The following is a 72,089-nucleotide window of genomic DNA, read 5'->3' as shown; positions in this document are numbered from 1 at the left end:
ACTCCTCAATTACCATACAACATTTATAATAAAAAATAGAGCTTTATTTGCAAACTACCTTGGACAACGTTCCTGGTTTGGTTTTTAAATACGTTTCCTGAAATCTCAATAAAAATCTCTGAGCATGAATGTGAGCAAAACACTGACACTATGTATACGAACAGCTGCTCCTGTACTTTGAAAATTGCTTGGTTGGAGCCATATACATAAATCTATACAAACAAAGCAAGCATTTTAAAAAGTCATTTTGATTTTGTGAATACTTCCTATAGCTCTTAAATATTTCAAAAGTTGCAATCAATTAGGGAATCTATTAACATTTCCTACTGTCAACTCCATCACGTCATAAATATATATTACTTCTCAAGGTGAAATAATAAAAAGAACCATTTACAGAATGATACATTCCTTTGAAGTCAAGCCTTTGAACAGTGGCATAAAACAAGAGCATCTGCAATCATTTCACTAATATGGTCAACCACTGACATCTATTGGCAAAAATAAGCAGACGATTCTTTGTTAACTTATAAAAAGTGAAAGAAAGTGAAAGTGAAAGTCGCTCAGTCATGTCCTGGACTCTTTGTGACGCCATGGACTATACAAAGTCCATGGAATTCTCCAGGCCAGAATACCAGAGTGGGAAGCCTTTCCCTTCTCCAGGGGATCTCCCCAACCCAGGGATCAAATGAGATCCTACATTGCAGGTGGATTCTTTACCAGCTGAGCCACAACTTATGAACCAGATAGAATTTTTTGATGGCTCTAGTTTAAATATTAAGAGTTTATTTAGAAATTAATGTTTAGCTATGATTTTGGTTAAATTATGTAAGGGCGTGACTATTTAAAATATATGGCCCCAAATACTGAAACTGTATTAGAAGTGACTGAAATATTTTTATTTTTTTCCCTCATAACATTACAAAATTAGAACATCAATTTTGTCATATAAAAGATTAAATATGTGTGGATTGAGAACAAATTTCAAGTTTGGAAAACTTTATTTTCTAATGTGCTGAAAGTCTAGTTAAGCTCATCAAATGCATGGTATTCTTAACTCTTAAGAAAAAAGTGTTTTCTTAAATTGTCAAGCAAGTCAGATCATAGTTTCATTTTTCTGCATATTTCTGTGGGATTTTCCTCGTCTTTATCCCATCCTTCTCTCTACCCTCTTTCTCCCACTACATACCATTTCCTTGACTCTCCCAGCTACCCCTCCCAGTATCCTATAACTCCAAGACAGTGGTATTTCATCAAGATGCCAAGACATTAGCAAGCATCAGAGCGTAATATCATTCACCTCTATACTCAACAAAAACAGTTTCAACATCTCTACATACTATAAACTGTTTTAGCTTCTGGGATTCAAAAGTAAACAATACAGTCACAAAACCCTGTTTACCTAGAGTTTTCCATTCAAGTAGTGAGAGAGAGAGAAAAGTGGGTTATTGTTCCCTCCTCCAGGGGATTTTCCTGACCATGGGATTTAACTTGCATCTCCTGCACTGGCAAGTGGATTCTTTTCCAGTGAGCCACCTGGGAAGGCCTCGCTTGACATTTGAGTAAATCAGGTGAGGTTGTCATAAGTGACAAGAGATGCAGGGGAGGAATGCCCAGGAAGAAGGAGATGAAGCTGGGAAGAAGGAGGCTTGGGAAAGTACAAGAGCAGCAACTAGACTCATGTCATTGGGCTATGGGGTGAGAGGCTGGAACCAAAGGTAGTATAATAGGAGCTGATGTCAGACAGGTGACCGGGGACCAATTCCAAGGGAAATTTCCACTCACTCTGAGGCAGGGCTGTACCCTTGAGTGGGATGGGAAGTCATGGGAAGGGCTGGATGGAGGAGCAACATGATTTGACTTACTTGTAAATAATTTAGCAAGTATTTTATTTAAAAAACAGAAATAAACAGTGAAAACTGATATGAATCCATCTTACAAAATATTCTCCAAGGTGGTCTTCTTACAGAGTACTTAGTGAGAAATGACAAATTTCAGAAAAAAAAAAGTGAATGTTTTTGAGTCATAGAGAATTCCAAATCAGATAAAGAGTATGTGAAATACAAAAAGGCAAATTTCTCTTTTTTTCAGTAAAAATATTTCCTTTAAGAAAATAGTGTAAGCTGTTTACAGGAAACACCATCAGTAAAAAATGGGAATTAATTTTATCTGTTTAGTATTTCTAAAAACTTTTTCAGTAAAATCTCACCACGCATCCAAGCATCCCCCAAACTTGATCACCCCTCACTACCTCCATTGTTGCCACCTTTGTTCAAGCCACCATTATTTCTCACCTGAAATGGTTCAGTAGACTTTTACTGCCCTGTATACCCCATCTCCAGCTTTCCATTACAGATCATATTAAAACATATTAATAACTTTGATATTGTCCCTCATATGTCTTCCCACCTTATCAGAGAATGGTAGGGAGACAAAACAAAAGAAAAAGGACCCCAGTTTGCCAGACTGAGAAGAGGTTATAGGGGTGAAAGAGACAAGGACAGACATCCTTGGGAGGGACAGTTATTTGATCACTGGGGTGGTGATGGAGTTGACCAAGTGAAAATCAGGGTAAGGGGTGGATACATCTTGAAAGTAGAATCAAAACCATTTGGCACCTAAATGGAAGAAGGGTGTGAAAGAAAAATACAAGGGGGCTTCCCTGGTGGCTCAGAGGTTCTCACTAAGTACTCTGCTTGCCAATGTAGGAGACACAAGTTCAATCCTGGGCCAGGAAGATCCCACGTGCCACAGAGCAACTAAGCCCATCACAACTATTGACCCTGTGCTCTAGAGGCTCCCCACCCTGAAGCCTGGGTGCCCTAGAATCCATGCTCTGCAATAAGAGAAGCTCCCACAATGAGAAGCCCTCTCACTGCAACTAGAGTAGCCCCTGCTCGCTGCAACTAGAGAAATGCCTGAACAGCCAAAATAAATAAATGTTTTTAAAAAAGAATATAAGGAAAAGTCTATAAACGAGGTCAAAATTACTTCTTCTCCACAATGCCCAGGAAAAAAAAGAAAACCCTGATGAGATAGCTAGAGATTATTCTTTCCTTATTTGCACTTAAATATGTAATAGATTGGAATAATAAAGAATCTGATAGCACCCAGAAATCAAGGACATTGAATTACTTCTTTCATAAGATTTATATTAGGTGCAAATGAAAAACCTATTATCTCTCCAAGTATTTATCAGACTTATAACAAAACACAAGATTTCAATGTTTGATAATACTATAGTATTGAACTGTTCCCTGGAAGCATTTTACTAAATGTTTTCCAAATGCCCCTTCCTCAAGTCCTAAGACATTTACTATTAGAACCTCAGTTCCATTTAACTATAACATTCCCATTAATAATACATTTCAGGAGAAAGCAAATATGGTTGCCTAATTAATCAAAGCAGCAATATTATATCCAGATTCAGATCATGAAGGGAGTAGAAACGTTTCATGATAACACAATTCAATTCAACAGACTTTGCAATTTGGACACTTGATTTGTTTCAGAGGCATTCTGTTGGCCAAGTTACCTTGTAGCCACCCCTGCACCAATTATAATATCCGGACATGCAATCAGCCACTCCACAGGAGATCCTCTGGGTGGTACAATTCTAATTTCCTTGTATTTCCTCCAACTCATTTTGTATATCTAAAAGTGCCCATAAATCCTCTTGCAAGCTTTTACTCTTTCTATCCACTACATGCAGACCTTCTTTTAGGGAAGTTCTATAAAAATTTCATTCTCCAAACCATTTCCCTGAAGTTTTTTGCAAAATAATTTTTACTGAAATATATACTTCTTTACTATTTCTCTTGTACTTTTTCTTTTACAACATTGCTTCCTTCAACATTTATTCCAAATTCACCGTGCTCTTTTTGATTACTGTATTCATTTTAACTTCATGCACTTAAATTATTCAGTTCTGAGTTATCATGGAGATAAAATCCTGTAAAAATACAATCTATTATTGCACAAGTATAACTCAAAATGAAGATAGTCCTGTTTAAAACTGTGCTTTATGTGTGTATAAGTGTGTGTGTGTTCTTTTAAGGAGATTTAAAATGTTCTTCTTTTCTTGAATCTGACCTGCTAGTTTCAAAATCTTTTGCTTCTCACTGGATTGTGAATGTGCCCTTTCCCTGTGTCTGAAAATCTTTCAACCTTCACCATTCATTCTAAGAATCAGTAATACGTTATGTTTTTATAGAACCTTTCTTCCAGGGAACAGAGAGTGTTTCATATATATTACCACATTCATCCTTGAAATTTCTCTCACAACACCCATAGCCCTAGCTAAACTATGCCTTGGTTGAAAGCTCAATCCGTATCTTTAGTTCTTCCCTCCTTGACTGCCTTTTGTATCAACTCCGTAAATCACATTTTCAGAATCCTGCATCTGTACAAAATAAGCATAATTCTATCACTCAATGACTTTTCTTTCTACTCTTGTTCTTGGAATTCACCATCTTTATTTCAGAATTTTATCACAACCTACCTGGACAGCCTTAGGGTTATTAAAGTTTAGCTACTTCTCTCTGGAATTTCTCCCACATGAGAGAGAAATAACTTGACTTGGTAACATGTTGTACCACTTTTTTCTCTACCATGTCACTTATCTTTGTTCTTTATTATAGTCATGTCCCTTTTAAATTGATTTTCCTTTTCTCCTCATGATTAAAAATCACATTCTCAGTTTTATTTGATGTTTATATAAGTACCAAATGTGTGTTTTGAAGTGCTGATCTCTCAATAGTAATAGATAACATTTGTTAGTGTCTACCATGAAGCAGTTGCTTTCATAAATGCTCAGTTCAGTTGTCTCATTTAACCATCTGTTGTTTTAGTCCTGTCGCTAAGTCGTGTCTGACTCTGCAACCCCATGGTTTCATGGAGTTCTCGCAGCAAGAATACTGGAGTGGCCTGCCATTTCCTCCTCCAGTGGACCACGTGTTGTCAGAGCTCTTCACTATGACCTGTCCATCTTGGGTGACCCTGCCTGGCATGGCTCATAGCTTCAATGAGTTAAGCAAGCCACTTCGCCATGACAAGGCTGTGACCCATGAAGGGCATTTAATCCTCAGTACAGGAATAAAAGCTCAATCTCATTTTCTATATGTTAGAACTAGAAAAACTAGGTTTCCAAAGTTTAAATAACATGCCCAAGGATGAACAGAAAGTAGCTGAACATGGAAGTAGCCGAAATATATGTTACCCTACATGATCTCATCACAATTATCTTATATTAAATTTTTAAAGTAGTATTTTGTTTTAAATACTCAGAACTCATCACTTATCTACAAAAATTGTAGTTCATCGATCCCATGAAGAAGGGCATGGCAAGCCACTCCAGTATTCTTGCCTGGAGAATCCCATAGACAAAGGAGCCTGGAGGACTATAGTCCATAGAGTTGCAAAGAGTCCGACATGACTGAAGCAACTTAGCATGTATGAACGGTTTCAAACTGGTTCAGAAAATCAGTCTGAAATCTGACCATTTACTTAAACAAGATTACAAGTACTCAAATGTAAAAGTTTTCTCAGAGTTATTAATAAAATAAGCCATCATCTATTGTTGTTATTCAGTTGCTAAGTCCTGTCTGACTCATTGTGACCCCATGGACTCCAGCATGTCAGGCTCCCCTGTCCTTCATTATCTTCTAGAGTTTGCTCAAATTCATGTCCGTTGAGTCAGTGATGCTATCTAACCATCCCATTCTCTGCTGCCCCCTTCTCCTTTTGCCTTCAATCTTTCCCAGCATCAGGGTCTTTTCCAATGAGTCAGTTCTTCACATCAAATGGCCAAAGTATTGGAGCTTCAGCTTCAGCATCAGTCCTTCCAATGAACATTCAGGGTTGATTTCCTTTAGGATTGACTGGCTTGATCTCCCTGCAGTCCAAGGGGCTCTCAAGAGTCTTCTCCAGCGCCAAAATTTCAAAGCATCTTCTGCACTCAGTCTTCTTTATGGTCCAACTCTTATATCCATACATGACTGCTGGAAATACCACAGCTGTGACTATATGGACCTTTGTTGGCAAACTGATATCTCTGCTTTCTAATACACTGTCAGTCAAATTGAAAAAACTAATTATCTTCAATGTGCATTTTGAAATAAAACCATTAGCCAGAACTTAATAGGAAAGTGATATTGTACAGAGGATATGTTCCTTATTTTTATGTCCTGAGCTGCCCGGTCTCTTGTTCTGTTTTTCTTAATGAAATCGCCTACTTCTATTAATAGAAACTATCCTGTTACAGATGGCCTACTTCATTACATGACATTATATTGACTTTTCCCTTTGATTTTTGAATTCTGAGGACTTATTCAGCATTTCTATGTGAACTGGTTTCTTCTCAGGAAGCTCATATCTCTTCAGTCACTTTATATAGCACTCAGGGACAAAAAACCATGTTAAGTGCTCAGATACTAAACAAAAGCAAAAATAATCTAATTTTAAGGATTGTTTGGGTAAAGCTAATGATTAGGCTAAATATTCACCTCTACAGATTTATCACAGTTCAAATACTGCACTCATAAGGTATATTTAACAGAGTAAAGTAAAATACCAAGTGAATTACCAAGGAAAGGAACATATTTCCCTACCTAATGTAATACTAAGATGATATTAGCAAACTTGAGGGTACGTGTGACAGAGAACAAAAAGTCAATTATTTGAGCTAAAACCCCAAAAGGTTAAGAGTAAAAATGTAACAAAGTAATTTATTCAGCTTTTTATATAATGTCAGTGTTACAGCATGGAAGATAAACCATAGTCCATAAGCTAACCTTTAGTGCCTTCAAATCCTTGAAGAGCATGAGCAACAGCTCCATTACTGCAGCAGCTGATGTTTTACTGATTACAAGACAGATGCAAAAATCTGGGCAGATGCAGTGCCTACTTCTTCTTCTCTCAACACTTTATGTATGTCTCTCCCATTTAGGGCTCATTCCTTTAAAAAACTACCATGTGTGACCATTTCCCTTCAAGTCTTAACAATAAAGATGGTGTTTATGCATTAAAAGATATTGCCCAATTAGTTGAAATCATAAAAATAGTTATGCAGCTTTGAAGTATTTTAGATGTCTTTCAGATAAGCTTTGAATTACAAAAACCAAAGGCTATAAGCCGTTAAAATAAAAGATAATTTTCCTATGAAAATGTTTATACCATATGAAAGCCATGCAAATGCTGCTTTTGGAAAAAAAGTTTTAAACGTTTATTTATTGATTTTTTTCTCAAATGAAGCCCTTTCCTCAGAGCACAGTTGCAAAGCTGAGATTTACATATTTTTGACTGAAAAAATAATTTACATATCATACGGTAAGTGACTTCACAATGCGAAGATTTTAGGGCGCTGACACTACAGGTGCCGGGCTATTGAAAAAAGAGACTCAGATAGTTGAGACTGCTGTAGAACTTGATTTATAATATGCTTAGTAGATATATCACCCAAATCCTTCAAATTGAAACTAAAATCTAAATATCTTGAGTATGGAATGGATTCAGTGGTGTTTATATATTAAACTTGACCTCAAAAATAATGCAGTTAGATGAAGATTGTGTAGGGAAAAAAAAATCTATGATAGGCAATATGTCAATATAGAAAGGCTTCCACTTGGAAAAAAATTCCTCTAAAAGAAGTATAGGTTTTCCCATCGACAGTGTCAATCAAGAAAGAATCAAGACAGCAAGGACGACGACGGTTTTCCCTGCATTGCACTTGTGAGTATAGAGATTTAATGTTTGTTATATCAATGAATGTGCTATAAAGATTAAAATGATGACATCTGAAGATACAAATGCCAAATATTAGATTCTATTCATCAAACTCAGCAAGTTTAGAATCATAAAATGGAAAACTTTTACTAGCTGTTCATTTGGTAACATTTGCACAAAATAATATATTGTCGCAAACTGTCAGAGAACTGACACTCTGCCAAATAGTCTTTGATTCAAGTTTGTAAAAGAGTAAGATGAACTAAGGAGCTGAGACTCCATTGGGAGGGGGAAAAAGAGACAAAATACAGGCTCATAGAACCCACAGAATTTTGAACTAGAGGAAAAGTTAAAAAAAAAAAAAACACCTCTCATCCTGTTTTTCTATCTTTTTGGCAAAGCAACTACAGCAAGTGATAATAAGACCTTAGTCAAGGGCACAGTTAGTAGGTGGCTAATTACCATCTTATCAAGCAATATATTATATAAATGCAGAAAATGTGATGGTATACGTAGCAAGCAAAAGTAAATTAAATATAAAATTACCCTTCCTATATCTGCATTTATATAGAATTAAACAACTTCGGCAGAACTTAAAAGGATAGAAGTACTACTTTTACAATGTTTAAGGCTTAAGAGATATATTTAAATCAGTATTTTCACTGTTCTTCAAGGTTTTCTTTTCAAAATCATTTTGAAAACTGAATCCTCATACCATTCTAAATAAAAGTATAAGTCCTTTGAAATACTACATTCTTTAAAAATAGTTTATATACTCAATTTGCAATTTTGTCAGATTCCGGTATTTAGTATGTACATTCCAAATTTAAGGAGTGGTGTTACCATATTTATACATTTACTATTATATGTACCAACTAGTATGTATGTCCATACAGCTATGTATTGGTGATTCAGAGCATGCGCTAAAATTTATAACATCAAATGCTGACAGCTCTTCCCCTTTTTTCCTAATATGTGTATCATAAAATGTTAATACACATTGATGTCTTCACCATATATCTGTATTTTAAAGAAATCAAGGCCTTGCTATTTCTAGACACTATCAAAATATTGCATTATCTAAAAATCACAGTCATTAAACTTAGAAATGTCAAGTATGCCTCTGGGTTTGTTAAGGGGACACTACAGTTTTCCATTTGATTTGAAAATAATTCAAGCAGCCCCAGCATCCTTGAAGTAACACTATTAATTACTTCTGCTAATTACCTCTGAGCCCAGTGAACACTTTGTGGAGAAGAAGCCAAGTGGTCCCATGTGGTTCGATTCAAGGGACATCACAGAATCTCACCCCACCAGTCTGCCTCTGCCTTCGCCCCTCCCTGGGGCTGGACTGTTACTACCTTCCTACAGTTGCAAAGTCTGCCAGAACTTTGTGCTGAGCTCAACTCCTCTGCCCTGGTCCTTCTGCCACACTGTTCTTCCAGGACTGGTCTTTCAGAAGAAATAAGGGGAGAAAGATTTCTAACAGAAGAGAAATCCTGTGCCAAACTTGATTTACTTCTTAATTTTAGCTACGTTAGCTCTTCCTTTATTGATGGGATTTATCATGCGGGTGACACTCTATGACCTAAACTGATATTGATTCATCACCACACTCATCACCACTCAAGCTTAGGAGAAAAACTCTCTCTGAAAAAGAGAAAGTTTTGTTCAATAATCTTCAGGAATTTTTAAAATGTTCCTTCCACCAACTAATACAAGTCCTTCATAACTCCTTGCTGTAATAAAGACCTGCGGTCACTTTCACTTGGAGGAAAATGTAACAGAAACCAAGTTCTAACATCATCTGGGTGTCCATCTGGATGCCAATAAAGAGAGGACGGTGAGGTTCAAATCGCCCTAAGCATGCAACCGGCTTTGTAATAGGAGATCCCATTTCCAACTCTAATCAAGCTAGTTTTAAAGTGATTGTTTTCCAGGAAAATTCATTTCCCATTAATCTTAAAAACACATTTTCTATTCTTGCTGCCTCCTAAAGGTTATTTAAAAATAAGAAAATGACAAGTATATAGACTTTGGTATTTGGAAAGAATTTCACACAAATCTTGGCTAAGGTTGCCTACAATTTGCCAAAATGAGATCAACACTTGGGTCATCAAGCAAACTGGCTTCAGTCTTTCTATTTATTTTTTGTAAAGAACAGATTCACTAAAATAAGACCTTGTGGTTCAGTAAGAAAAACAGGAGCTTTGTGGGGTCAACCAATATTGACTGAACTCTGACTCTATTGATAATCAATGGTGAAAATTCAGGCTGCTTTTCGGATTTGATGGAGAAAGGTCATTTTAGCTACTTCACAGGGCAGCTAAGTGGATAAAGTTGATTACTGAACATGAAATTTCTGCTATAATGCCTGACACACAGTAAGCATTTAATAACTGGCAGTTCCCTTTCTACTTCAGTTTTGACTAGTCCTATAAAAATTAATATTTTCAACTCTTCATTACATACTGTGTGCCTCATTATAAATGCTAATAGAGTTCAGATTCATGGGTGGATCAGTGAATTATTCTGCTTAAGCTAAGTCCAAAGGTCAAGCTGAGGCTCATGCAGTCCTTCTAGATACGGCCTTTTGGAATAAATTACACAAGAGGACTACTCAATCAGACCAGTGCCCAGGGAAAGCTAACAGTGCTGCTGGAAACTGGGTGCAGAGTGCCTGAGTTCTAATCCCAGTCATGCAGTGCTGGGGAGATGACTCAACTCCCCATGCCTCAGTTTCCTCATCTAAAAAAATGGTGATGAAGGTCAGAGGAGGATGTTCCGTGGAGTTCAACCCATGCTTGCTGGGAAGCGGAGCATTTGAGTATAGGGCAGACACGGGGGCAAACAGAATGGAGTCCACTACAGCAAAGGACACATAGCAACACGGCTGAATCTTTTTAAAAAAAAAAAACATAATGCTGCTGAGAGACGTTAAGAAATAAAGTGAAATACACAGCACAGCATCATTTAGCTTTTTAAATTAAAGAATAGGGCAATTCCCTAGCAGTCAACTTGTTACCACTCTATACTTTCACTGCCTAGGGCATGGATGGAATCCCTGGTCAGGGAACTAAGATCCCACAAGCTGCATGGCGCAGCCAAAAAAAAACAAAAATGAAAGGACATGCATTCACATAGCAAAACACATTTTGCAAGTATATATGCACATGAGATGTTTCACACGACAATGACTGCATGAGAGGTTGAAAACTAAAGAATGGCGACTCTCTGTGGCCCCATGGACTGTAGCCCACAGGCTCCTCCGCCCATGGAATTTTCCAGGCAAGAATACTGGAATGGGTCGGCATTTCCTGCTCCAGGGGATCTTCCCAACCCAGGGATCAAACCTGCATCTCTTGCAACTCCAGCATTGGCAGGTGAATTGGGAAAGTCCTTCATATAGTAGAAACTTAGTAAATGCTAATTCTGTAGCTCAGAGCATTAAAAAAAGAAACACAAAGGAAAGAGTGTGTGTGTGAGGAGGTGTTGTAATCATCTCTTCAAGCTTTTCTTGTAAGAAAAACGTTGGTCATCTAAAACAGGGCTACAAAGAATGGACTTTAAAAACTTCATCAGAATGTGCTGTTTATGATTTACCGTGTGTGTGCATGCGTGCGTGTGTTAATCGCTTAGTCATGTCCAGCTCTTTGCGACCCCTTTGACTGTAGCCCACCAACTCCCTTCTCCAGGGGATTTTCCCAACACAGGGATTGAACCCAGGTCTCCTGCACTGCAGGAAGATTCTTTACCATTTGAGCCACCAGGGAAGCCCTTCTGTGATTTACTATATTGTGAATTTAATCTCCTACTGCTACATTAGCAGTTTTAGAAAAAATTTAGAATAGGAAAGAGCATAAGATAAAACAAAGCTAATTTAGAATAAGCTAAAAATATTGAAAAATTCTTTTTCAGCTTAGTTGATCCTAAATAAATCATGGGTATGCTTTTAAATCTGGCTCACACACACACAAGGCAATGGCAACCCACTCCAATGGATGGAGGAGCCTGGTAGGCTGCAGTCCATGGGGTCGCTAAGAGTCAGGCATGACTGAGCGACTTCACTTTCAATTTTCATTTTCATGCATTGGAGAAGGAAATAGCAGCCCACTCCAGTGTTCTTGCCTGGAGAATCCCAGGGATGGGGGAGCCTGGTGGGCTGCTGTCTATGGGGTCACACAGAGTCGGACATGACTGAAGCGACTTAGCAGCACACGCACACAAAAAGAAACATAAAGGCAAATTATAATGCTTAAGGATTTACAAAGATTTTAATCTCCACATCTTCTGTAAAGTCCACAATTAGCATATTTTCAAAGAACAGAGTCTATAACTGGTAATATTATCATCACCGTTCTTATCTAATTAAACTATCTATCTTAAAATTGAAGTCATTTAACAAATAAAAATTCTAATATTTAAATTCTAAGCTAAGGCTTTACATCTTTAACATAATTATACTAAATGTCATTAAGAAAATCAAGTCAATATTCACAGCATTATTTTATTTCCATTAAATTTAGATTTCTGTTAAACCCATTTTTATACTAAGCACTCATTTAGAAGAAGAAAGAACAATACACCTTGATTTTCCAAAACAACTCTTAAAATGGTTCATCAACTAGTGAAACCACCAGTGTAATTACTTTTCCCATTCTCAAGAATATAAAATGATCTAATTTATAATTAGTGTTGTTATGACAAGTGCCTAATAAACTTTTAGTGATTTGACATTACAGCTGAATTTTCATTGGAAATAGTGGAAAGTTTTATGACTTGAGACTTTCTAATCTAGAGGCATATTGATAAAATCCAACTCCAATAAAATAACATCCTGATCCTTCCTTTTTTCTAATTATAACTGTAGGTCCTAAACATTAAAAATATAAATAAATAAGAAAGTTATTGACACCTTATCAAAAGGAGTAAATATTGATCTTATTTTTATGCTTTGTCACTGCTTGTTTATTAATTATTTACATATTCATATATAATACACACATGATAAACTGAAATATGTACTATAAAGCTGCACACTTAGTAAATCAAAACAGTTTCACATTAATATAGTAATAAGATATAGTATAGTATATATATAAATATAGTTTAGAACTCTGATCTGAGAATAATGTGCTCTTTGAATGTTTTTCATTTTCAGTACTTGAACAAACCCTTCATTTTCAATAGCACATTATACTATCTTAAAATGGAAAATCTAACTCCACAGACTAGAACAACCAGAACACAAACCTACACCCACAAACTCTTCCCCTACCCATGCAGTTTATAGTAGGTAAGTCTTCTGTAATGCCTCATTTTTTAAAAAGACTTCAATGCAGGATTTTTCTTATCATGTCCTTGGGACTACACAATATGTTCCCAGGAAATGAGAAGTGGAACAGTTAATCCAATATCCTGCCCCTTGCAGGGGCCACAGCTGACGCTTCCAGGGAGGCTGACAAACACACAGACATGCCCCTCAGCTTCCAAGGTAGATGAGCCAGCCAGGAAGTTCTATCTGTCCCCTTGAGAACCTGAGAAGATTCATTTGAATATAGAAATATGACATTCAAATACCTAAGGCCAATCATAACTTTTGTAGCATCTGAAGAAAAGCCCATCATGACAGATGGTAACAAACTAGTTACTCAGAATATATTTTTCCATCTTCAGACTGGTATCTCCTTTAGACAAAGGATCTCTAGAAATCTATAGATCTGCAGTTCTAGCTAATGGTACATATGCTTTAAATTTTTTCTTCAAATATTTTCTCATTCTGGGTTTGGACTCATAATGATTTGATCATTATCTATCAACAAATATTATTCTTAAACAAATGAGGAATGGAAATGCTTGTTTACAGTGATTCATTTTGTTCTTTTATTCACCCCCCTCCACTCTGCATCCCTAAATCAAGTGTCCTCAGGGTGTCCCTTGGTTTCCCAGGGTCTGCCCCAATGCCATACATACCCATCTCACCCGGGGTCCCACACAAGAGCAGACCTCTCAGACACCCCAAAGTGCTCCCTTCCAAATTTTGCAGACTACTGTCCTCCTCTATTGGCTTATTTGTCTAATAAAAAATTTCTTCATATGTTTTCAAAAACTGCAATTAATTGTCTCTATCAAAATCAATGCTGTCGAAAGGCACTGTGCATTCTGGAATGGTTCCTTTAACAGAAGAAGAAAATCAGTGGGAAATTAGATGAAATCTGATTAAGCCTTAGAGTTTACTTCACAGTAACGTGCCCATGCTGGTTTCTCAGTTTTGATGAACATACATTCAGCTCAGTTCAGTTGCTCAGTCGTGTCTGACTCTTTGCAACCCCATGGACTGCAGCACACCAGGCCTTGCTGTCCATCACCAATTCCCAGAGCTTACTGAAACTCATGTCCATTGAGTTGATGATGCCATCCAACCATCTCATCCTCTGTCACTCCCTTCTCCCACCTTCAATCTTCCCCAGCATCAGGGAGTCAGTTCTTCGCATCAGGTGGCCAAAGTATTGGAGTTTCAGCTTCAGCATCAGTCTTTCCAATGAATATTAGAACTGATTTCCTTTAGGATGGACTGGTTGGATCACCTTGCAGTCCAAGGGACTCTCAAGAGTCTTCTCCAACACCACAGTTCAAAAGCATCATTTCTTTAGCACTCAGCTTTATGATCCAACTCTCACATCTATACAAGACTACTGAAAAAACCAAAAGCTTTGACTAGATGGACTAGACACTACGAGACAATGTCTCTGCTTTTTAATATGTTGTCTAGGTTGGTCATAGCTTTTCTTCCAAGGATCATGTTTCTTTTAATTTCATGGCTGCTGTCACCATCTGCAGTGATTTTGGAGCCCAAAAAGATACAGTCTGACACTGTTTCCACTGTTTCCCCATCTATCTGCCATGAAGTGATGGGACCAGATGGCATGATTTTAGTTTTCTGAATGTTGATCTTTAAGCCAACTTTTTCACTCTCCTCTTTCACTTTCATCAAGAGGCTCTTTAGTTCCTCTTCACTTTCTGCCATAAGGGTAGTGTCATCTGCATATCTGAGGTTACTGATATTTTTCCTGGCAATCTTGATTCCAGCTTGTGCTTCATCCAGCCCAGCGTTTCTCATGATGTACTCTGCATATAAGTTAAATAGACAGGGTGACAATATACAGCTTTGATGTACTCCTTTCCCGATTTGGAACCAGTCTGTTGTTCCATGTCCAGTTCTAACTGTTTCTCCTTGACCTGCATACAGATTTCTCAGGAGGCAGGTCAGGTGGTCTGGTATTCCCATCTCTCAGAATTTTCTATATTAAGGGAGGAGGGTGGAATAGGTGAGGCATCTATATGAACTCTGTATTAGTTTTGCCACTTCTCTGTAAAAATAAAACTAGTGCAAAATAAGTGATGTATTTCAAAAACCAAGATTGGGTTTTAAAATGAGATTTCAATGTAGGAACCCAAAGAAAGAGGAAGATGGAAATTCCAGTTAGTATGACACTTCTGAAAAGGGAGAAGTTTGAGCTTAAGAAATTTCAGTCACTCCTCCTTTTACCTTGTAGAGGCAGCTGCCCCTCCGCGTTCACATAAAGGTTGGCTGTGAAGGCAACTGCGTTCATTTGCACGACATCTGGTCAGACACCAACATGATCACAAGTTTACTTTTCAGGAAGATGACATGCTGCATCATGGAGCGTGGCCTTTAGGAAGGCGAGGGAGCACTCCAGGTGAATATGTAGGTGCATCACCCAAGAGCTACACTAGATTAGTTAAAGCAAAGAGAATGTGAAATGGCAATTGAAGGGGCAGTAGGAAACTACACAGGATGTGGTATGAGAGAGGAAAGTGTCAAAAATGACTCCTGGATTGCTTCTGCTCAGGTCACAGAGTAAATGACAGAAAAACTGACTGAAAGAGAAATTACAAAAGAAACAGCCATTCAGATAGATGGCCAAGATGATAAACATGAACATGCTGGCGGGTTTGGGGAAGTTTTCAGTAGAGATAAAAAAATAAGAAGCTCAGAAGAAGGTTTCTGAGCTGCAAAGGAAGATTTGAAAATCAGCCTTAAAGTGGCATAGATGAATTTACTGAATATTATTCAAACAGTTATTGAGATGATGCAAAGAGAATGCATATTTAGGACAGAAAAAAGTCAGGTACTAAGCTTTAGAAATGCACAGCCCAGTGATCATAATTATTTATTAGATTTATGATACAGAATTTATATCTAAAAAGTAGCTTGTATGGAAAAACTGATTGTCAAAACCCATTTCACCTCAAGTCAGTGTTTGCAGCCTATTTCATTATTTGTTCCTGCAAAATACCACAAGGGACAAAGAAAAGCAAATACATAGCTAGAGATAGATAGAAATGATACATACACAATAATTATTATTTCCACAGACACATGTCTATTTCTCTAGAGTCATAATACCAAGAAAATCAGCATTAGAGAGTTTTCTTTAATATTAAAAGATCAATATGGCTTGCGACCAACTATATTCAATTATATTTAGGTAAAAATGAAGTTTGTAAAGCCCTAGGAGGATGACAAACTCCACAAGAATAATTTTACAATTATTCCACTTAAATAATTTTCTCCCTAGGAGAATTTTCACTTCAGTTTGATACTGGTCTCCATTTGGTATAATTTTCCCCTTGCTTAGGTGTTTTTCCGAAAGACATCTATTTCACAAAAGGATAAGGCATTAGTAGTTTCACTTAACAGTGATTTCATGTTGCACTGGTTGTGAAATTGAACTAAAAGTCAATAACATGATATACCGTTCCCTTCGGAATAGTATTTCACCTGGATATGAATTTCACATTGGAAAAATGGAAATAATGTTTATCCTGCACTTGGAAATCTGAACATAAAAAAAAAACAAAAGTATTCACAGAGGGATATATATTTATGAAATTTTAACTTTTAAGAATCTCCACTCATGGAAAAATGTACTGGCTTCATCTACATTTATTAAAAACTACTTCTCTCTTTTAACTTTTATGTTGAAAAATAAGTGATATCAAACCTCATGAAAGGCAAGCCTATAAAATCTAACCCATTCCAACAAAAGTCTTAGACTCAGGCTATAATTCAGAAGCTATATTGAAATAATTGGAAACTGATATTTCTAAGAATAGACTGGGAAAGTGAGATTTCTTAAGCTATGAAAAATCATTTCCCAAGAGAATAGGCAGACAAGTAACAAGTCACAAACTGGGAGAAAATATTTGCAAAATACAATTCTGATAAAAGGACTGTTACCCAAAATGTACCAAAAAATCTCTCAAAAAATCAATAATTAAACAATCTAATAAAATAGTAAAAGATTTCAACAAATATCTTACCAAAGAAGATATACAGATGGCAAATAAACATATGAAATGATGTTCCATACCACATGTTATCAGAGACATGCAAATTAAAACAAGAAACCACTACACACCTCTCCTAATATCTGGCAAAAATCCAGAACACTGACAACAAATGCTGGCAAGGAGCAGCAGGAACACCAATTCATTGTCAGTGGAAATGCAAACTGGTGCAGCATTTTGAAAAACAGTCTGGTGGTTTCTTGTAAAACTGAACATACCCTTACCATAAAATGCAGCACTTAGGCTCCTTGGCATTTACCCAAGGAAGTTAAAATCCTACTCCCACAAAACCTTGCACATGATGTTTATATCAACTTTCTTCATAATCGCCAAAACCTAGAAGTGACTCTGATGTCCTTCAGTAGATGCACGAATACATTCAAACAATGAAATATTATTAGGACTAAACAGAAATGAGCTATTCAGCCACAATAAGACATGGAGGACACTTTTACTTCTGCTTCATTGACCTGCTTCATAAAGCCTTTGACTGTAAGGATCACAACAAACAGTGAGAATACCAGACCACATCATCTGCCTCCTGAGAAACCTGTATGCAAATCAGAAGCAACAGTTAGAATCGGACTTGGAACAACAAACTGGTTCCAAACTGGGAAAGAATTATGTCAAAGCTGTATATTGTCACCCTGCTTATTTAACTTATTAGCAGAATACATCATGCAAAATGCCAGGCTAAATGAAGCATAAGCTGGAATCAAAAATTTAGGGAGAAATATCAATAACCTCAGATATGCAGATGACACCACCCCTATGGCAGAAAGTGAAGAGGAACTAAAAGCCTCTTGATGAGGGTGAAAGAGGAGAGTTGAAAAGTTGACTTAAAACTCAACATTCAGAAAACTAAAATCTTGGCATTGGGTGCCATCACTTCATGGCATATACTTGGGGAACAATGGAAATAGTGAAAGACTTTATTTTCTTGGGCTCCAAAAACACTGTGGAGGGTAACTGCAGCCATGAAATTAAAACACACATGATCCTGGGAAGAAAAGTTATGACAAACCTAGACAGCATATTAAAAAGCAGAGACATTACTTTACTGACAAAGGTCCATCTAGTCAAAGCTATGGTTTTTTCCAATAGTCATGTATGGATGTGAGAGTTGGACCATAAGGAAAGTTGAGTGCCAAGGAAATGATGCTTTTGAACTGTGGTGTTGGAGAAGACTCTTGAGAGTCCCTTGGACTGTAAGCAGATCCAACCAGTCAATTCTGGGAGGACTGATGCTGAAGCTGAAACTCCAATACTTTGGCCATCTGATGCTAAGACCTGGTTCATTGGAAAAGGCCCTGATACCAGGAAAGATAGAAGGCAGGAGGAGTAGAGGGTGACAGAAGAAGAGATGGTTGGATAGCATCACCGACTTGATGGACAGGGGTTTGAAAAAGCTCTGGGAGTTGTTGATGGACAGGAAAGGCTGGTGTGCTGCAGTCCATGGAGTCTCAAAGAGTCACTTTGACTGAATGACTGAATTGAAGTAAAAGATGACATTCTGCAAAAGACTAAACTATGGAGATAGTGAAAAGATCAGTGGCTACCACACCATTTGGGTGGGTGAGCAATGAATAGGCAGAGCACAGAAAAAAAAAAAATTAAGGCATTGAAAATACTGTATGATACCATAATAATGGATAGATGTCATTATACATTTGTCCAAACCTATAGAATATGCAGTACTAGTAATGAACCCTAAGGTAAACTCTGTACTTTGGATGCTTATGCTTCATTGATGTAGACTTTTCCATTTTCATTCTGATGGGGGATGTTGATAACTGGAGATGGTATGTATGTGTAGGGCACAGGGTATATGGGAAATCCCTGTAACTTCCTCCCAGTTTTGCTGTGAACCTAAAACTCCTCTTAAAACAAACAAACAGAAAAATTCTTAAGGGCTTCCCTGGTGGCTCAGTGGTGGAGAATCTGCCTGCCAATGCAGGAGACACAGCGTCAATCCCCAGGCCAGGAAGACCCCACTTGCTGTGGAGCAAACATGCCACAGCCATTCAGCCTGTGCCTTAGAGCCCATGCATCACAACTACTGAGCCCATGTGTCATATCCACAGAAGCCTGCACGCCCAGAGCCTGTAGCTGCTGCTGAGTCGCTTCAGTCGTGGCCGACTGTGTGTGACCCCATAGACGGCAGCCCACCAGGCTCCCCCGTCCCTGGGACTCTCCAGGAAAGAACACTGGAGTGGGTTGCCATTTCCTTCTCCAATACAGGAAAGTTAAAAGTGAAAGTGAAGTCACTCAGTCGTATCCGACTCTTAGCAACCCCATGGACTGCAACCTACCAGGCTCCTCTGTCCATAGGATTTTCCAGGCAAGAGTACTGGAGTGGGGTGCAATTGTTTTCTTGTGCCTGTACTCCACAACAAAAGAGGCCGCCACTAGAGAGTAGCCTCAACCAGCCACAACCAGAAAAAGCCAGTTCAGGAACGAAAACCCAGCACAGCCTAAATACATAACACTACAATAAATAAAATAAAATATTTAAAAAATTGTGATAATAGGGATGAAATTTGCCCCGTCTGTATTTAAGTTGCACTCTATGTGTGAATGAAGGTGTTCTACCTGGTATATCTTACTATTTTAGTTTTACATTGCCTTGTAATAACAAGAATTTTGCTTTGATTAACTAAAGACAGACCACTGTTGATCCACACCTCCAACAGAGTCTCCCAAACATTCACAGGCAAGTCTGACTCAGTCTCTTTTATGGAGTCACTGCTCCTTTTTCCTGGGTCCTGGTGCTCAATGTTTCCCCAGTCCTGTGGAAGTTCTGAAATCAAATCCCCCTGACATTCAAAGTCAGATTCCCTGGGGATTCTCAGTCCCTTTGCCAGAGCCCCAGGTTGGAAAGTCTGTTGTGGGGCTTAGAACTTTTGTAACAGTGCAAGAACTTCCAAAAAGATCATGGCATCTGATCCCATCACTTCATGGCAAAAAGATGGGGAAAAAATGGAAATAGTGACAGGTTTATTTTCTTGGGCTCCAAAATCACTGTTGACAGTGACTGCAGCCATGAAATTAAAAGATGCTTGCACCTTGGAAGAAAAGCTATGACAAACCTAAACAGCATATTAAAAAGCAGAGACATGACTTTGCCAGCAAAGTTCCGTCTAGTCAAAGCTATGGTTCTTCCAGTAGTCGTATATGGATATAAGAGTTGTACCATAAAGAATTACTGAGTGCCAAATAATTGATGCTTCAGAACTGTGGTGTTGGAGAAGACTCTGGAGAGTTCCTTAAACTGCAAGGAGATCAAACCAGTCAATCCTAAAGGAAATCAACCCTAAATGTTCACTAGAAGGACTGATGTTGAAGCTGAGGCTCCAATACTTTGGCCACCTGATGTGAAGAGCTGACTCATTTGAAAAGACCCTGATGTTGGGAAAGGTTGAAGGCAGGAGGAGAAGGGGATGACAGAAGATGACATGATTGGATGGCATCCTCGATTCAATGGGCATGAGCTTGAGCAAACTCTGGGAGATACTGAAGGACAGAGAAGGCTGTCGTGCTGCAGTTCGTGGGGTTGCAAAGAGTTGGACATGACTGAGTGAGTGAACAAGACAAACAAATAAGGGCAGAGGTTGTAGGGAGAATACGGATCTTTTTAGGTTTTCTTATGAAAACGTAATATTCTATAAGGAAGATTATAATATAATTATTATAGAAATAAAACATGACTAGTCTATGGTGAATAATTAATACTAAAGTGTATATGGGACTCCCCTCGTGGCTCAGTCGGTCAAGAATCTACCTGTAATACAGGAGACTATCTAAAATGCAGGAAACCCAGGTTCAATTCCTGGGTCAGGAATATTCCTCATTAGAGGAAATGGCAACCCACTCCAGTATTCTGGCCTCGGAAATCCCACAGACAGAGGAGCCGGGAAGGCTACAGTTCATGGGGTCACAAAGAGTCAGACATGCCTTCTGACTAAACCATCACCAAATGGTGTATATCCCATTATTATTACAACTCTATAGTACAAAGAATAAAGAATGTTTTGTACAGGGACAGACAAACCTGGATAGACTTTGTGAGACCGGTTTAGAAAAATGCTAGGAATTACTTTAAAATGATATTCCTTTTTATCTTGCATCACTTGATGGAACAAAAGTTATTTCAAAATACATAGCAAGAGCTAAACAGTGGTGTTATCGTCAGGATTACTGGCCTGGAGGGAGAAAGGAAGAGGCCAAATTAGACTCCTGTAAAATTTTTGGACAAACCTGGGTTCCAATTTTAATATTCCAGGTAGTCAGCTTTATGAACTAAGTGAATCAATTTTCGCACCTTAAAAATACAGCTTTTATCTCAAATGTTGTTTGAGATAACTACTAGAAGTAATTTCATAAGTAAAAATATATATATATATATGTATGTGATTATTTTTGTTGTACTGGCCAATCAAACAAAATTAGCCAAGAAGGTTGTCTTCACTTGTATGAGTAAAATCCAAGTAATTGACAATGTGACCATATCCTATATGCAAAATAAAATATAATATCCTCAATTTTAAAAAATTAATGATACACAATGATTCATGTCTGTTGAAATTAATACTGTGAAACATATACACAATAATGCAAATCAATTGAAATTAACACTAATTTCACATTATACACTAAATACATATTATATTATTTCATATTATGAACTCCATTTATAAACCTGGAGGTAAAAGAATTGGAAACAAATTTAAACACAGATGCTTATCAATTACCTGAAAAAAAGTTGGTTTTATTACTTCTAAGGGCTTAGTAAGTTCCATTAATACAGCATGCTTGGGGCTGGTGCATGGGGATGACCCACAGAGATGTTATGGGGAGGGGAGGTGGGAGGGGGGTTCATGTTTGGGAACGCATGTAAGAATTAAAGATTTTAAAATTAAAAATAAATAAATAAAAATAAATAAATAAAAATTTAAAAAAATAAAAAAAAATTTGTCTCCATATATTTTTTTCTGAATCAAATGTATTTACAAATTGCACATAAGAGTTTTAACAAAAGAGGCCATTACATGTGCTATGGCATTTCATTGCTTTTTTAAATCAGAATGGCAAAGCTTTTGTTAAAAATAATAAAAAGTCAGATAAATTTTGGGGAAATGCTCTTTGTATAAATGCAAATTGGTAAAATGTTTCCAATGGGAAGTTTGACATTAAGTATCAAAATATAAATTGTGCATAGAATTTGATGTAGAAATCTCATTTCTAGGAACTTACACGGATACAATGACATATGTGTAAAACATGTCCACACGAGAAGGTTCATCACAGCATCATCTTAAATAGTGAAAAAGGAGAAAAAACCCAAACTTTAACAGAGGATTAATTAAATAAATCATGAAATAATTTGCAGACACTGGATACTATGCTCAAGAAATCTATTGATATGGAAATATTAAAGTTTGATATTAATAGGATCTCATATTTCACATTACAAATATGATTAAATTTATTTTTAAAGCATTATGCAATTTTATATAATTTCAAATAGACCAATTATTGCAATAATCCCATGAGCTATTTTTGTCTCCTTTTAAACAAAAAGATTCAGAGGAGTTCATCCCAATCAGAATTACACAAGTAAAAGTTATATGATACAATAAATCACAAATTTAATATTAACAAATTTTCCATTTTTTAGTGGCTTCATATCTTTAGGTCAAATTGGAAATAAATGATAGCACTTCACTAAATTCAGTGAAAAAAGTAATGGGCAAGTAAAATATACAAGACTGATCCCATTAGTGTGAGCACAAAATCCAATTACCAAGTCTCTTTTTCCCTTTGGATATATGTCAGCTTCATGAAGAAAATAAGCTATATATTACTCCATTGTTAATTTTGCCTCTCAAGGCTATTACCCTGAAATTAACCAGGTCTCCTGCTTATCAAAGCAACATTTTGACTGTTTCTGACTCTGAAGTGTCTATTTCTGAAAAGAGTGGAAATCACAATGTCTTGTAATTTATCTGCTGGCTGTTGTTAAGGGGAAAAAAGGTACCTATGCAAACTGCAGCTTTTATATAAGAAAAATTAAACTGTGTTGCCACCTGTTACTCTGCTGTGAAGAAAACATTTCTGAGGAATGAAAATTTTTAGGCAATTCACAGACTCTATAAAGCAGAGGGACGTTTATCAAATGAGGTGTGTCATACAATTAATGTAAAACTGTAGCCAAATCTTTGTGCTATAATCTTGTTGCCTGAGGCTATAATACAAATGAGGAAAGGTGGTCAGTAGAGACAGGAAACAGTTCAAACATTGAATCTTGCCCCAAACTCCAAAAATCTACATATTCAGGATAGATGTTCTTTGCCTTTTCACATTATGAGCAGGGATAGATATAGGAGCTTATTTATTTAAACAGCACTATTCTTAATGATGAATTCCATCTTGCAGATACATACATGGCAAGTTAAAGCCATGTTACTATGGAAGTCTCCCTAGCTGTTGAGAGAGGAATGAAAATGCTCAAGTTATTTATTCTATTGAATTATACTTTTATATTTAATTCTATTAATATTACATGGTAAACAATTGTATTATTACGTATCAAGTAGTATGCTAAGTTCTGAGAAGAAATTTAAAGATGAATAAAAAACAAATTTCACAGGTTAAAAAAAAAGATCTAGACGGAGAGACATTAAAAGTTCCCAAGTTAGAAGTGATTAGACATTTTGCAGAGGCTATGAAAGTTCAGAGGAACACCATAGCTTCCAGTTCTGTGGATCAGAAGAAACAGTTCAGAAAACAACATGTCATGTTATACAGCAAGAACCATAAGGATGTTTATAATCACAGTCATTTGCAGGAATTTAATTATGAGAAAAAAATTGAACACTAATAAAATAAATACCTACAAACAAGAAGATGCTCAATGCAATGTTATCTATAACACACATCTAATTGCCAAAATAAAGCTATCTAAAGGTTGAACAACAGAAGTTAGCAAATTAAGATAGATAATATGAAATATTATTATGCAATCATTTAAAATAGTAACTGTTAATATGATTTTTAAAAACTGGAAATTTTAATAGTGAGAGACAGAATATTATATTTTAAAAGCATAATATAAAATAGTGTGGTTGAAAATATAAAACACATAGGCCTATGAAAAGAACTATAGAAACTATTATGTGAAAATATATATCATTAAATGGGGAAATGCGATTATGAATTGTCTTTAAATGTGTGTTTGTATTGCTGGTGACCTTTATTAAAAATCACAGGGATTTATGAAAAAAAGAAGAAGAATGTGTGCATGTCAAACTTTGACTTATGATCAAAATTTAGAATTTAAAAATTTAAAGATGATGCAGTTTAAGCAATTCCAGAGGGGGGTCAAAGTATGAACAAAGGTACACAATGAGTAAATTAAAGTGGGAAAAAGACAGTTTTCCTAATGTCCAATCTACTTGAAACAATACACTCTGGAAGAAAATCTAGAAAATCAGACTGAAACCAGATGTAGAAGATGCTGAAAGTCATCCAAAGAAGTTTACATAAAATTTAGGAGGAAACAGAGACATATAAGGTCCTAGGACAGAAACTAATGAGATTATATCTGTTCTCAGTAAGACTCTTCTAAGACATATGAGATGAGTTGGAGAAAAAGAAGAATCTGGAGACAGCATAGTTAGTGAAGACAAATGTGTTAGTTTAGTTGGATACTTGGGTAATGCTGGTTAACTTGTGTTATTCTTGTCGTTCAGTCACTCAGCCGTGTCTGACTCTTTGTAACCCCATGGACTGCAGCACATCAGGCTTCCTTGTCCTCCACCATCTCCTTGCGCTTGCCCAAAATCATGTCCAGCAGTGATTCCATCCAACCATCTCTTCTTCTGTCATCCCCTTCTCACCCTGCCTTCTATTTTTCCCAGCATCAGGGTCTTTTCCAATGAGCTGGCTCCTCACATCAGGTGGCCAAAGTATTGAAGTTTCAGCTTCAGCATCAGTTCTTCCAATGAATATTCAGGAAATACTGATTTCCTATAGGATTAACTGGTTTGATCTCCTTGCAGTTCAACGGACTCTCAAGAGTCTTCTCCAGCACCACAGTTCAAAAGTATCAATTCTTCAGGGTTCAGCCTTCTTTATGGTCTAACTCTCACATCCATACATGACTACTGGAAAATAAATAACTTTGACTAGATAGACCTTTGTCAGCAGAGAAATGTCTCTGCTTTTTAATATGCTGTCTAGGTTGGTCATAGATTTTCTTCCAAGGAGCAAATGTCTCTCAGTTTCGTGGCTTCAGTCACCATTTGCAGTGATTTTGGAGCCCAAGAAAATAAAGTCTTTCACTGTTTCCATAGTTTCCCATCTATAGGCCAAGAAGTGATGGGACCAGATGCCATGATCTTACTTTTCTGAATGTTGAGTTTTAAGCCAGGCTTTTCACTCTCCTCTTTCACTTTCATCAAGAGGCTCTTATAGTTCTTCTTCACTTTCTGCCATAGGGTGGTATCATCTGCATATCTGAGGTTATTGATATTTCTCCCAGCAATCTTGATTCCAGCCTGTGATTCATCCAGCTCGTGATTCATCCAGCCTGGCATTTCACATGATATACTCTGTATATAAGTTAAATAAACAGGGTGATAATATACAGCCTTGATGTACTTGTTTCCCAATTTTAAACCAGTCTGTTGTTCCATGCCTGGTTGTAACTGTTGCTTCTTGACCTACATACACATTTCTCAGGAGGCAGGAAGGTGGTCTGATATTCCAATCTCTTTAAGAATTTTCCACAGTTCACTGTGATACATATACATGACTTGTGAGCTATATACATATGTGAGGGATATCTAAATCTGATAATACATTATCTTCATGCATGTATGCGTGCTAAGTCGGTTCAATTGTGTCTGACTCTTTGAACCCAACGGACTGTAAGCCTGCCAGGCTTCTCTGTCCATGGGATACTCCAGGCAAGAATACTGGAGTGGGTTGCCATTCCCTTCTCCACGGAATCTTCCCAACCCAGGGACTGAAACTGCGTCTCTTGAGTCTCCTGCATAGGCAAGTGGGTTCTTTACCACTAGCGCCACCTGAGAAGCCCATATTAATTTACATAAAGAACATTAATAATACCAACTATAATGTTTACATATGAGAGACTGAGGGCATAGTAATGGTCATAAGCAAAAACTGAAGAATCAATAATAGAAGAGGAAATGTGAGAAATTCATTTTTGACACATTGGATTTGATGAGTTTGAGGGATAATCAGCAAGGAGGTATGCAACAATTGGCAATGTGGCAATGAGACTGATTTTGGTAATTAATTAGATGGTTATAACAGCAGATTGTATTGATTTATATATATATATATATATGAATATATGTATATATGTGTACACACACATACATATATATATAGGCTTACCAGGTGGCCTAGTGGTAAAGAATTTGCCTGCCAATGCAGGAGATACAGGTTCAATCCCAGGGTCAGGAAGCTCCCTTGGAGAAGGACATGTAAACCCAATCCAGTATCCTTGCTTGGGAATTCCCATGGACAGAGAAGCATGGTGGGCTACAGTCCATAAGGTCGCAAAGACTCAGACATAACTGAACATGCAGGCATGGAATATATAAACGGTAGTGGTTTACTCCCTAAATCATGTCCAAATCTTGTGACCCAGTGGACTGTAGCTTATGAGATTTCCCAGGCAAGAATACTGGAGTGGGTTGCCATTTCCTTCTCCAGTGGATCTTCCCAACCCAGGGATCAAACCTGGGTCTCCTGCATTGCAGGCAGATTCTTTACTGACTGAGCTACCAAGGAAGTCCAGGAGATTGTACTGATTCCTATATCCATATACAGTAATAACAAATACAGTTAGCTTTAACTGGATGTACACAGTTTAGCCATGCCACCAACGCCACTTAAAGCAGAGAATATGGAACCCTGGGTAAATAGGAGTTCTGCATTCTTGTTTAATCTGACTGCATGTAGCAGTGCAAACTCTTCACCATTTACTTTCTCCCTTGCTCCTGGATCAAAGAGCTATAGGTAATCTGATAAAAATTGTATTATTTTAAATAAATATAGATGTGTTTAAACTGTTTTTCAGCCTTATGGAGTTATAAACAAATAACAACTTTATACAGTTAAGACATATAACTTTGTGTTTTGATATAGGTAGACAATGTGAAATAATCACTTCTTTCACATCCCCATCAACACTTGTTATCTTTTGGGTTTTATAATAGCTATCCTATGTCCTTTGCTCATGTTTTAGATCAGGTTACTTTATCTGTTATCGAGTGGTATGAGTTTTATTTACTTATTTATTTTGACCATGTCACGTGATACGTGGGGCCTTAGTTCTTGGACCAGGGATCAAACCTAAGCCCCCTTCAATGGCAGCTCGGAGTCTTGACCACTGGACTGCCAGGGAAGTCTCCGTATGAGTTTGTAATATATTTTGTATGTTAACTTCATTAACCCCTTATTAGATATATGAATTGTAACTACTTTCTCCTATCCTGTAGTTTGCCTTTTAATTCTATTAATTGTTTTCTCTGCTCTCCAGAAGCTTTTCCATTCCATACAATTCCATTTGTCTATTTTTTCTTTTGTTGCCTGTGCTTTCAGTATCATATCTAAGAAAACATTGCCAATACCAATGTCAAAAAGCTTTTCTTTTTGTTTTTCTGTTAGTTTTATAATTTTAGGATGTGTGTAAGTCTTTAATCCATTGAGTTGATACTTGTACAACTGGTGTAGATAATGGTCCACTTTTTTTGTATGCTAATACATACTTTTCAGAAAATCAGGCATACCTAAATACCTAATAAGTGGCATAGTGAGAGTAATGGTTAAAAATTAAGCCACAAGTACTTAATTCCTGAAATCATTAAACTGATAGGTTAATCACTGATGCTTAGTTGCTAAATTTTGTCTGACTTTTTTGTGATCCCATAGACTATAGCCCTCCTGGATCCTCCATCCATGGAGTTTCCCAGGCAAGAATATTGGAGGGGGTTGCCATTTTCTTCTCCAGGGGATCTTCCCAACCCAGGGATCAAACCTGTATAGCCTGCATTGGCAGGCGGATTCTTTATCACTGAGCCCCCATGGAAGCCCCAGGGCAATCATTAAATTCCATGAAATCATTAGACTCATAGGCTAGAAAATTATAATGCTATAGGAAATAATGAAAATTATGAAATAATGAAAAATAATTTTCATTATGAGATAATGAAAAGTATTTACTAGGGACTTTAAAAAGGGATATAAAATTATTTCTACTTTTTGTTAAAAAAGTAACATTGAAAATATATTTACTGCTTCTCCTTCAAGAGAAGGAATACCATTGTGAAGTAATATTAAAAGAATAAATACTGTATATATCCAAAATAAAAAAGATATTTGGAGAAGAGTCTTGAGTAAAAAAGATATTTTTAATTTGAAAAAGTTAAATGCTGTAAAAAAGAAAAAAAGATCATGCATCAGAGCAAATGAAGCAGAATCTTAGACTAAAGGTTCACAATGGCGGAAAAGACCAAAAATATAAATATAAACTTCAAGATGTTCACAATCTACTTGGTAAATTGAAGATTCAGAAAAAGAAAACAAACCTTGAGAGAAGAACTTATTGGAAAATGATGAAGGAAAAACTTTCAGATCTAAAGAACATAAAGCTCTATATCGAAATGATCATGTGTCCAGTTTATTAGGTGAATAAAATAGAACCACACTAAGTAATAGTATTAAACTATTTTATGAATCCAGCAACAAAAAAATATAAAGAGATGAGAATCATATGGTATCAGTCATCAGCAATGTTGGATGGGGGAGGTTGGGCAGCAATACTATCAAAATTACAAGGGAAAATGGTTTTAAACCTAAATTCTATCCCATTCAAATTATCAGTAGTATATCCATAGGCAAAAAAAAAAAAAAAAAACAATTCCCATACAAAAGAAATGTAACATCTAAATTTCCACTTTATATAAACATGAACTCTAAATGGATCATGGAATTAAACATAAAGCATAAAACTCTAAATTGTTTAGAATAGGAGAAAACATTTAAAACCTAGGACTTGAGGGGGAAAGTCTCAGAAACAGCCTCAAAAGCACATCCATAAAAGAAAAAGAAATTAATAAGTTGGACTCCTAAAATCAAAAATGCTGCTCTGTGAAAGACCCTGGTAAGAGGATGACATACATTGGGAAAGACTATCTGGAAGCTACATATCTGATACGTATATATTTATCAAACTCTGATATATATAGTTATCAAAATTCAATAGTTATAAAAAATAAATAGAGGTCCAATTAGGAAATGGACAAAACACATGAAGAGGTACTCTACTGAAAAGGATATACAGACTGTAGATAAGCACGTGAAAACATGCACAATATGATTAGCTATTAGAGACTTAAAATTAAGACCACTAAGGAGTTATCATTACACGCCTATTAGAAGAGATAAAATTAAAAATAGTGACAAAACTAAAGCAAACAAGGAAAATAAAAGCTATCTTAAAATACTTAGGTTATTTTTAACATATATTTATGTATATACATATATGTGAATGAATACATATGTATATACACATGTATATACACAGCTATCTGAAAATATTTTGGCTATTTTTTTTTACACACATATATATTTAGATGTATACATATATATGGGCGCTAGTGGTAAAGAACCCTTCTGCCAATGCAGGGGATGTTAGAGATGCATGTTTGATCCCTGGGTTGGGAAGATCCCCTGGAGGAGGAAATAGCCTCCCACTCCAGTATTTTTGCCTGGAAAATCCCATGGACAGAGGATCCTGGCGGACTACAGTCCGTAGGGTCGCAAAGATTTGGACATGACTGAAGCAACTTAACACGTATGTACATATACACATATGCACTTATCCTATGACCCAGCAATTGCAATCCTCAGCATTTATTCCAAATAAATGAAAACTTTGTTGCTGTTGTTTACTGGCTAAGTGGGTTGTCATTTCCTCCTCTAGAGGACTTACATCCACACGAATGTTCATAATAGTTTTATTTATCATAAGCCAACCACTGTAAATAATTAATATGTTCCTCAGTAGGTGAATGATTAATTAAACATGCTACATCCATACTATGGAACGCTATTCATCAATAAAATGGAACAACTTAGGTTACAAAACAACTTGGGTGACAAAACAACTTGCGTGGATCTCAAGGACGTTTTCTAAGTAAAAACAACCAGTCTACAAAGGTCACATGATACTCAATTTCATATGTGTATGATAATGTAACAAGATCAAAAGACAAAAGAGAGATGAAAACAGCCTATTAATTCCCAGGGGTTAGAGATGAGGCAGAGGGATGACTGTGAACGAGAAGAATGGGGAGGTCACTGAGGTTCTGTATCTCTGTTGCAATGAATCTAGATGTAGCAAATGACAGAAATAAACACGCATGTACAAATGTCAGTTTGCTGGTTCTGACAGGGTGCTGTGGTTTTGTATGACACAAGCACTGGGGAAGACTGAGTGGAGGGTACACATATGGTTCCCCTCTGTCCTATCTTTATAATTTCCTGAGAATCTATAATTATGTCAAAATAAAAAGCCTGTAAAAAAGTAAAATAAAACATATTGTATGGCTTAAATATAACTCAAAATTATACCATTAGTCTTATGGAAAGAGTGAACTACTTCAACATATGGCTCCTTAAACATATGCTGGATATAAAAAGATGGACTTCCTGTACACATCTTTGAGTCTGCATGCCCTTTGCTAATCTAGGCTCCATGTTAAAACAGAACTTCTCATCAGAAGTGTGGTGGAAAACAGATTAAGATGTAGAGAGATGTGAGCTTCAATCTAAGATCCAGCAGTTATTAATTTAAGAAGTTTGCTACTTATGTGTATGTGTTGTGTGTCAGTCACTCGGCTGTGTTTGACTCTGTAACTCCAAGGACTAGAGCCCAGCAGGCTCCTCTGTCCATGGGATTCTCCAGGCAAGAATACTGGAGTTCATTACCTTTCCCTTCTCCAGGGGATCTTCCTGACCCAGAGATCGAATCCGGGTCTCCCACACTGCAGGCAAATTCTTTACTATCTGAGCCAGCAGGGAAGCCCCACTACTTATGCAGTCATACATAAAAACCTTACTGTATTTTCTAAGGTTCAGCTTATCATATTTTAAGTACAGATAATAAATAGTGAATATATAGTTTTGCGGTCCAGAAAAACACACGATTTATGAAGTGATCTCTACCAACTTCCTTCCATTTTATTTTAAGAATAGAATTATTGGTCTATGCTGGGAAGAGCTTACATTTCTTCACATAAAAATGAGTATAACCTACTTTTATGATTGCATCATGAAAGGTCACCTAACGTTGGCTTTTCTCTAGTTGAGAAACTTCACAAAATAAAGAGAACAAGTGATGTCTAACTGACGAAGTGATGTCTAATTTATGCCAGGATATATGTAGGAAACTTAGGATGGCCACCACCCCAAAAATATCAAAGAAATGCTGAAAAGGGCAGAGATGGTGGAATAAAGAATGAGTTGCAAAATTAGGAAGAGACATGAGGAGATAATACATAGTGCTTATGAGTGTGTGTGTTTAGTTTAAAAAAGCCCATGTAACAAAGGCATTAAGTATGTTAAATCGTATTGCTAAAACTGCAAAAGCAAACATGCCCTATATCTACCCATCTCCTTTTCCTTGTCTCACCAAATTTAGGCTGATACTAGTATAGTGCTGCTTTTAAAATAAATCATAATCCATACACCACTTACGTTACCAAACTTGAAAGCCTACCCAATGAGCTTGCATAAATTCTATTTTCATGTTTTATTTCATATACTCAATTAAATATTTATTAGTATATCTGCATCTACAAATAAGAGTATTCAGATTTGATCCTGAATAAATACATTCATTACATTATTCCCCCAGACATATCTTCCATAAAATAATAATTTCATAGGTTGTTAGAAAAATGCTTGATACCTTTGTTCCTTTAAAGCTATTACAAATACCTTTACAGCAAAGGATTAATCTAATTAGAGATTTTAAATTATATGCAAGGAAAGAACATAGGTTCTGGGATCTGGGAAGCCCATATTTAATTCCTTGCAAAATCACTTAAACCAAATAACTTTTGGAAGGAAAAAACTGACTTTTTTAGTTTGTTTTCTCACACAGGGAATGAGAACCTTAGAGCTTTTATAAGAATGAACTTGAACACGCTGTATAAAGCTATATACACATCTGGCATACAGTAGAGGCTTACTAATGGGAATCACTATCATTAATTATTTTATTTACCCTCCTCATTGTTACTTGTGGGTTCTTTAATATTTCCAATATGTCTCCTAGATTTCTATATGGTTTCCTACCATATCTGGCTCACTTTATTCTTTTTAAATATTCAGAGGGCATTCTTAGAGGGCAAGGTACTATGCCATGTGCTGTGAGATGAACAAAACTTTATCTCGGCCTCAGAAAAGAAAAGAAAATTGAGACACAGACTGTGACGAGAAGCACACAGATACTAAGAGCCTTGCAGTATTACCAACTGAAGGTGAATGACACAGTGGTTCTCCGAAGAACACCAAAGGCTTCTAAGTAAAGGCACCTTGAAGAAAAACTATTGATTTACAACTGACCGTGAAGGGTCTTTGTTGCTGTGGGAGGGCTTTCTCTTCTTTCGAGGAGCAGGGGTTACTCTCTAGTTGTGGAGAGCAGGATTCAGCAGCTGTGGCTCACGGGCTGAGCTGCCCTGGGGCGTGTGTTCTCCTCCTGGACCAGGGATCAAACCTGTGTCCCCGCAGTGGCAGGTGGATTCTTAACCAGTGGACCAGCCAGGAACTCCCCATAAAGGCAACTTTTAGGCTGTGCTTTTAGAGATATTTCTAAAGACAAAAAAAAGAAAAAAGAAAAGAAAAGAAAGAAAATGGATAGAATAGTAAAAAGTCCAAGAATGGAATGGTTAGATTGCAGAGGCACCCTCAGGGAATGCAGGCACTCAGTTTGTCTAAAGGAAAAAAAAAATCTGTGTCTTAGAGAAATGATTTACATGCTGTCATGCTAAGGACTGTGTGCTTACTGGATAAGCAATGGGAAACCAGTGCTCAGGAAAGCACACTCACTGTAATAGTATAGGCTAACAACTCATAATATCCTTCTGTGTAGAGTACACTGTCTAAAAATCAATTGATTGAAAATTAATGTACGTATGACATTTCTGAATTTCCTGTAGCCAGTCTATAAGTCAAGCCTAAGCACCAATGATCATAAGATTAAAAGGCTCAAGTAGTCAAAGTGATAAATTCAATGGAAGACGTTGCTACTGTCTGATTCCCAGCAGTGCACATATTTGATGACTTCCTGCCTACTTCATAATATTGCAAAGAGAGTTCTTCCAGCAGTAATCTGCAAATTAAGGGAAACCCATTCAGCCTTTCAAAAATTAAATGGTTTAAAATCTTGATGTATCTAGTCAGATATTTTACTAATACCTGCTACAAAGAATGAAAAGCTGTTCATTGCCTTTACCCCTTCTCAATTCTAGGAAAAGATATTTCACATTTAAAAGCTGAAATATATATGGATATATATACATACACAGACAGATATACATATATATATATTATACATGACAGCAAATTATTTTCTAAGGGGAAATACATGGCTAAGAAGAAAAGAAGTAATCTTGTTATGTGTTTGAGGAAAAAGTTGGTTGCCTTAGTGAGATTTTTCTTTGCCTTTTTCCTTTTTGATTCTGGGTAACTTATAAGAGGGTGTGTCCAGTTATCCCTAGTAGGAATCTGAATCTAGACGTAACAGCAGAATTAAATAAACTTTAATTTGCATCATGGCTTAAGTATCTGATTTAGTAATATATTGTGAAAGGAATGGAATCACTGGTCTTTAAAATAGTGCAGGCCACTGTTTGCTATGTCTGCAACATATTTGGATGTAACAGAGGTTTGATTCAGGCATATATAGCCTGAATTTGTATTTTATTCCTTCTTTTTAGGAATCAGTGCTCTCAAATACAAGGAGCGTGTAAGCATCTTCTTTCTTTTGTGTATTTTAAGATTATATTGTAATCTTAAAAGAAGACTCATTCTTCTCATTCTATCAAAATTCCACTACTCAGACCGTGCGAGTTTCTACTAACGTATTTTGAATGTTCTGTTGGTGCACACAAAGTGAACAAAATATTTTTAGCCAAAGATGTACATTGATTCCAGTGGAAATATTGTTTTAAAAACTATAGAACTGACTTGTATTGTTATCTCCCATGACTGCTACCCTGCCCTACATGCTTTTGTACAGGATTGAATACTGAACTCTATCAGATGGTGAGAAAAGGGAAGGCTAGCTCAGGAGAAAAGTCAGATATGTTCTTACAAGATGGCAGCACAGAAATCTGAAACATGAGGGGGAAGAAAGTCAATTCAATGGTCATTTTCCTCTATGTTAAAATGTTCAGCTAAAGTAAAGAAAAATCACAAATAGTCAATTAATAACAGATATTATACAGACTATGAGATTATACTATGGTGTTAAACAGTCTTTACCAAAGGACAAAGAGAAGTTGGTCTTTTGATTTGGTTGATACATTTCGCTTTACTCATTTCTATTATACAAACAAGCTTAATTCTAATTAATTAAGGTATATAAATGCATTAAAATGTAAAATATTTTTTAACTTTTAGAATGTAAAAGACCATTTTACTTGCTTCTGAAGCTTGGTAAACTTTGAAAATTTCACTTTATCAAGGCAAATCAGTGTCCTGGTATCCTGCAATAACAAAAAAGTACATTTAAGACGTACAATCGTGAGATGTGACTAGCAAGTAATGTGACTGATTTGTCAACCAGAATACTAAACTAAACATTCAAACGAGCATTATATTTCTAAGCAGCCACTATGGGAGATCAGACACATTTCAATGGTGCTGCCACTGCTCAACGCATTTCCAACTTTTCCTTCAGAAGGCTCTCAGAAATAATTTATGAGCCACACAATGCTCAGGCTCACTGCTTTATAAATTACACTTCATGCAGCAGCAACTTGAGGCAAAGCAGAAATGAAATATGCAATTTTCTCTTTTCTTTGTTTACAAAAGGAAACAAATGTTAAATTATTAAGCCCCCAATAAACTGCTTTTATAAGCTTATTATTTAAATCTAAAAAGACAATTGCAAAAATAATAAACATAATCATCATCATTGTTCTTTTCCCCTTTGAATCTGCCCGGGGACATAATATGAACCCATAATCAGTGGAGCTGTGCTGTAAGCTGCCTCACTCTCCTAACTTCATGCTTGATGGTCCTGTTTGTTCTCCCAATGACCACCTTGGCAAATTCCAGTATTTTATTTCTCCTCATTTTTCACAACCTCTTAGTCATCTGACATTCTTGATCATCCTTTTTCCCGTCAAAAATGCTATGAACAGCATTCTTAAAAGGAAATTCCACACCACCACTCTACATCCTTAAGTCTTTCTCTGACTTACTGTGCCATGTCTTCATCCCCTGTCCATGTAAGTGTTGCTGATCATACAGAGTTACAAAAGCATTTAAATATTTCTTGAATAAATAGTTAAGAACTCTGTTCTTGGCTTTGCTTTTCTGTGCTGTGATGCCAGGAGCCAGCACGAGGAGTCCCGCCCGTGGCAAAGGTCATGAGGTTAAGGGGCCCGACGGGCAAAGGCAAGTCGGGCCTTAAGGGAGCCTCGCTGGATCTGCTCATACATCTGCCCCCAAACCAGAGTCTGCCTGCCTTACTGCACTGTGCTTTTCGCCTACTCTTCTGACATTATACAGGGGGCTATCCCCCACCACCTCTCTCTGAAAAGGAGTTAACTTAGGACTCCAGTTAATAAATCTCCTGGGCGTGACAAGGGTGTTTCAGTCCAAAAACCTCTCTGCTGGCAGACTAGCTTGTGTGACAGGATTATCCACACTCTTGCTACTACGTACATGATTGTTTACAACCTCTCAACCGACTTCCCTGGTGGCTCAGACAGTAAAGCGTCTGTCTACAATGCAGGAGACCCAGGTTCAATCCCTGGGTCGAGAAGATCCCATGGAGAAGGAAATGGCAATCCACTCCAGTACTGTTGCCTGGAAAATCCCATGGACAGAGGAGCCTGGTAGGCTACAGTCCGTGGGGTCGCAAAGTAGGCTACAGTCCATGGGGTCACAAAGAGTCGGACACGACTGAGCGACTTCACTTCACTTAGTTATCACAGGGTTTTTCTAAAGATAAAAATCATGTTGGTGAAGGGTTTCATTGCTCAGTTAATGATTGCCCCCAGGCCTCCATATCCTTAGGCACCTGGGAGTATGTTAATTGATGTAATTGGAATGTAGAAAAAGAAATATAGTAGTTTTGATATTAGCAATACTGGACTTTTGAGTTAATTTTCTCTTTTGTTATAGATCACTGTACTCCTCTTTCTTTGTTATAAATCATTGTGTCCTTGCTATGTGAACATATAACTTTATCACTATCTTAAGACTAAATAGATCTTAAGGGGAAACAAGTTTTCTGATTGATAAACTTTTATCAGTAGAAAGAAAGGTGGGGCCATAAAATGTTAATAGGTCTCCAGACCAGAAGATATTGTAAGACAAATGTAAGACCCTTGTAAGAACAAAGATATGCCGAGAACACTGTCTTTAGATAAGGGTCAGAGCAGCTGACCCTGTGTGAGTCTGTTTCTTACATTTATCTCTATGTATAACTAAAAGTATAAAAGTGGACCTAGAAAATAAAGAAATGGACCAGTTCCTGGAAAGACTGGTTTCCCCCACGTGGTCTTTTCTCGTTCTCTTCTTTCCTGGCTGAATTCCCATCTGGAGCACGGAGGCTCGCCAAGCCTTCTAATTTTGCTGGGGCTTCTAAGATCTGACCGGGGAGGCCTTTGTGTCTCCTCTCCTTCGGGAGAACGGGAAGACGCCTATGGCCTACGTAGGTGATGCAAACTCCTTGTCTTGGAGTTTTATTGGTTTTCCACGTAAACCAAGTTATTCAGCCTCTTTTTCTCCACTTATTTTCCTACTACACTATTTCTTTCTAATCTCCCTCCATATCTTTAATTAAACAATTAATTCCTCAGACGCCAACACCGTCCCCACTTCGAACTATCCTAGATCCACCAGGGCTGGACCCCAGCAAGTGGCACCATTGTTAAACTAAATATTACACATTTAACTATCACTATCACATTTAAGTATCACTGCTACTCAAATATCAGGTGCCACTACTCAGATTCAGTCCATTCATACCACTTTCTGGTTATGCAACCTTGATCAAGTTCTCTGACCTTCTGAGTCTCACTTTCCTCATGTGTAAAATGAGGGTAAAATAACAGTTTATCTCATAGAGTAATGAACAAGGAAATCATGCTTAGGAATTCTTTGTTATATTTTAAGTGTTCAATTATTTCAACTATTGTGATCCACCCCCACACCAATACTTCATGACATCGTCACTTGGATATCATACAATCCATTCAGCATATTTTTTTATAGATATAAACTTTGTCTAGAAGTTGCACCAAAATAAAATGTTATGCTTTCATAAAACATGGATCTATTATTTTAATAGATTAAATTTTTGTAAGATAATTAAATTCTTTTAAAATGACTTTTCTCCTACTTAAATGTACTGAAGGATAGACAGAAATAGCCTTTTTAAATTAACAGAGAGGCTTCATATAGATGTAAAAGCTCTGTGTTGTCTTGGGGTATGCTGTCAAAAATGCTGTGACCTCCGACTGACAGGAAATTTAATCTAAACTCTGCCAATGTACAGTGTGTCCCTAAACTTTCTTTTACCTATTGATCTCCCTAAACTGGCTTTTCTTTCGCCATTCCCATGGTCACTCAGGAACACCATTCTTTCAGGCTATCAGGTTTGAAATCTGGTCCTCTGACCTTCTCTCTTCCATCCCTTCTACACAGCCACCAGGATACTGATGGCTACTCTTCCATTCTTCTACAATTGTCCTTATCCAAACCCTTGGCATCTCATATGTGGACCACTTTATTATCACATTCTTTCAATTCATTCCACATACAAGTTCATCATGCTAGTTTTCCAGAATCATCAATCTCAGATTGCCTGATTACAGTTTTATATTCCTATCATGCACGTCATTTTGTACACCAATCATAACTCATTATACAAAGTAAACATTCAAAACTTCATAGACTAAACCTCAACTCCTTACACAGAAACCCCCATTGATTGCATGATGATAGTATTGCCCATACAAGCCCCATACTACATCTTAACCACCTTTATTTGACATTTACCACTCTGTGAATGCCAAATAAGGGAAAAGAATAAGAAACAAACATACAAATACTATATATAAGGTGTCTTGGCTTAGCATATTTTCATTTGGTTTCACACAATAACCTGTGAAAGAGGCCCTATCTCCATTTCAGTAGCAAAGAGGCTCAGAAATGTCAAGATTACTGTTCGGTAGGAAGGATCCACACTTTATGTGAACTCTGGTCTCAAAATTCATGCCCATTTTATTTCATTCCTGTCTTCTTTTAAGCAGCATTTTTTAAAGATTAGAGTTCTATGGGCGCAATAGTTTCCTACTGCTTCTGTAACAAAGGGTCACAAATTGAGAAGCTCAGAACAATACAAATTTGTTATTTGTTATCTTCGAGACCAGGAGGTCAGAAACCCCAAATCAGCTTTATTGGACAGTGCTGGTTGCTTTTGCAGGCTTTGAGAAGAAAACTCGTTTTTCTGCCTTTTTCAGCTTCTAGAGGCCACCTGCATTCCCTGGCCCATCCATACACCACACCAGCCTCTGGCTTGTGTCCTCATGTATTTTATGATTGGTCTGAACCTTCCTGGCCCTCTCTTGTAAGGACCCTTATATTACACTGGGCCCATCTCGCTAACCTAGAATCATCAACCTCCATTTGCCATGTAGGGTAACACACCCACAGGTTTCAGGCTATAGGGACATGAACCTCTTTGGGGGCCATCATTCAGCCTGCCACACTGGGCATGAGCTCTGACGACAGAGTCTGAGTCCCCTGAAACTAAGAGCTGTTGATAATTAGATGTCCTAGCAACACCAACACGACAATCTTCTCTCAAGGCGAACTGAACACAGTTAAGAATCATTTAGCTTAAGAAGACAAGTTTATTTACTCACCTGCTCATTTTATTATGAACTTTCAGGTTGGTAAATAAAATTCAATTCTGTTCTTCCTGAGCAATTAAAAGAAGCTTGAAAAGCATAGGAAGTACACATTAAATAACAATTTACGTGTGTGGGAGCAGTTATGAGAAGGAATATACTTGCAGTTGCATTGAACTCAAAACAGAAATTTCATTTTTTTAAGTTTTACTGTAAAATTAGTCTACTCCTGGCTCTTATTTCTTGTAGACTTAGCATGGATATTACCATGAGGATCTTTAAATTTGGACAGCTTATTTTTCTAAAATGTACTACATTCAAGACATATGTTTATATACTTTATAAGTTAGTACTTCATTATCCCCCTTCAGCAAAACAACAAGCCTAAATATGTTTAATGATTCTGTTTTTTGCTTCTCATAAGAGCATTACTTAATGGTGCTTGAATTAACCAAATGAATGGAGCTAACTGATGGCTTCCTTTCTTAATGATACTGACTTTTTAGGTCATTGCTTCTGCTTTTCTTGGTCTCATTAGCCCAGGGCCACTTGCCTAGGGAATATCCTCTGGCATTTCTGTAGATCAATGAAACGGGGATGCTTCCATGCTAACTCAGGGACAAGCAGTTTTTCTGCCATCTTCTGACTCCTATTTCTTCCACCCTGAAAACTGTCAATCTTTCAGGAGTGTTTAATTTACATTAAGGGTCATAAATATACACTGGTAGAATTTTACTACCAAAGAACGTTATCATATTGGCATAAAAGGTTGATGAAACATGGGGTTATAGGTACAAAATTTCAACTACAAATAAAAATACCAATATAAGTCCTTCACCTTGATAAATATATTCAGCTCTTATTATCTCATACATTACCATTGCATAAAGAAATATTGGCACAGAATGCCTTGAGTTTCATGGTAAAATAAATTGACAAATGTATGTTATTAAACTATAACAAATGCGCAATTTTTTCAAAAGTATGATGCCTTGTGCTAGAATATTTTTGTTCATGAATAAGATTGGAAAAATCTTAAACACATATATTTAAGAGTATTAAAACACATATATACTTAAAATATATATACTTAAAATATATACTTAAAAATATATACACATATATACTTTAAAATGTACACATTTTGTACACATATATACTTATGTACACATATATAACATGTGTACACATATACACACATATGTATATATGTATATACACATCTGTATATACACTGTGTGCCTACATGTATGTATATGTACATGTGTGTACACATATGTGCATATACATGTGTATATGTATACACACAATGCATGTGTATATACATGTGTGTTTATGCACATATATGATGCATATGTGCATATACATGTATATGCATGTGCATATATGTACATATGTGTGTATACATGTGTGTGTGCATATGTATGTATGTGCTGTGCACATGTGTGTGCACATATGCATGTGTATATATGCACACATGTAACATGTGCGCATATATACTTTAAATATATATATACTTAAAACATATATATATACTTAAAGTATATATACACATATATACTTAAAAATCTTAAACACATATACTTAAAATAAGAGTAATGAAAAAAAAGTCTTTCTCAGACTTTGAGAACTGAAGAAGAGAAACAAAATGACTTTTTAGTCAGATTAAAGACCTAAAAGTATACAGAACTATATCTATATGTTTTTTCTTGAGTTGATTTAACCTCATGTGAACAATAGTTGTCTTGGAAATGGACGTATATGAACTTTAGAAACCAAACTTCCAAATGGAATTTGTTCCAGTTATGCTACAGACTGGAGGAAATGCCACACTTATTCGAAGAGTTATTTGTTACTTAGAAGTTTGAGTGTTCTGACCAGTGAAAAGTTAACAACAAAATGAAAAAAAGCTGAGGACAGCTTGACTTAAAGAATGCCAGCTTGTGACCCAGGGGATAGCTACTTGCACACTAATGGTGCTGTTCCTGCTGTCCCATTCCCTTCAGCTGGAAGATCAGTCGGAAAGAGAAATCTGGCATCATCTGCGACAGTCAGACAGTGGAACGAAAAATGCCGGTGAAGTGAGTTGCTGTTTAAAGTTCTTTTTATCTCAGAAGATGTACAAATGAAAACACTTGAGTCTCCATGAGTCTCGATGTTGCGTTTCTTTCATTTATTATAAATATGTTAATTGTTGTCTTCCCTCCTGATTTATACTTTTTCTCCTTTCTCAACTGATTTTTCCTTCTTTTCTAAAATCTGTCCACAGTGCATGTGTTTACAGTTAGTTCTTTATATTTACTAAGATACGGCAAGGTTACAAAGTGGAGAAAACCCACTCTATGTGAGGCTCTGCCAAATTATTCCATGTTCAGGTTAAAGACCTAAGATATACACGATCCTAGCAAAAATTATTCGCTGTTGCAACATGGACTGAGAAACTTGAACACAGATATATCTGTTGATAAGGCAGCAGCTGTCACTTCCTGAAGCACCGGGCTCCTTGTGTGAATCTCCCGCTTGCTAATTGAGTGTGGAGAGCTCAGTTGCTGGAGCCCACATTTTTTTTAATGGAATACAACAGGTTCTAGCGGGCACCATTAGCAAGATAACTGGTAGCTTTCACACAGTTCCTATCCGGCCTGACTCTACTCTGGACAGGTAATATGAGGACTGCTGGCCTTGATGGCACTCACATAAGGAAGGAAATCAGCCCAAACCCCATGAAATGCTAAGTGTGATTCTGGTTCCAGATACACAAGTGAAATCTTCATGGCAAGTCATACACACACACAAGTTACCCTGACCACGCATCACAATTTTACAGGAAATATATGCACACACACAAAGGAGACGAGCTGGACAAAAGCTGTGTAAAGTTGCAACTAAAACACAAATAAAAGAGAAAAAAAAGACAACAAGAGAGACAGAAAGGAAAGAGGGAGGGAGGGAAATGTACAATGTCCATTTATTTATGGTACCACATGTCAAGTAAGTTCAACCCAGTCTGTACGTTCTGAAGCCAGCCACCCTCTTTATCCCCCAATTTTAATTCAATAGATTTTTCTTAACATTGGTATAGTTACATTTCCAAAAATTTAAAACCTATATGTCAGTCACATCTAAAATAAGAAAGGTCCTATTTTGGTTTGACAGCATACAAACTGAAGAATCACTGTCTTCTGAAAAACTTTCTATTGAGTAGAAATTAAAATTTAACTATGTAGAGGAAATATTTGCTGTGACAGGTAATAAATCCTATTATAGGAAAAGCACTCTAAAATTTATTTAACACATTATATTTGTTCCAAAATGTGAACCAAGTATACAAGTATATGTCTATTGACTCATCTATGCCAAGAAGAATTGTGAAAAGAGTTTGTGTATTTGAAGCACAAAAATACACCTGTGTTTGAACTCTAACTGCCTATTAATATATATGTGATATTACACCAGTTATTAACATCCCTTCTTCTTACTCATCGGGAAGTGAAGTGAAGTGAAGTCGCTCAGTCGTGCCCGACTCTTTGTGACCCCATGGACAGTAGCCTGCACCAAGCTCCTCCATCCATGGGATTTTCTAGGCAAGAGTACTGGAGTCGGTTGCCATTTCCTTCTCCAGGGAATCTTCCCGATCCAGGGATCGAACCCAGGTCTCCCACATTGTAGACAGACGCTTTACCATCTGAGCCACCAGGGAAGTCCCTCATTGGTAACATGGGATTAAAACAGACTGTCATTTTCAAGATTAAATAAGGTAAAGTATGTGACATGTTTAGCACAATATGATATAGACTGTAAACATTTGGTACATTGCTATGCATTTTTGTGCTATTATAAAAATTGTCTTTCAGTTTATTCACATATAACAATAAATTACTCTTCTGCAGAATTACATATAATCAATCCCCAATTTTTTATTTGGACAGCAAATTAATATTGTTTCTTAAAATAATGAATCTGAAAAGCATTGCCTTACAATGCATTCTATCAGGTTTGAAACTGATCCTTTAAGTCAAATTTGAACTCTTAGGAAAGAGTGAGCTGAGGGCATTCCAGGCACACACAGCAGTGGGTATTTATTCAGAGGGCTGAAGGACAACATTTTTTCCTTTATAACATCCTGGTATCTCTAATTCTATTATCACTAACATTCTATACCTATAGAATACCTATAATATTTTAGTATAATCTAATTCAAAGCATAAGGAATTTTCTTTTGTTCTTGGTTCTACACCAGCTCAAAGACTTTGCTCGCTTTTTCCTGTTTTTACTGTTTCCCTACCTTTATGATGATAATAAGAATAGCTACCACTCATTTGAATAATTCCATTCTAAAAAGACTCTTTTACATTCCAGCACGTCACTGAATATTCCTTTTGCTTTTGGCTTAAGCATACTCTGGCTCTCCCTAAAGGACATGGGTTGCTTTGATGCCTTCAAAATGGATGTTGTCCACTCCCTGTAGTTTCACTCACTTGGGGTTGACCGAGAGGTCCCTGGTTTGTTGCTGCCCAGTGATGCTTTTGCATCACTTCTCCTCTTTCCTCACCCAAGACACACTTTGAAGCTAATAAAATTCAGCTACACCTTTACTAACCTTCTCATCACTGTCAGCTACTAGCATCTTAAAAGTCATTGCACTTCTTCCACTGAAGGCTTTAATGCCTGCCACTGTTTGGGGCTTGGCCACTCAGTCATTATTTGTTTATACGTCCAAGAAATATTTCTCAAACCAGACACACTGCTCTCTGTGCTGGACAATAATATTCTTTTTTCCTGTCATTGTACAACTTACAAACAAATGGGGGAGTACATATTCATCCCTGAATGATTCTGCCTAGAGTCTACTTCTCAGGGTTTTCTTTGATGGCTGTTCCTTATTTAAAATGAATGTACTTTGCAGCCAGACTGGAGATCAAATCTCCTCTCTGCCCTCTTCATTAACACACATTCCACAGGCACTAAGGAGAAATTTGAGCACCACGCTAAGCACCAAATTTCAATCTACAAATACAGACAACATTTTAAACACATGCATTTTAAGTGATCATATGATAATTTTAACACCAGGGAAGCCTGGCGTGCTGCAGTCCATGGGGTCGCAAAAAGTCGGACACAACTGAGAGAATGAACTGAACTGATAGGATTCCTAAAATTTGATAAAAGAACTAATGTTGGCTCATATGAGATATAACATGATCATTTTAGAGTAAGTTTTCATAGTGCACACAAGCTCTTCTACGTAAAATTAGATCTTATATAGGGTCCCATTCTCCATTTACGAAAGATGAGAACTGAAAATGCCCATCTGAATGAAAGAACACCATTTCAAAATGGCTTCACGGGAAACCTTGCATCCCCAAGATTTAGTAGATCAAGGGAGAAAGGAAAATCAGTTGCCTGTCATTGAGGAAAAAGTAAAAGAAATGGCAGATAGGAAATCCAAGTACTGGGAGATATTAGCATGTGTTCCCTGTCACCCAGCCTCCCTGTGTGGCCTCTGAGTACAGACATTACCATCTGAAAATATAAGTACAGCAGCAGCAGAGAGAAGAGCAATGCAAACTGGGGCGAACCACACAAAGTAATAGAATGTAAAAGCATAGGGACTGCATGACCCTAGCAGATTTAAGATTAGTCACCTTGATATGCAAATATAAATTTTATAAGAATGACTGGATGTGAGACTATCCATCTTTTTAATAGAAACCTTCAATTAGATCATTCCTCTCCATAGCTAGTAAGTAATTTGCACATCACAGCTACATCATCCAAGATTTTTCTTCTGGGTAGCAGCTGCTTTCTATGGATGGGGGCTTATTTCATTAGGATCTTTGCTTATTAAGGGGAATAATGCATGATATATTTACATCTCAGAAAGTTTATGTTGGAAATTTGATTTATTATTTCTACATCACATCCCCCAAAGTATACCTTCTTCAGAAGACTTAAGTCAATAAATTTTTTGACTGCTTTGGAAAAGTTATTACTCTGTCCTAATAGATACCTAGATTTAAATAAATCAACCCCGATGGAAGCATACCTTTAAAGAGAAATGAAAGCTGTCTCAAAATGGGGTAAAGACTCCTTAAAATACTATAAATAAACATTTTCAAGATCATTCCACATTAAAAATCTTTAAAACTGTAAAGAAACTTAAGATGCATAATTATGAAATGGACAATTTTGTATTCTGTGAAAACTTAGAAAATAGTTCTTTCATCACTATTGCTATCATGATAACTCTTCAGGAACAGGCTAGTGTAACCCACATAAATTAACAATTAATATAGTTGAGATTAAATTCACTAGGTTCCACAGAGCAATGAGCAATCTCTCTTGTACCTTCATTAGAAATCAAGAATTTGCAAGTATGATCAATACTGTCGGTTAGAATAGTAAATAATTTGCTGGTGTCAAATCACATTCCCCTTTCTTTGCTATTGCTGTCCACTGTAGAAGATATTATATAATCCTTGTTGACCTTTTGTAGCTTAATTAGTGATGCAAAGCTCATTTAAATTATATAATTCAACAAATACACATAACTCAAATATTATTATAGATTACAGAAGAAAAAGATCACAATGCTATTGTCAAGGGTAGATGTTGTTTCCACAGGTCACCAACTACAGAAACAATGGCGTGGTCTGAAAATATGGACACACTTTTAACCAATCAAGGTAAGATCCAAATGATAACAGGCCTAAAAATGCAAGGATTAAAATTAAATCAGTAAATTCTGAAAGTTGTAGACATGTTATAAACAATGAGCTTGATCAATATGTGAAGTATAAAATTCCCCAAAGTCTTACAAAACTTATACAGGCCCAAAGTTTAAATGGAATTAGGTTGAGTCTAAATGAAGACAAGATTATAGAAATTACAGACATTAAAAGAACAAGAAAATTCCAAATAGAAAGGAAGTGATAAAGTTGTCTTAGTCTCATTATCATTTGATGTATATCAAATACTGGATTGCATAGCTATCCCCTTCTCCAGGGAATCTTCCCAACCCAGCGATCGAACCTAGGTCTGCCACATTGCAGGTAGATTCTTTACCATCTGAGCCACCACAGAAGCCCAGGAATACTGGAATGGGTAGCCTATCCCTTCTCCAGGGGATCTTCCCAAAGCAGGAGTAGAATCAGGGTCTCCTGCATCATAGGCAGATTCTTTACCAGCTGAGCTACCAGGGAAGCCAGTCTCATTATCATTTGATATATATCATAACTATTATTGTTGCAAATTAAAGCATACAAACTATTGAAAAGTTGAAAATTTAAATAAATCATTTGCTTCTTCAGGGTAAAGTATGTATTCCAACTGAGCTATTCTTACTTTAGAGAATACAAAAACATATTTGAATATATATAAATATGTACATTGTGGATATATACTTGTAATTAAAATCATGGCTTAATAAAGTAAGTTTGGTCAATTATAAATAAAACATCCCAGAATTTAATACAAAACAGTCATATACAAAGATATCTAGAATTCTGCTTTTGCTGTACATAAACCTGCTTTACAGCATTTCTGTCCCATACAGGATAGAAATGATGCTACAAGAGACATACACAGAAAATATTTAAATGTAGTGCTTGTTCTAATCAAAATGGCATTTCCACTTGAAATTTATAAAGTAAATATCAGAATATTAGAAATGCTTGAAACATGATAAATCTGAATATGTTCTTCATGGCTGTTTTGTTCTTTTTTTTTTTCCATAAAAAACAATTTGATTTAGATGAAATTACACTATCATTTTATGAGTCTTAAATAACTAATTCCTAAAGTATAGACAGAAGATCCTGGTGGGCTACAGTCCATGGGGCTGCAGAGTCTGACATGACCAAGCACACACGCACACATACTTTGGGCTTCCCAGGTAACACAGTGGTAAGGAATCTGTCTGCCAATGAAGAAGACACAAGAGTCTCAGGTTCGATCCCTGGGTAGGGAAGAACCCCTGGAGGAAGAAATGACAAATTCTGTGGACAGAGGAGCCTAGCAGGCTACAGTCCATGGGGTTGCAAAGAGTCGGACACTACACACACACAAAGCACAGACATAAAATAACCCGTCAAAACCCTAGAATCCAACTAAGAACATGTATTAAAGCTATACGGAATTTCACTTCTGTAAGTTTCAAACGCATGTTTCTTTTTTCCTTAAATACATGACAAGCGGGACAGGTCAGGTTTGCTAACACCATGGGGAAGGTGTCTCTGCAGTGGGGGATTGGCTGCGGCAGTAGTGCAGACAGAGGCATGAAGGTTATAGATGAAGGCAGACGCACCCCCCTGCAGATCTCCTGGGATTTTGTACCTCATGCCCACAGAAAGTACAAAAGTCATAGATTCATCTGCAAAGCTGTTTGGATTTTGCTTTTCTAAAACCAGAAAAATATCTCCCATGCTTTTCAATGCTTTAAACAGATGACCCACCATATTACCTACTTGTTTTGTGACTTGATGATACGCCTTGCACATACTGAGCAGAGATATTAGTGTGGTTTCTGCCACCTGCTCCTGACATATTCCACTCCTCAGCCCCCATCACACCTACCCATAACTATTCACCCACACAGAGGGACCCTCAGATAATATATGGTTGCGACTGTGGTTATTCTAAAGTCACTTGACGACCTGTGAACTTTCAAATTGTATGTATATAATAGATGAGTGATTCAATGACAGTCTCTGCAAGGAAGAGATAACTAGCCCCAGTGTACCTGTTTATTCTATTTCTGTGTCTCCAAACAGCAACAGGAGGAGAAAAGGAGGAGTGACTGTTAGCTCAATGTCGCTCTTCATGAATATGGCAGGAGGGGAGAGAATAATAATATTTTTAGATCTCTAACTTCCCATCTCACTGGGATGTATTTAGATAACCCATATTGCAAAATATTTTCATATCCCTTAATGACACATATATAAAATAGTGCCAGGCATGCTTCTACAATATTCTTTCAGTATTATCAAAGTATATACTTTATTATATAAAATAGATTTTTTGAGTATAAGTTCTATTTAGACCTCTCGAATTCATCATTGTTTGGATCAAACTCATGGAAAAATTTAATTGTGTTACTAAGAGGATTTTTATAACCCAAATTTGTGTCACAGAATCTTCTCTAATGTATTTTCTAAACACAAGACATGTGCAATTGAATTTTATAGTGCTCACATATTAACAACATTCACACTCTGCAATATTTATACTGAGAATTTTAATTGGTATCTGATCATCTTTTGCAATGACCTATTATTTCAACTCTACTTCGAATCATTTTAAAAAATTGTTATGTTTAGTTTTAATCCAGGGCTTCTAGATAACCACCCTGTTCCATGAAGACCTCTTCTACTGTCTATACGAACCTTCACTTTCCTTCTAACCTGCAGCAACCAACAAACAGCTAACTTAGGGCCCTTTCCACACATGTTTCTCTGATACTTACTTTTTTGCTAGTCAATTTCTCCCTACTTCGCAGCCTGAAGAGTCAGCTCTCTAGCACATAGTTAGGGAGGAGTGGCTTTGAGCCAGGCTGAGGGGCCCCCTCGGCAGGTGTAGGAGAAAACCACCAACGTATTGGAAGGCAAATCCTCTGAAGGACAAACGTGCCAATGAGTGTTTCTTCCTCCAAGACACAGAGTCTCACTACGAGCAGACCATGCCATAGGAAGGTACCGACTGAAAGTGACACAAACTGAAAGGACTGCTTAGTTCAGGCAACTGCAGGAATTTGATAATAATCTTTCTAACCTGCTACCTCAGCTGTAAAAGATTTAGAAACACTGCCTTCCCAAAGGAGTTCTAGGTATGCCAAAGAAGATTCTGAGGCACATTTTATATGAGGAAACTAGAGAAAAGAGTCTAAACAGGTGATCAGAAACTTAAACATTTATGAACAGGAATAATAAATGTTTAAATGTGGCTGAAAATAAGACAGTGAGAAGAGCTGGAACGTATGGGAATCCTAGAATCTCTGGCTGTTATTCAATTTTTTTAACTGCTAATATTAGAAAAATAGATTGAATATTTTACATCAATGACTACTGATCCAAAATCAAGCTTTCTAAAGTTAAAAACTAAAATGTATAAATGCTATATTTAGAAGGATGATAAATATTGGCCACTGAATCCTCAAATGCTTCCACTAAGCAATGTATACAGTTGGTCACATGACTGCACTGTGTGATACACAAACGTTTTCCTCATGTATTTTATAGCTGGTCTGGATGCTTTTCGAACATTCCTAAAATCAGAGTTTAGTGAAGAAAATGTTGAGTTCTGGCTTGCCTGTGAAGACTTTAAGAAAACAGAAAGTGCAGAAAAAATTGCTTCCAAAGCCAGGATGATTTATTCTGAATTCATTGAAGCCAATGCCCCCAAAGAGGTGAGTGAAATATTCCACAACAGTGAATATTTATCCACTTATCCACTAACACATCTGCTCCCAATTGAAAGACACTAAGTCCACCTCAAGGGAAATTAAATTGTCACCATGTCTTCAAATAGAAGATGTCCGTAAATTTGAACAGAAGTTCCTTATGGTGATCCTCTGGCACTGATTCACTAAATAGTTTCTAGCACTCTCTATGTGCTTCAGTGTTTCTATTTTCTGAGCACAACAAGCAGGCTCTTAAAAAACAGTCTAATGTCCCAAATTAAACAGCTCTACAGAAATCCTCCTTAAGCATGCTTCTGGATTTCAAATTCATTTTCATTTTTCCTTTTGTAAGCACAGGGGTCAATTTGGAATAGAACTCTTGAATACAATTTTTAAAATAAAAAAAGATACATACATGAAGATAAAACCTACTAACCAACAGTACAAATTCGTAATATTTAATGTTCTGGAGACCCACATCACTGCAAATAATAATGCCTTACCTTCTCAAACAGGGGGCTGCCTGACTTTATTTCCTTGATGGCTGTTGGGCTGCACCCTGCAGGCTTGCAGAGACATCCATGGTTCAGTGAACGGGGGGGCTTACACGTCTGAAGTAGGGTCCCGGAGCCACACCCCATGGTTTGGGGTGGACGGCGGAAGGGACATGGAGGCAGACTTCGCTGCAGGGGATGGGGAGGAATGGGAAGGCCACTAGTTAACGGGGAAATGACTGGCATCGGGTTGGCTCTTGGGTTACCAGGGAAACCAGCAGAGGGTCAGGGCCCTCTGAGCACCTTCTTGGGGCAGAGGTCTTCCTGTCTTAAACTATCAAAGGGAGTCATTCTGTCCTAAAGATTAAAGCAGTCATTAACTGGGCCTAAGGGGCAAACATACAGATGTTTACTGACTAAGGTCCATCCTGTGAGTGGGCTGTAGGGAACCAGGAACTGCTCCAGGGGCAGGAAGTGGACAGGGAGTGAGCAAACAGCCATCCTCCGTGGTCAGTTCACCGTGGTGAAAATGAGCCACAGCTATGCAGGCGGCCTGGTCCTACAACAGTAAAAATGAGCCACAGGTATGTCTCAAGTGGTCAGATTCCACCTGTGCTGCATTAAGATCAGGAAAATAGAAAAGGCCTTACAGGAAAACGTGGAAGGACTTTGAGAAGAGCCCCTCAAAAATGCTTTATGTGTATACAATCTCATTTATAATTGATTTAATTTCCAGAACCAAATGATGATCATCTCTGCTGCATCCCCTTAATGTTTAACTTTAAACTATTTACAATTTAAAACTGCTGTAATCCCTCACTGATTATAACATCTAAGCAGAGAGCTTTAATGCCTAAGCAGCAAACGGGAATCTATCTTAAGCCACTAGCACCGAACGTAAACCACCCAGGTCATCTCTCCCTACAGAGTTGAAATACTGATACCCTCCCAAGTGACAGCTACTATATGTTCTAATCCAAAGTTAAAATTCATGGTATGAGAAGTTATTGTACTAATGAGGACAGAGGACAGCAAAGATGAAATGCAAACATTTTTTAAAATCTGTGGCATAAAGTTGCTGTATCAATAGTTCAAGTTTTAGATGGACATTAATTACCGAAGCATATGTTGGTATAGTAAAATTTTGCTGACACATGAACCACTGAAGCTTAGAGTGGAATTCAAAGGGGGAAAGAAAAAGTAACTTAACTCCTGTGGAGCTATTTCAACATTCATTTCCCAGCCACTATCTAAGAATCAATAAATGAGTCCAGAAAAATTTAAATGTAGTGTATAAGATTTGTCAAGTTGATTAATGTGTCATTCCCTAAAAGTCTTTGAAATCAACTCTAAAGGCAATCTATTTATTGTGATATTGGTTTGAAGGCCAGATTTATTTTTCTTCATGAATCTGTCTGCTTAATGATTATTTTAAGTTTTTCAAATATTATATATGAAAAATATTACATTAATACTTAAGAAATGTAATCTCTTAATTACAGCTGAACTCAAAGTTATATAATAAATTATCAATTTGGATTAAATAGTTTTATTTTCCTAATCTTTCCTGCCAAAATAAATTAATATGGTAATAATTTAAAAGAATAGTACAGTTACTGTTTTAGGATACAAAGCTTTCAAACATTTTATAGTTTGTCCATCTAGTTAATGTTATAGCTGTTTTACAAATCATGGATTATATTGTCTCAAACTGTCTAAAACTATTGTTATTGGATATGACAAAATTCTCACTGAAGATGAAGTGTATATATACAATTGAAACTGCCATCATCTTTCCTATTATATGCCATTAATTATTTCCAATTCAAATTAACTAAAGGGCATTTGTCTCTTACATACCAATTTCAGTCTTCAGCATCAATTATATATTATATAATACAAGTATTAGTATGAGTCATTAAATGGAAATTTTTTAAGAGTCTGTTCCCACAATGAAGAATCTGTTCCCACAATGAAGTCACACAGTAGAAGGGGAGATTGACATGTGATAAAACCAGTCAAATACACAATAGGCAACTAGTAAGTTGGATCATTTAAAGCTTGTTATTAGCAGTGTGCGGAAGAGCAATGAAGTCTATCCAGAGATTTATAGGATGGATTTGTAGGGTGGTTCACGTATGAAAACTACGTCATATTTATCAAGAGAGCAAATGAAAAAAGTATTTCAGACTGAGGGCACAGTGTACAGCGTAGATGTACACAAGTCCCTAGAGTTTTCCAGAAATCACAAGCATTTTGATATCACTAATGAGAAGCAGTGGGATAAGGCTGGACAGGCAGTGATAAAAATAAAGAGAGGGTGGGAAGTAACCTAGATTTATCTAGTAGGCAGACTTCACAGGACAATGTGATATATCTGATATGGAGGTTAGAAAATACCATTTTCATAAGTAGAAAATTAATGAGAGAATGAGATTCATATGAAAGCATTCTTCATTTTTCAATATTCAATTACAGTTGTAAAACTGTCTTGCATAAAGAAATCAAAATTATAACCAATTTCCTTGGTAGAAAACCCTAAAATAGAGAACAATGACAAGGTCACATCATCCAAAAGTCTATTAAGTCCCATTTACTTTCTTTTCAACTTTTCATGTCTTTATTTCTTCATCTCTAAAATTGCTAGCATGACAATAATTTTTAATTGATGCAATTAGACAATTTACCATCAGACTATTTACTAACAATCCCTCTCTATAAATGGATGTTACTAATGGTTCTTCGTTTCCTATTCTAATAGGCAAAACTGCACAGAAAACCTGAACTTTCAGGTCTCTATGAGAGATGATAATTGCAGGAAACTTTATGCCTTCTCCCTTAAAGTTTTACCATCTTTCTGGTTTTCTACAATAATTGTGTGATGTAGTAGGAAATCTAAAGGTTAGAGATACAGACTCAAGTCTTGTAATCTTGTGTTGACCTATTTCATCCCTCTAAGCCTCAGTTTCCTCATCTAAAACCGTAGCTGTGAAAAAGGACACATCAATCATATAGGATAGATGAAAATGGTGAATGAGATTGTGTATCTAGGGTTTGCATCAGGCAGAACAGTCTTTAAGAAATTTTAATTCCTTTTTTTCTTTACACAAGTCACTGTAAGTGCTACTGACTCTACCCCAAAACATTAACTAACTTCTAAGACCATCTGAGAACAAGCCACTTTGAACGACTTGATAAAAGTATACATGAAAGTGAAAGTGTTAGTTACTCAGTTGTATCCGACTCTGCAACCCCAGGAACTATAGCCTGCCAGGCTTCTCTGTCCATGGGATTCTCCAGGCAAGAATACTGGAGTGGGTAGCCATTCCCTTTTCCAGGGGATCTTCCTGACCCAGGGATTGAACCTGGGTCTCCTACACTAAAGACAGATTCTTTACTGTATGAGCCACCAAGTAAACCCCTAAATGTGTGTGTGTGTGTGTGTGTATATATATATATATATATATATATATATATATATATATATATATATATGTATGTATATATATATAAATATATATGTGTGTATATATATATAAATATATATGTGTGTATATATATATAAATATATATAAGTGAAAGTGAAGTCGCTCAGTCCTGTCCAACTCTTTGCAACCCCATGGACTGTAGCCTACCAGGCTCCTCCCTCCATGGGATTCTCCAGGCAAGAGTACTGGAGTGGGTTGCCATCTCCTTCTGCAGGACATATATATATATATATTATATATTATACATATATATATTACATTTGTGTATATATATATATAATATATATGAACACAAATTAGAAAAGCATGTTAGCAAATCACGAGTTTCAGGTAGAAATATCTACTAATTGAATGGATTATACCTAGATACTTTCAGAAGATATTGCAAAGGGAAATAAAAGTGTGAGTCAGATATTTCTGACTAAGTAGTCTGAAAATGAGAAAATTATTAGATAAGCAATATATATTTTAAAGTGTCCTTACTCTGCACACAGTAAGAACTCGAATGTGGCAAAGAAAAAAAATTCTTAACCTTGTATTTATTCTTCCTTCAATTTGTTAAATATTAATTTAAATATTCCTTAAATATTAATTTCATAATATTTAAAAATTTTCAAACAATATTATTTGGTTTCAGAAGAAAGTAAATCTTAAAAAAAATTAAAATAGTATGAGCCATCCGGGAAACCCAAGACACTGACAGATTTTAAAAATTTATGTTTTATTTCCGTCATTTATGAATTATGTTTGTATCATCTCTTATATTAATAAGAAAATTAGTCAAGATGGAAAATATATGATTAAAGAGAAAATTGGTTTATGTTGATTGTCATTCTGTGAGAATGGAAAATGTTCCAAATCATACCACACTGTAATGTTTAAAATTTATATAAATTCAAATTCAAATTATGACCAATCTGAGAGCAAATACATTGGCAATGTTTTAAGTTTAAAAAAAAATACAAAAAATTTAATTCTTAAATGTATTTATTAACTGTGAAGACATCATAACCCATAAAAGAGGAGAAACTATCATCATAAAAGACAAGAATCTAATGCGTTACACAGGACACTTTTAAAATATCTGTCTGGATGTTTTGCTTTTAATTTTTATTGTAGCACAGTGTTATTTGGTGACTCTTATTTCATATCAATAAATGCTGATTCTGTGCCTACAATTAACCACCACAAGATGAATTCCTTCCATGGAAGGGAAGTTGGGTCTAAGCAAGAGAACACATAATAAACACAGAAGTACAACGCAATGTGTTGCGTAAATGAGGTAGCTTGATAAGGAAATGCAAGAAAATAGCATAGATTGAAACTATGGTTTGGCTCAAAAGAAACAGTCAGTCTAGTTGGGTTAAAAAATTAGATTTCTAGAACCAGGAAAAAATAGCAAAGCAGCAAATGATTAAGTGGAAAATTTTTAAAAACAGATGAAATTGTTTGCATTATATCTTTTTTTAGGATTTTTATTTTTCTTTCCTGTTTCTTTTGGTGGGGGGCACATAATGCGGCATGCAGGATCTTAGTTCCCTGACCAGGTATCAAATCTGTGCCCTGTGCACTGGGCGTGTAGAGCCTTAACCACTGGACCACCAGGGAATTCTTTGTTGTTCAGTTGCTCAGTCATGTCCCAATTTTTGCACCCCAATGGACTGCAGCATGTCAGGCTTCCCTGTCCTTCATTATCTCCTGGAGTTTGCTAAAACTCATGTCCATTGAGTCAGTGATGCCATCCAACCATCTCATTCTCTGTCATTTCCTTCTCCTCCTGCCTTCAATCTTTCACACCATCAGGGACTTTTCCAATGAGTCAGCTCTTTGCAATTGGTGGCCCAAGGATTGGAACTTCAGCTTCAGTCCTTCCAATGAATATTCAGGGTTGACTAGTCCAATCTCCTTGCTGTCTAAGGGACTCAAGAGTTTTCTCTAACACCACAGCTCGAAAGCATCAATTCTTTGGTGCTCAGTCTTCTTTATGGTCCAACTTTCACATCCGTACATGACTATTGGAAAAACCATAGCTTTGACTAGATGGACCTTTGTCAGCAAAGTGATGTCTCTGCTCTTTAATATGCTGTCTAGGTTTATTATAGCTTTTCTTCCAAGGAGCAAGCATCTTAATTTTATGGCTGCAGTCACCATCTGCAGTGATTTTGGTGCCCAAGAAAATAGTCTGTCATTGTTTCCAGTTTCTCCCCATCTATTTGCCATGAAGTGATGGGATCGGATGCCATGATCGTCATTTTTGGAATGTTGAGTTTAAGCCAGCTTTTCCACTCTCCTATTTCACTCTCATCAAGAGGCTGTTCAGTTCCTCTTCGCTTTCTGCCCTAAGGGTGGTATCATCTGCACATCCGAGGTTATTGATAGTTCTCCCAGCAATCTTTCTTCCAGCCTGTGCTTCCTCCAGCCTGGCATTTTGCATGATGTACTCTGCACATAAGTTCAATAAGCAGGGTGACAGTATAAAGCCTTGATGTACTCCCTTCCCAATTTTGAACCAGTGCATTTTTCCATGTCTGGTTCTAAAGGGACATTGTTATAAAGGTTCTCGATGGTCAGGGAAGTCCTTGTGTTATATCGAAAAGATGACAATGATTGAATAGTACTGAGGCAGGATATGAGATAAGGCCTTTATTTTATGATTTGATTTCTTCATTTATTTTTGGCTGTGCTGGGTCTTCACTTCTGTACAGGCTTTTCTCTCATTTTGCCGTGATGGGGCCTACTCTCTAGTTGTGGTGTGTGGGCTGCTCACTGTGGCGGCTTCTCTTGCTGCAGAGCACAGGCTGGATGTCATGTGGGTTTCAGTACTTGCTGTGCAGGAGCTTAGTTTCTCTGAGGCATGAAGAATCTCCCCAGATCATGGATCAAACCTGTCTCCTGCATTGGCAGGAGGATTATTTACCTCCGAGCCACCAGGGAAACCATGCCTTTATTTTAAATAAGGTTAATTTTGAAAATTCCTTGGCAGTCCAGTGGTTAAGACTCTGCACTCTCACTGCTGAGGGCTTGGGGTTGGAGCTCTGATCAGGGAACTAAAATCCCACAAGCCACACGATACACCTCCCACAAAAATAAGATTAGTTTTATAATCCTGAGGGAAAAGATAGACCTCTGAATTCTTGACAGAGAGAACCCCATGGCACTATAGGCATTTCTTGATATTCTCAAAATGCCAGTTCTGTATCCTCCATTTTATATTCCTATTTTCTCAAAATGGTAAAGAATCTGCCTGGGTTCAATCCCTGGGTTGGGAAGATCTCCTAGAGAAGGGAAAGGCAACCCACTCTAGTATTCTTGCCTGGAGAATCCCATGGACAGAGGAGCCTGGTGAGTTACAGTCCATGGGGTCGCAAAGAGCTGGGCACAACTGAGCAACTCACACTTTTCTCTTTGCATTTTTAAGTGTTATTTCCCAATGAGCTGATGCTATTTTGAGTCTTGATCCTGACCCACAAGTTGCTGCTTGTCAACAGTGCCCCCGAACTGTAGAATCACCACCACATATAATGCTTGCTTATTTATTAATTTCCTAAGTTTTTGTACACTAATCAATAGTTAGTGGTCTGTTACGTACCAAGCAGCATGCTGATGCAGCTACGAAAAAAGACAGAGTCTCTGAATAAATAAAGCTAACCATCTTGGTGGGAAGACTCTAGTTTTTTTAAAAAAATAGAATAAACTTTAATGGATGTTGTGATAGGGAAATACAGGTGATGTGGTCACTGCGACTGGAAAAATCCATGTCTAAGGGATCAGGAAATGTGTCTCAAAGGAAGCAATTAGTGAGCTTTGATCAGAGATGTGAAGGAAATAAGACAAAATGGAAGGGTGGAAGGATGATAGGAGAGGAAACGGAAGAAGGGCACCAGCTGTTGCCTAGAAGGCTGGCCCAGTAGAGGAAGAAGCCTGGTTCTGGGTGCCTCCAAGCATAAGTGGAGCCAAGAGCATCTTCTGAATCCTAGTGATTTCTGCACTCTGTCTTAGGCACTACAATCACCCACCTTGTACAGGTGAAAAATGAACTGAGGCTTAGAGAGAAAAATGATGAGTGCTGCAGTCATTAAGATACACAGATCATGAGGAGGGAGGTCTTCTGCCCCTGCTTTTACATTTTAATTTCCTTCCTCTAGACCTACTACTGATTTTAAATGTTCATGACACAGCCTGGGAACCTCGACGTTTATGCTAAAGGTGAAAGCAGAAAACTATCTCATCACATAGAGTCTATCATCCTTTCTGTCAGAAGCTGGATTTCTCTTCTCATATTCTCTCTATTTTGTATAACTTCTTAAACTGTAAAGCAAAAAAAAAGTGGCAGGAATCTCATTTAATAGCCTGCAGTATCATTCTGGCCCTCTGAAAAAATGACTGCTGCCTTTCAACTCTAAAACAAAATGCTCTTTGAATTTGCACACATCCCTGTGCCGCTTAATCTTGAATTAGTGTGTTGGGGTTCATCCAGGAAACCTGTCCATCTTATTCTCTGTCACCTGCTCCAGATAGCACTTGCTGCTTACATCTATTTTTAGCAATCCATATCCGTCAAGCTTTTATACATTGATTGCATACGTTTGATTTTTTTTTTTTCATTTCTCTTGTCCAATTTAAGGTGTCAGTGCTGCCTCCCAACTCATGTCATTTATTTCTGTCTTTAAAACCAACTGTGACAAAGGATACACTCCTGTGCAGAATGGATTCCCTCTCAATGTTATAAACTTGGCTATTCTCAACTTTCATAGTAACCCTTGAGAATACACCTCAGGATATTCATGTGCTTTTAATGATGCCAAAAACGAAGTAATACTAGAGGTGTTAGCGGTGATTAAACAGAATTATGTAGCCAAAAACATGATTATAGGCAACTTTAATTTGAATAGTAATTTTTAAGCGCTGCTGTGAATGAGGTTAAGGAGGCTGCCTGCCCCATTTGAGTAAGGCGCTTTCCATATGCATGCGCACACTCTTTGCATAATGACCATCTCCTGCTACACTATACATTCTAAATGAGGGAAAGGCAATCTCATTTGAATGTGAGAGCTTGACTGAAAACTTTTCATTCAAATTATGTAAAAATATATAAAGCACAGTCTAGGGTCACGGGAAAGCCAAAAGGTAGTTTCAAATGCATTCTTCCTGCTAAAATAATTTGTTGGAAGCCAAAAGAAGTTAAAACTGCTGTCATAGACAAGAGGAATTGGCTTGCATAACTTGCAGTTATCAAAATCACCTGAGCATTAAAATATCCCCAGCTCATTATAATAAAATCGCTTTTTAAACAACAATGCCAACCAGAGGCACTCATTTTAATGCAATGGATTGTTGTCAATGTCAGCTGTGTCAAGGCCTTTTCAAAAATGACAGGATTTAAAAGTCGCTAAACAGTTGCGATGACATCTCAGCTGTCATTCTTTGAGAATCACAAGCCTATGTTTTGTTTTCTGAGATTGGCAGTGCAGCAGTCTCAGAGAGCTAAGATAATTCGTGACCTTTGGAAAAATAAGCAAATTAAATGTCTTTCTCAGCGTCCTTGAAACTTGAGTGTATCCATAGAAACAGAATGCAAGTGACTGTTCCCATGAGTAAATAATATAGATATAACGCTCTTCATTTCATCCATCGATATGCCATTCAGCCCCTGCTCTGGACCTACTAATCTGAGCAGCTCAGCTGAGTCTAAGCTTCCCCCAAGGCCCAAGCAGCTCAGGACGGCCTCAGGTCCACACAGTTCGGAGGCCTGCATCTCTAGAGGGTTACCTCCCATCAGGGTACCTGCCTTCAATCTACTCCAATCTCAATATCTCCTCTGTGCTTACTTTTTGAGATAGAAATTGATACAACAACTTCCCCAAAAATCAGACTTGAGATGAGTGCACAGCTGGAGGTGCATTTGGCAGCCATGAACCTCAAAGTGATCACATTAAAGGAATGTATGTATCAAAATATATGCTAGGCTGAATATTTTCACTTTTGTCTTGATACTAAAATTTCAGGGGACTCAAGAAGAAAAGACAGGGCGCTGTGGGCAGCCTACTCAAACTTTATTCAGACCGACTCCTTGGGACCATTTAATGACACGTATCACCCTCTTTTTACTGAAATGTTAACTTCAGTTGGCTTCCTGTACTTAATTTCTTCCTCTCTTGCTGACAATTCTTTGCCAATTTCTTTTACTGTTCCTACCTATAGCCCAGCACATACTATCTTGAGAGGAGGTGGCTGTCATCTATTTTCTGCCTGCATTTGCTTCCCGGGGGATTTCTTCCAGTCTCTGGCTCTAAAAGGGCATCTCAAACTTCACTACAAATCTGAGTCCTTATTTCCTCCTCAAACTTTTGTTCTGAGTCTCTCTGTCTCAGTGAAGGGCAACTCCATTCTTTTTGCTCTGGCTGAATAATTGATACTCATCCTTGGTTCTTCTCTTCAGCGCCATATCCAATCCTTTGACACTTTGTCATCTCATTCTTCAGACTATTTCTAAAATCCAGCCATTCCAAAAAATGTTGTTGCTTATCCCAGTTCATAAATATTCAGTTGCAGGCTTCATCTATTCTACATTCTAAGTACCTCTGAAATCTATACATTTCCCTCCATTCTCTGTGAAATGACGCAGCCTAATCCTCCATGACTAACCACCTGAATTTCTGGTATGACTTACTTATTTTTCTGCCCTTTATCCACAACTAGTCATTATATCACATAGCAGCCAGTAATATGTTTTTTCAAGCACATGTGTTTACATTAGTACCTTACTTAAAATTCTTCTTGTTGCTTTCAAGTTAATTAAAAATTATTTTAGAAGACCTATAAGAGTCTATGTGATATGGACCTGCATGCCTCTTGAGGCTGTTGCCCCTTTCCCTCTGAAAACCTACTGGGCTTTTGTCAGTTTTCCCTCCATGGCCAGGTGCCTTCCATAATCTTCTATACTCATAACAATATCTTGATGATCAGTTTACAACCTTATTTCTTTCAGAAAGACTTTTTTTTTTTTAAAGAAGGTAGCTTCTTCCCTTTGGATTATTTTCTCAAAATCTGTCTTCTTGTTTGACTCTCAACTTTATTATTTTTATATGGTCAGATCTTAGCACAATTCCTAAGTACCCATTCAATGAAATAATTTAAATGAATAAATTACAGAAATTTACCATAAAACAACCACATTTTCCGATGAGGTCTTTTTTTATTAAAGAAAAATAGGGACAATAATACTATCCATCTTATAGGTATGTGTGCGTGACATACCATAGCCATATAAAGACTTAGCACAACAGTAGTAATATTTGATGAATATTAACTATTATTATTTACAGTTAAAGTAATCTTCTTTAAATATCCTTAGGATTATTTTAGAGATATGTCATTGCTTAAATATTTTGAAACAAGAGATGATAAAGTCACCAAGGAAAATAATCCAGGGAGAGAAGACTGGGCACGAACTTAGATGATGCATGACTCCTCTGCTCGTATGTTGAGGGACAGGTAGAGAAAAAAGAATCAGGGAAAGAAATAGGGAAAGATAGAAGACAGGTTAATTCCATGCCACAAACTACTGAATTCCCTTTGTAGTGACTAACTTTCTCCTCTGATTATCAGACTGAATACTTAACATTAACAGAAGCCACTGTGTCCAAACCTGTTTAAGCAAGAAATCAAATTTCTTAGGATTTTTAAGTCAAAATAATGTATGGTGATAACGAAAGTATAGTGACACTCTTTCTGTAATCAAGGAAGGGTTCTTGGAGGATATTCAACTTTAGCTAAATCATAAAGGGTTGAGGATAATCTGTACAGAATAAAGTTGTGGAGGAGAGAGGGATTTTAGATGGTAACACAGAATAAACAAGAGCTTTAGAAAGAAAATTAACTCAGAACAGAAAGTAGATGAACTTCTGTTCATCTCTGGATGTCACCAAAGATAAGTAGGAGGTAATTTCATAACAACACTTGAAGTCCAGGTATGAGGAAGCTCAAATGCAAGGGTAAGGTGTTTAAATTTTATATTATAGAAACTAATGGTTGTCGATTGAATATTCATACAATGAAAGTGATATTTTGGTGAAATTGGCATAGTAATGCTGTCCACTGTGTGTACAAGGGGAGGGGACAACTACGAGAAAAATTCCATGGTTCAAGATATTATGTTATACAAGATTAAACTGGAGAGATAGGAATGGATTTAGAAAAGGGAGAGGAACCAGAGATCAAATTGCTAACATCCACTGGGACATAGGAAAAAACAAGAGAGTTCCAGAAAAACATCTACTTCTGCTTTATTGAAAATGCCAAAGCCTTGGACTGTGTGGCTCACAACAAGCTGTGGAAAATTCTTAAAGAGATGAGAATACCAGACCACCTTACTTGCCTCTTGAGAAATTTGTACACAGATCAAGAAGCAACAGTTAGAAATGGACATGGAACAACAGACTGGTTCCAAATCAGGAAAGGAGTACATCAAGGCTGTATATTGTCACTCTGCTTATTTAACTTAGATGCAGAGTACATCATGTGAAATGCTGGGCTCGATGAAGCACAAGCTGGAATTAAAATTGCTGGGAGAAATATCAATAACTCCAGATATGCAGATGACACCAACCTTATGGCAAAAAGCAAAGAACTAAAGAGCCCCTTGATGAAACTAAAAAAGGAGAGTGAAAAAGTTGGCTTAAAACTCAGCATTCAAAAAACTAAGATCATGGCATCCAGTCCCATCACTTCACGGCAAATAGATGGGGAAACAATGGAAACAGTGACAGACTTTATTTCCTTGGGCTTCCAAATCACTGCAGATGGTGACTGCAACCATGAAATTAAAAGATGCTTGCTCCTTGGAAGAAAAGCTATGACCAACCTAGAGAGCATATTAAAAAGCAGAGACATTACTTTGCCAGCAAAGGTCTGTCTAGTCAAAGCTATGTTTTTTCCAGTAGTCATGTATGGATGTAAGAGTTGGAATATAAAGAAAGCTGAGCACCAAAGAACTGATGCTTTTGAACTGTGGTGTTGGAGAAGACTCTTGAGAGTCCCTTGGTCTGCAAGGAGATCCAACCAGTCAATCCTAAAGGAAATCAACCCTAAATATTGATTGGAAGGACTGATGCTGAAGCTGAAGCTCCAATACTTTGGCCACATGATGTGAAGAACTGACTCATTTGAAAAGACTCTGATGCTGGGAAAGATTGAAGGCAGGAGGAGAAGGGGATGACAGAGGATGAGATGGTTAGATGGCATCACCGACTCAATGGACATGAGTTTGAGCGAGCTCTGGGAGTTGGTGAAGGACAGGGAAGCCTGGGGTGCTGCAGTCTATGGGGTCACAAAGAGTCAGACACGACTGAGGACTGAACTGAAGGAGTGAGAAATAAAAAGAGCATTGTGAAATTACAAAAGAAAAGGTGAATAAGGAAAGTTCTATATACAGATAGATAGAGAAAGAGAGAGATCAGAGAGAAAAAAGATTTGTCAGAGATGATTCTTAAGTTTCCAGCTAGAACAACTTGGAGAAAAATAATGACATTTATAAAAACAGGTGGGTGTGATATTTTGTCACTGACATTAAAATGAATTGCCAAGACACATCTTCCTAAGTCTACTTATTATCTCCTGGGAACAGTGTCTCTGCTCATCACTTAGATATCTATAGCTGATGTTGGCATCTTATTGGTAGGAAAACAGGCAAATCAGAAAAGTGAGAGGGGCAAGTGAGAAGTACAAACTTAGTATATTTGAACAAATAATATTAATTATCAGTAATATACTGAAATGAATAGTTCTGCTTAAAATGCTACCGTGATTTTTAACAAATGTAGAAGCTTTTTTCACTTTATTTACATGACACACATGTATTGAATCCTTACACTGTGCAAGGCATAGTGAGGGATAGGCAAAATGTAAATATAATGTAAGTAACACAAAGTCCCTTCACAGGTCAGAAAAGGTAAACCTTACAAGGTAGATGTTATTTGAATGTAACTTTAAGGACGTAAGAGCTTCCCTGATAGCTCAGATGATAGAGTCTTCTTCCAATGCAGGAAACACAGGTTCCATTCTTCAGTTGGGAAGATCCCCTGGAGAAGAGAACCCACTCCAGTATTCTTGCCTGGAGAATTCCATGGACAGAGGTGACAGTCCACAGGGGTCACAAAGAGTCGGACACAACAGAGAGACTCACTTTAAAGACATAAAAGACTGTGAAAGACTTAGATGAGGAGTGGGTTTCAGCTAGCCTGGGGTGGTCAGGGAAAATATTCATTGGTAACAATGTACATGAATTTGAGCAAATTCTGGGAGATAGGAGAAGACAGAGAAGCCTGGCATACTGCAGTCCAGGCAGTTGCAAAGATTCAGATGCTACTTAGCGACTGAACAACAGCAACAAAATATAAGAAATTTGAGGGTAAGAGTCTACCTTGGTGGTGACACAGGGCACACAGAGAGGAGAAAGAGTATATAGGTTTGGACCATATTGTATTGGGCATGAATGCCAAGCTCAGGGCTTTGGGCATTTTAAATAGGGAATAAGGAGCTATTGCAGATGCTCCGTTCTGAATAAAATAATAAGGCAGCACTCTGCACACACTGTCCCTGCTATCAGTGAAAATTCACCCAATGAATGAATGCCTAAAGGAGTTATCTTGGTATGTTTACCGTTATGGGGGATATAAAGTTAAATTGCAGATGACACCATTGAAGAATTAACAGCACATTTAAAGATGAAATGGGCAATCCATATTCTCATACCCTAGCAACACAAAATAGGATATGAAAAAGATTCCACTATATGTTGAGAAACCCCTACAGAATCTCGATACTACCCACCATTCTTTATTCCCACTATGGGAATCAGGAACTATACCAGATTCGTGGCATGATATCATGTCATCTCCTTGTTCAAAACCCCTTCTGTATCTTCCCACTGCTTTTAGTAGAAAGTCCTTTACCACAGCAGATAAATCCTACAAGACTTGACCTGTACCTCCTCTCCCAATCTCCGCACAGGAACTTTATCACCCCCTGCACCCCCACCACACAAACACAGAGGCTCTTCAGAACATCACCAATTCGTTCTTGCCTTTGGGACTCTGAATTATTATTATTTTTTTTTTTTGGCCAGAAACCTTCTTCTTCAGATTCTTAGAGAACTGGTTCCTTCTCATTCTTCAAGTGTAAATCTAAAATAACACTGTAGAGAAAATACATAGTACTTTCTCCAAATATAGAAAGCATCCGGCACATAACAGACTCATAAATATTTGTGTAATCAATGATTATATGGATTATCTCACTTTAATTCTTATAACAACTCAATCAAGAATGACTGGGCTTAAAGATGAAAAATAGCTTGGTCACCCACGTCACCAAGGTCATAAACATCAGAGTACAGATTGGAAAACTATCCTATAATATTACCACTACTCCACATCATCTTTCTGTGTAAAGAAGCAGAAACTGATTACAGATTTTGAAGCCTTGGAGGATTTTGCAGAATTTCATCTGGAACTTTGATGCAGGACCTGAGAGGATGATCAAAGAAATAAAAACGAGATGTAATCTGAATCCCCAAGTAGCTGAAATCCTTAAGAAAGAAAATATCAGTGAGCAAATAGTGGCCTTTGATGATTCTTTTCAAAATATTTTTTTCTTTTTTCTTTTTACTAGAATAATAATACTGAAATAATTTGATATAACTTATCTCATTTAGCCCTTAAAAGACTTCAAGATGTTATTATTATCCTTTTTTAACATTATAGAAATAGAAAGTTGAAGGAAACTATAAAACTTGCTTTACTCATGTGAACAGCAAGTTAAGTAGCTAAGAAATTTGATTGAAGGTCTGTCTGCCTATCTTTTAACTTCAATTCAATGAACATAAATTATCATTTATAGTTTTTCACCAGATCCCCAATTTTTAGCATTTTACAGTCTCCCTCATTTTGCCAAGAGACATAATTCTATGCAACAAATAATTTTGACTGCCTATTATAGCAGCAGCAGCACCTGCCTTTGGTGAGCTTTGAGTTTTAAGATTCACATCTCTTTGATAATTCACAAATATTTTCAGTTTAAGTGAAAAAACTTGGATGTGAAATTTTCTGCTTCTCAGAAAGTATCCTGGAAATGGGTAGAACTGGACAAGAATTTCCCTGAGGTTTGGGGCATTTGTGTATTTGTAGGTGTGTTGTGTTGCAATGTGGGGAGACTGGAACTCTCCTGCACTGCTGTGAAAGGGTAAAATGGTATAGTCACTTTTGAAAAACATTTTTTCCTCTAATAATTAAACAAGAGTTACCAGATGACCCAGGATTTCCATTTCTAGGTATATATCTAAGAAAAACATGTCTGCACAAAAACTTGTACACAAATGCTTAGAGCAGAGTTATTTATAATAGCTAAAAAGTAGAAAGTATACAAGTGTCCATCAATGGATTAATGAATGGATATACAAAATCTGGATATCCATACAATAGACTATTAATTGACTATAAAAGGAATGACGGACTGATTCATGCTAAAGCTAGGATGAGCGTTGGAAACATTAGTGAAGCCAGTCTCAAGAGCCTACATAATAAGTGATTCAGTTCATGTGAAAGTCTGGAATAGGGAAAGCTATAGAAACAAAAGTATTAATATAGATTAGTATAGAACTGGTGGAGAAGGAAATGGCAACCCACTCCAGTATTCTTGCCCAGAGAATCCCAGGGACAGAGGAGCCTAGTGGGCTGCTGTCTATGGGGTCGCACAGAGTCGGACACGACTGAAGCAACTTAGCATAACTTAGCATGTGCTGCAATATAATAGATCTCTATTGAACCTTGCTGAGAATGCTTACTTGTGGTAGTCCTAAGGGGCAAGAATGTACATACACACATCTGCACGTGTGTATGTACGTTCCATAGGAGGCATGGTGTTCTGTGAACAGGGGTAGAGTGTTAGTTGGTTCATTTGGCAAACAAAAAGAAACACAATGGATGAAAAGCAACATTATGAGAATCAATACCGGGAGCTATGGAGAACGGGAATGTGCTGGTGAAGGCCAGTTTAGTAAATTCTCATTACTGCTCTGCCTATAGAAGAACATTTCAGGTATTAAGGCCCAAGTACTAGAAAGAAAGAAAAGATGGTAAGCAAAAAGAATGTGAAGTCATTAAAAAAATCTTATCTGCCCCTCCTTTGTAATTTTTTATAATCTCAAAGTAAGGTTTGACCTCTGTTTGCTGTCAACACCAACCCTCTCAACCTACGTAAAGTAATTAAGCCAAGCATGTGTTCTGCATTTCAGAAAATGAAAGTGTAAACTTTCTGTTGTTTTGCATAAGATTAACTTTAAAAACAATTTAAATCATATGTGGCTCTCCCATCTGTATAGACCATGCAGTCTTTATTAAACTAGTCTAATGAGATGCAATTTATTTCCACAGATTAACATTGACTTCAGTACCAGGGACCTCATCTCAAAGAATATTGCAGAACCAACTCTCAAATGTTTTGATGAAGCTCAGAAGTTAATCTATAGTCTGATGGCCAAGGATTCTTTTCCTCGATTTCTAAAGTCAGAGATTTATAAGAAACTGGTAAATAGCAAAGAGATTGGAAATCATAAAAAATGGCTCCCTTTCTTGTAAAGAAGGTAAATAACAAGCTAACAATCAGATTATAATTTGGGGGGAAAGAAGTGATAGGATAGATCAGCTCAATCGATAAACTTCAAGGCTAAAATATTTTAAATATACAAACACAATGTAAGTTTTTTTTAGGATTTAGAAAACATGCTTTACTTCAGTAGAAAAATATGTTATATCTGAAGCCTGAATGTTTAAGTCACTTGTTTAGAATGTGTTTCTTTTATCAGGTACTTTAAAATCTCTTACTGGGAGAGTACAAAGCAAGTTTATGGAGCTATAATACACTCTTAAACCATAAGTGGATAATCTCATGACATTATAAATTCAGGAAACTATATATCTTCATGCTGCTGCATGGGAGACTGTTTAGCATCATACAGATGATTTTAAATACCATTTGCATTGTTCAAAACTTCATTTTTGTAAAAAGAGAAATTTTGAATCAAAACACAACCCTTCATTTAGTATATCAACTATTTCTTTGCAACCAGGATCTGGTACATAATGATGCAGTGGTTATCTAAACTGCTATGGCCCTCAGATTAATGACGAAGAAAAAATGGCATATATATATATATATGCCATTGATTAAACCATCAAATAGATCACTTGGTTTAATTCTGTGGCATCACACAGGCATGTATGAAATAGGCCTTGTAGGTAGGAAGGATTGATTTTTTTAGCTCAATAAAAATACAAAGGAAAGAGGAGGAATAACGAGGATGGGTAAGTGTATATATGATGAGCTGCACAGCAGTGCCTACCACATAAAACAAAAAATTACTGCAACATTATCAACTCAAATAAGTATGGAGTTAAGCATTCACTCCTTCAGCACTGTAATTTGTTTATAGAACTCAAAGAGATTTTCAAAATGCATTTCTTTTGAGATGTTCCTACGTCATACTCTTTCTACATGTAAATGTCCTCAGTTTTGACCAACTCTGCAACCCATGGACTGTGGTCCACCAGGCTCCTCTGTCCATGGGATTTTCCAGGCAAGAATACTGGAGTGGATTGCCGTTTCCTACTCCACTACGTGTAAACATTCCACGATAATTCTGAATAATTTAATGTCAATATGAGAAGCTATAAAGATTCAATAGCTCTTCCATGTTTCCATTTTGCTTTCTCAGATTTACTTAATTTTGTTGATACGTCTATTTTACAGATTATTTGAACATTAGAAAATGGAGGGAAAATAGCAGGATTTATGTTTCCACAGGCTACTCATTTGATAAACAAAATTCTGTCTACTCTTTGTCTTTAAAAATAAACATTTAAACGCATGCAAATGGAGTGTTCCCTGGATACTTGCAAATTCTTTAAAGGAAAACATAATGAACACTGATTGTGAATATTCAGTGTTCCTTAATCAGCACTTAATGGAAAAGAGCTATACTCTGCAACATTTATTTGGAAGGACTCAGCCTTAATTTAGCCTGTATTTAAAGAGGAAATTTAAAAATTATTCCTAGAGACAGAAAAAGAAAACTTTATTTATTTATTTTTATTGTTGCCTCTATTTATTTATTTTTTAATATAAATTTATTTTAATTGGAGGTTAATTACTTTACAATATTGTATTGGTTTTGCCATACTTTAAAATAGAAATTAAAATCACATTCGTCCTTTTAGACAAAAAAACCATGATCTTGGTTATTTCCTAGGTCACATGCTGGTAAGAGGCAGAGCTGGTAGGAAGAGTGCTTTCCCCATGGGCCACAACCATCACATTGTTCCCACAAGAGCAGAGCAACGTCCTTCCCATTAGGACCTTGCTGAGGCCAGAAATCTACTATCCTACTCAACCTCAAATACTTAGGGGCCCTTTCCTTTCGTTCAGCATGCAAACTGCCCTTTTACAGTCAGTTTGCAAAGTCCTTCTGGTTACCTTAGAGCAAGACTTCCTGTTCAGTGACTGCCTCAGGTTTTCTCTAAGAATGCACAGGCAGTCACAAGTCAGACTTTCACCACCCAGAAGCAGATGGTGGGTAGTGGGTAAAAATACAGTAGGTGTCAATGAAATCTGTTAAAAAACTGGATGTTGAATCACCTCTCACAGATTCCAGTCAAAGGCCCTCAATAGCAATTCTTTCCTCTTATCTCCTCAACTATAATCATAGGTTTTCTGACTTAGAAAAGAAAACTGCCAGTTTGGGGAATAAAATCAGTTTTCAGGTATTTGGAACACTTAGTAGTGATGAATTTTGGTAAAATATCAGATCTTTATCTTTGATATGTTGTTCTCTGTAGGTCTCTTTTACTCCATATACTACTTTATTCATCAGTTATCACTGATGAGTGATTCTACAGATGAGATTTTTAAATAATTTGCCAAAAAATGAATAACATCATGAACATTCCCGGTAACATTCTTAAATATTCAACAATTGTTTAATTCCATTTTCTAAAAATATTTACATCAGCTTTAAGAGATGAATTACTTATATTAAAAACTAAGCTAAGCAGTAAAGCAGTAATAAAATAGTGACATAGATATAATCTTCAAATTATAAGAAGAGTTTTCCCAAGCCTAGTGTTTTCCATTTTCTGATAGTTTTTACTATGTGTGTGAAAGTTGCTCAGTTATGTCCAACTCTTTGCGAACACCCATGATTGTGGCCCACCAGCTCCTGTGTCCATGAATTTTCCAGGCAAGAACACTGCAGTGAGTAGCCATTCCCTTCTCTAGGGGCTGTTTCCAACATAGAGATCAAACCCACACCTCTTGAGTTTCCTGCATTGGCAGGCAGATTCTTCGCCACTGCAACACCTGGGAAGACTATAAGTTTATGCAGATACTTGCTTCAGTTCAGTTCAGTTCAGTCACTCAGTTGTGTCCGACTGTTTGCAACTCCATGAATCGCAGCACGCCAGGCCTCCCTGTCCATCACCATCTCCCGCAGTTCACTCAGACTCACGTTCATCGAGTCCGTGATGCCATCCAGCCATCTCATCCTCGGTTGTCCCCTTCTTCTCCTGCCCCCAGTCCCTCCCAGCATCAGAGTCTTTTCCAGTGAGTCAACTCTTTGCATGAGGTGGCCAAAGTACTGGAGTTTTAGCTTTAGCATCATTCCTTCCAAAGAAATCCCAGGGCTGATCTCCTTAACAATGCACTGGTTGGATCTCCTTGAAGTCCAAGGTATTCTCAAGAGTCTTCTCCAACACCACAGTTCAAAAGCTTCAATTCTTCGGCACTCAGCTTTCTTCACAGTCCAACTCTCACATCCATACATGACCACTGGGAAAACCATAGCCTTGGCTAGACGGACCTTTGTTGGCAAAGTAATGTCTCTGCTTTTCAATATGCTAATTAGGTTGGTCATAACTTTTCTTCCAAGGAGTAAGCATCTTTTAATTTCATGGCTGCAGTCACCATCTGCAATGACTTTGGAGCCCCAAAAAATGAAGTCTGACACTGTTTCCACTGTTTCCTTATTTCCCAAGAAGTGACGGGACCAGATGCCATGATCTTCATTTTCTGAATGTTGAGCTTTAAGCCAACTTTTTCACTCTCTACTTTTACTTTCATCAAGAGGCTTTTAGTTCCTCTTCACTTTCTGCCAAAGTATCTATTTCAACCTCAAAATATAATCAAGTTTTTTATACTAATACTATATTATAAACAACTAAAATCTTTTGGGCATCACAAACATGAGCTAGTGTCAAATTTCTTTCCCCAAACTTTTTTTTCATTCTGTGTTTATACAGAACTCATTCTATTTAGTTTCATTGTTTTACTTTTTTATATAGTGTTTCAGATTTTGTGTGGTGTAGTTATTATGTACGTATCCATAATATTCCCAATGAGCATATATGTTGATATAATAAAAGCAAAGAAAAATGTTTTTTTTTTGTTTCCTTTCCAATATCTTTTCTAATGAGTTTAATAGCATCTTGGCTTTTAAACAAACAGTAGCATCCTGGCCCATAACTTTGGAAAATAGTCTAGATTTATTTTCCAATATTTCAAAGAACATTGAAATCTATTATCTAGGACTTGAAGTTTAAATTAAATGGACCTTCCCTTTCATTTAAATGGAAGCTGATCAGCTAATCTTCTGAATTATACAAGCCATGTCCTAAAATAAGTAATCAATAATAATCATTGTTAGATAACTAAGTGAAAGTCGCTCAGTCGTGTCTGACTCTTTGTGACCCTGTGGACTATACAGTCCAAAGAGATTCATTTTTTAAAGAGAGGAAATTCCCCTTAAAAACAAAAACAGTCTGGTCTCAGTCTCATAGCCTTCATACGTTTATTTCTTATGCAAAAACTCCATTTCTAACATTCTCCCACACAATCCTTGTATCAGTTTCACCCAATTATATCTTATGTGGGCCTGATTTTCTTCCCAGCTACACAGTCTTGTAATTTATTTCATGGTGATGCCAATTAATTTAAAATGAACTCTTTTCACAACTATGTGGAAAAGGTGGGATGTTGTCACAGCAGTAATCAATTATTATATGAATAAAGGGCACTCGCTCTGTGTTCCTCTTAGTGTTTTGTCAGATATGTCTTTGCATTTTAATTGGGAAGCATGGGGAATGAATTTTTAAAAAAACTACTTACTTTAGCTATGCCACTTCAGAGGAATTTTATATGTTTTATTAAAATTACTATTTATAGTGTACATTTGAATGTAAAATATATATGCATAATTAATTATAATAATACATGGATAGATATTAGTGTGTTTCCAAGTATAACAAACAGAAGGTGGGAAAATAACATTTCTAACAATAACCTCATTTCTCTAAGAAACATAATTTTTCTC

General features: G+C 36.9%; 1 protein-coding gene across 1 annotated transcript; it reads left to right on the top strand.

The window, feature by feature from the left end:
- The first annotated feature begins 41,360 nt into the window (after positions 1-41,360).
- Positions 41,361-67,305, top strand: RGS21 (regulator of G protein signaling 21). The gene is made up of 4 exons (XM_027976107.1): positions 41,361-41,371; positions 45,900-45,976; positions 49,529-49,695; positions 67,102-67,305. The coding sequence occupies exons 1-4, from the start codon at positions 41,361-41,363 to the stop codon at positions 67,303-67,305; spliced, it is 459 nt and encodes a 152-aa protein (XP_027831908.1).
- The last annotated feature ends 4,784 nt before the right edge of the window (positions 67,306-72,089 follow it).

The sequence above is a fragment of the Ovis aries genome, chromosome 12, assembly GCF_016772045.2.
Source record: "Ovis aries strain OAR_USU_Benz2616 breed Rambouillet chromosome 12, ARS-UI_Ramb_v3.0, whole genome shotgun sequence".
NCBI lineage: Eukaryota > Metazoa > Chordata > Mammalia > Artiodactyla > Bovidae > Ovis > Ovis aries.
Note: the sequence above shows the minus strand (reverse complement) of the source record. Positions and strands in the feature narration are given on the sequence as shown.

What these genes read in the sequence shown, in the direction of transcription:
- RGS21 (XM_027976107.1), top strand. An exon ending in CACACTTTTAACCAATCAAG is followed by an intron (nt 45,977 to 49,528) that starts GTAAGATCCAAA and finishes TGTATTTTATAG; the next exon opens with CTGGTCTGGATGCTTTTCGA. An exon ending in AAGCCAATGCCCCCAAAGAG is followed by an intron (nt 49,696 to 67,101) that starts GTGAGTGAAATA and finishes TTATTTCCACAG; the next exon opens with ATTAACATTGACTTCAGTAC.